Below are 72,089 nucleotides of genomic sequence, written 5' to 3'. Positions count from 1 at the left end.
AAGTGAGTTGGATCACAGTGTGAAAGTCAGTAATAAATTGCACTTTATTGAGTAATAAATTAGGCATATGATGCACTAAATTTTTTGAATTGTTATGATTATTATTATAACTCAGCATTGGAAATCAAACCCAGAACCTCACTCACACTAAGCAAGTGCCCTGACACTGAGCTACATCCACACCCTTTTATTTGAGACAGTGCCTCCCTAAGAGAGGTTGGCCTCAACCTGGCAATCCTCCTGCCTCAGCATACTCCTTGAGTGCCTGGCATTACTGAATATAGCCACTGAACTCTGCTTGCATAAGGTGTGTTAAATTATAGGAAGAAAGGAGTAAAAGACTACAGTCACAGGAAAAATATATGGCAAAGCAAAAAAAAAAATTTTTTTTCTTTTCCTTGGTGCTGGCCTATAATAGTAGCTCTTGTGCATGAGAATTTAGGAACATGCTCTTGAAAGAAATCATCAAAGACAAATGAGGTTTCAGCAGATTCTTTACAGGAAAGGCATGCTTCAACTTCGTTTTCCTGGGGAAAGGCCTTGCAAAATCCCTGAGAACAATTCCCACCTGAGCTGTCTGGGGAGGGCTTTTGTGGTATAAACACAAACGTGGGGAATACCCTGATGGGTTGAATGCATGACCCTGATGGCTGGGGAACACAGCCAGATGGGGGTTAAATATTCTCAAGTAAGGAAGGGAAGTCTGAGTGTTCATTATTTATGTCTAGAAACTTGTTCCATCCTGAGGCAGATTGCAGATGTGGGAGAACTCAGGACAGAATGAATATTGAAGATATAAATTATTAAAAAGACAACATACACTTTGTGAAGAAGTCTTGTCTTTTTGTAAAGATGAGAAGTGCATCAAACCACTTGATTTTGAACACAGTGTTCGACATGAGTCCTCACATCACCATTATACCCTTTAAATCTTCCATGATGCTCTTGACTCAGGATCAAAGAAACCAAGCTGGAAAAGGTAAACCAAGCTGTGTTAATGATGGAATTTGCCATGGTTCATGGTGCCATGAACAGCACATTTATACAGAACCTTTGGTCCTGTGGTCAGGCATTTAAACAGGTCATTATTTCCCTGGTATGAAGGAGTCTCCTGTTGTGAGTGGATGTTTTCACCTGTATATGGTGCATGCATTTCTCCTCCAATCCTGCTCTCCTCAAAGAGGATGCTGCCTGCTGTGAACACCATGCCTTAAGAGCGCATTTACAAACAGTAATGTTTGTTCATTTGTTTGTTTGTTTGTTTCATAAGAACACATGAATGGTGATTTTTCTTCTTCCCTCACTGAACTCATGTGACAGAACCATCACCAATACCTCCATTGGTACTGGTTGGGAAAAGCTGCTCTGGGCCCTCTACTCTCCATGAACCAGGACCCTCCTACCTGTGGGCAGTACAAAGCTTCTCTCCAGGCACCAGAAGCAATGGTTCATGGAAGAGTACGTCCAAGAGGTTCATACCAGGGCACACAGTATTTCCACCCCCCTTATTGTGGGACCCCCAGGGCCTCATAGCCTTGGGATCAGATCCCAGGTCTGTCACTCTTTAAGGCAGAGGGGGCTCAGTGCCAAAGACTCACTTTTCCCATCACTTTAATAGGCATGCTCATTCCATTTTTATCTGGTATTTTTAGAGCATGCAGCACAACAAGTGACATAGATGAGTCCCTGCAAGGAAACAGCCTAGGCTGTGCTCCCACCACCAACAACCCACATCTGCCATGGACTCTGGCCTCTGCCCACTCTGTTTCCTCTGCTGGGCAGGCCCACCTTTCTCTGACTGCACTATTCCTCCTGGAAGTCATTTTCCAGGGCACATAGAATGGGTATCCTTCAGCTCCGTTGGCATCAACAAGACATCCTACCTCTGTAGCTCCACTCCTCCCATCTCTGGCATTCACTGTCCTGAATGCTGTCACCTGCCTGTAAGTGGCCCTGATATGTGTCAGCTCTCCCAGGATCTTGGCAGGGATATGCTCCTTCCCTAGGTTGCCAAACAGAGCTAGACACTGTTGGTCATGGCACAGCCTAGCGAATGGACTGAGCATGCAACTTGATATGAAAGAGCAATGAAATGTTATTACTACAAGTACCCGAACTGCCAGACTAAACATTTAAAATATCAATGTCACAAAAAATAAAAGGAAAAATTTCCAGGGAAAGGGGAAGGAAGCTATAGTGGGGCAGGCTGGCACTTGTTTACATTCTGGAGCTTACATGGCAGCAAGTTCCGGAGAGGTGCTCCCACCACCTCTCTGCACACGCAGGAGTGAGTCCTACTGAGCTGCAGTCCATGGAGCACAAAGCAGAATGACACAGTGCAGGTGACTCCATGTTGCTGACCCTCCCAAATGTCATCGAAATGAATGAAGGTGGTTTTCAAGTCAGTCATTAGCCAGAGAGCAAGTGTCAGTGGCTATTCTGAGGTTGAGTGGCGGTGTTTTGGTGTCCCTCCACTGATATCCCACATTCAGAAGCCCTGCCTGTGTGGCTGCACACCAGCTGCCAATCCTCCCCTCATTCCTCTGACATCCAGCATCCTGAGGGCTGGCCCCTGTCTCTGGGTGGCTGTGAAGTATGTTACCTTCTTTCGGGCCACGTGTCGGGGTGATGTGTGGTGGGATACCCTCTCTTCCTAGGCACCTAAACAGAGCTGCACCTACCAGGAGAGGGCGCCCCACCCACAGCCTCTCCCCCTGATTCAGCTAGACGACACCTAGAGCTCTGAGTCTCCTGCGTCCCAGGGGACCTTTGAATTGGTGCTCTCCATGGCCTGTTCCTGAAGAGGGTGCCTCGTACACGGTGACATCAGTGAGTTTGTGTCCAGGACATTACCAAGATCAAATGGGTATAAGTTTTGGAGACTAGGGCTTCCATACTTAGAGTCCACCCTCCCTCTCTAAACACCTGTAGCAGGCCTGTGAGTAGATGCACAGGGCTGGGCCTGGAGGCACACGCCTGTCATTTCAGCATCTGGAGGGATGGAGGCAGGAGGATCTCCAACTCGGAGCCAAACCTAGCTAAGTAGGGACAGCCTCGCATAATAAACCGAAAAAGTGTGGTGGAAACCCTCAAGAGTAACGAATTCTGGTTTCATTTCACACTATTGCAAAACAAAGGGGAAAAAATTGGAAAAATGAATCTTCAAATTGGTACTGGTGATGCTTTCAAGGCCTGGAAGAGAAGGAAATGTCACCCCTGAACTTAAACTCTGGGCTCTCCATATTCAGTATTGGGTCTTTGCATGGCTTCCGTTGCACGTGCCCACATTCTTCTTAGACCCAGTACTGAAGGAGAGCTCCCCACGCCATGGCATTCAATGAGGGTGCATACCGCCCAGAGGGGGGCCACTGCCCCACTGCACAGATAAGAACAGGAGACCTAAAGGCGACCGAAGGTCCAGAGATCCCTGTTGTGTCTGATTCTGAGTTCCATGTCCACTGTCATCAGGGGCATGGCCCCAGGGTAGGCAGCATCCTCTGGTGGCCTGGAATCCTCACACCCTCGAGGCAATCCCCTCTGCCTCATACCCAGGTGCCTCTACCTCACCACCTCCAGGATGGCCTGCGTGTGTCCAACACAGGACCCATGTGCTCTCCTGGGGACTCCATCTAGAGCTACACAGGGCTGCTGGTGGCACAGCCTGGTGAATGAATGGACCCAGCAGGCAACTTCATCAAACAGAATGGAACACTTTATTGCCCCAAAACTTGCCATCCCATTCTCAATCATGAAAAACCGTAGCCAACCAAACAACAAGAGCAAGCAGGAAGCAAACCAAAGAAAAGCGGAAGGCAAAAGCCAAAACCAACCCAAAGTGCCAGAAAGCGGCAGAGGCAAGGAAAGGGACAGCTGCAGTTGGGGCTCCTGGCACTGTGTGACAACGTGGAGGAGCTCACGGTGGGAGAGGTGCCATGGCCCATATGGGCTCTAGGGCCGTGTGGACACTGCAGCAGAGGTGGAGTGGCTGCTGGCCCCAGCGCTTCTTGACCTGCTGACTGTAGTGTCTGGCTGCGAGGAATTGAGGTTTTCCGCAGGAGAGATGGCTGCGAGAGGATGAGAACCCCACTGTGACCGCCCTTTCCCTGGCCTTTCTCATTCTCAGCAGAAGCCTTCCTCTGAGCAGAGCCCAGCCCCTGTCCCCACGACAGGAACTATTCCCAGACTAGGCAGCGCCAGCTGCGGGAATTGTCCGGGCTTGTGTGCCTTGAGACCACATGCCAGTTCCCAGCGGTGCAGCACAGAGTCCTCTGCACACACCTGCAGTCATCGACCCCAGGACCCCTCCTAGAGGCCTCAGACGCTCACTGGGATCTGTGCTCTCCAGCGTGTCAGCAGGCTCACCATATGGACGGTCACCTCCAACTGAGGTGTGGTAGGGAGAAGGAAGGTCACTGAGAGTCTCCAGGCTGTCCGTGGAGCCCACAAAATCCTCGGATACAGGTACATCCAGATTTGATGATGGAGCAGGAGGTGCTGTGGGGTTTATAGTGGGGCAGGGAGCCATGAGGGGCTGGGCTGTCCTTTAGCTGGAATCTCCCAAGGCCCTGTGCATGATGGGCTTCCCCAAGAGTGGCCAAGCAGGTGACATGCAGGAGGGCCAAGGTGGGCGATTCTGCCAGCGACAGGTGCCGGTAGGGAGCTCCCCACACCTGCTGTCTCGCCTGGAGACAGAAAACTGCAGGCAGTCTTGGCTGGGACGGGTGCTGTGTTGGGGAGGGATCCACACAGGGCCGAGCTCCAGGGCCCCTCGTCCATTACCCTTGGCTCCCCACGATCCCAGCACAGCTCTCTGTGTGCACTCTACAAGGGAGAGCCCCAGACCTCAGCCCTCTGCTGGAATGCACACAAGCGTGAGTACCTCCCAGGTTTTGCCTACCCCTCCTCTTCTGAGGTCCCCCAAGTGACCCATGTGGAGTCAGGAGCCCCACCCTCTCGACCCAAAGACACTACCCTCACTGGTGTCCTGGAAGATACGCCTCCTCCACATCTGCCCCAGGGTTCTTTCACCTAGAGAAGGCCAGGAGGGCGGTCACTAGAACATCCTGTGCCCTTCCTCTGCCTAGATGCCTGGTGGGTTGACTAACTTCCTGCCAATAACGGAAGCTCTCGGGAGGGCTGGGATGTGTGTCTGCACTGTTTGGAACATGAGGGGCCGTGTGCCGACCAAGGGGAGGTGCTTTGCTCACACTGGAGCCATGAGTCGACCCAACCACCCGCCGCCTGGCCATCTCAGGGTCAGGGCCCCCTCCTGCTTCACGCAGGTCCACATACTCCCTCCCAAATGCACCAGCTGCTTTTCCTCAGGGCTCACACCAGTGTGGCCTGAGGCGGAAACTTTACTGCCCGGAAACACAGGGGATGGGCCCACAAGTGAAGCCCATAGCCCTAGGCAGCCTGTTCCACAGGACCTGGACGGAGGCAAACACTGCGGGGGCTCATCCTACTTGCTACTCTCAACACCCCAGGCAGGGTTGTCCTCGCAAAACACTACTTTCCCACACACACGACTGGGCTTGGGGGTGATGCCCGCATCCCAACACCATGCCAGGACCTTCACCATGTCCCGGGGCTTGAGCTGCTACAACACCTCTGGGCCAGCATCTCCAGCACCTTCTGGGTACTGGCCACATTTTGGTGTATCCACAGAATTCCTGGGCCCAGGAGGTGTTCCCCCTCGCCAGGACAGTCACCAGGTCAACCAAGACCTCCTGTCGCACAAGTGCCGTCAAATTGTCCACCACACACTTGACATCCACGGAGGAACTTTTGCCATCTCCCTAGTTTCAGGGATCAAAGAGGGACATTTCAGCAGGAATACAGTAGGAATCTGAAAAAGAGGCTCACTGCCATACAATCAAGGTCCAAAGAGAACACAAGAAGACTTCCCCCTCCGTATTCCCAGCTGATGTCAGGCGCATACACACACACACTCGCACACCTGGGAGGGTCTGGGACTCTCAGTGGGAACCCCAGAGACGGTCCTTAACTATACTCACCGGCAGTGGTCTGTCCTGTGGTTGCCTCTGGTCTCCGTGGGAAACGTGACTGACCCAGCACCTCCACACTCTCGAAAGGCCCCTCCGCAGGCCTTTCCTGAGTCCTGAGCGTCCACGTATGGGCAAGAAACAGAACTCATGGCTCTGACGTGGCTGTCTCCACACAGAGTGTTCAAACGGACCAGTAAAAGAGGGTGGGGGTTCCAAGTTCCATGTTCCATGTCCAAGGAAGTGAGGTCACTTCCTGGGGGCCTCCTACATGAGTCCCTTTCTCACACAAGATGGTGCCAGAGACCCCTCTGGGGTGCTGGCTGCTCTCCATCTTCCCATGACACGTGCACAGGTGGACATAGTTCTATCAACACAGCCTGATCTGGTTCCCAGAAAGACCCTGGTGCAGCCGGCTCCCTGAGTTGGCGGAGACAGGGCTAGCAGCTTCAGTCCCATCTCCTCCTTCTGACCCTCAAGGAGTCACGGTGGCTCACAGGGCCTCCAGAGCTTCCCAGAATGTTCCCCCAGGGATCCTTCCACCATGGGCTTTTCAGATTGTCATTAGCTGTACGTAGGCCCATACAGTGTGGATCCCCTGAGGGACCCTAATGCTGGAGCCATGGGCGTGTGGCGCACATACAGAGATGACACGACACGAGAGGTGAGGGAAAGAGAATGACATGCAACCCTGCCGTGACCTGAGTCCCACAGCGAGGGAGGGAATAGTCAACTCCTCCTCCAGGCACTGATGTTCCACTGTACACCACTGCCAGGTCGTAGGGACTGATTTTCAGAGAGAGAGCCTCCCAGTGCCCCGGGCTTGCCGATGGCTTCCCCCAAGTTTCTGAATCACCCCAGTGTCTCCTGCCATTGTGCGATGTGGGTCCACTACAAAGGATCCCAAAGGCCACAGCAGCCTTGTGCCCTGGGAGGGGATCCACACGCTCACCTGGTTTCAAAGAAACAGTCATCAGCAAGGGTCAGGGCCATCACTTGCAACTTGGAGTCCTGGAAGTCTCATTTCTGTCTGGTTCCATGCCCTACGGCAGTGGACAACTGTGAGGGATCGGAGAGACTTTGTGGCAAGAGGTGGTGCAGCCGCAGGCGAGAGCCCCAGGGACCCCATGAGAGAACAAGGAGCTGGCCTTCTGTGCTTCCATTCCTTAGTGACTCACCTAGCGAAATCAGGGTGGGTTTCTCTCAGTTGCTGATGCCCAAACTAGATTAAGAAGTAAGGATGGTGTAAGTGGCCAGAAGCACGGTCAGAAGACCATGAGGGGAGGTAAGCTTATTCCATGTCTTCAGGGAAAAGCCACCTTGCATCTTTCAGGATGGCAGCAAGCCACTTCTGCTGGGTTTCTGCACACTTGCAAGGCGAACACTTTCCTCCCATTCTTCCAATGGAGGCAAACAAGGCCCCAGTCTTAGAACAAAGAAGCATCTCAACGTCAAGAGTGGTTTACTAGCTAAAGGTAATGAGCAGAGAGAAAGGCAGTTCAATTAGTTTGTAAGAATGAAAAGATTAGTTATCTTGGAGGAATGGAAAGGGAATAGTAGGCCATTCTTGGCAGCAGCTCCCACTAACCCCATGCATGATTCTGTATCAGCCTGTGCTCACTGTTTCATGGAATACAATACACTAGTGTCTTTCCCTTCTCCTAGGGGACTTCAAGATTAAACTACCCTTCCCATGAGACTTGTGCACAGAGAACCAATTGGATGCTTACTACATTTCTACCAAAGGTAAGGGGCACATGAGAGACCACTGACCAGGCAGGATTTAAAGATCAATACTCAATGCAAAAATCTCCCATGATGGGATGGTTTCCAGCACAGAGCATTGTCATGTCTTTGTGTGTTTTCTGGAAATGTGCTGGAGAATGGCAAATTGGAATGGATCACTCAAATGAAGCCTAGGAACCTCTAATGGTGATGGGCTTGATCTCTTCTGAGTCCCCTTTCAATTGTAAACAGGAAATGACCCCTTGTTCCCTGCTGGTAGAAATAAAAGCAATGGAAATATCTCCCCTCTTATCTCCTATACCTTCATACTTTCCTCTCATGATCTTAGATGGTAACAGTTCCTGTTCCAGGAAGTTTCTTCAGGAAGAAGAGTGGGCCCTGGTCCAGCCTTTTCATGCCCCACAAGACCATGTAATTGGCAGAATTTCTAATTGCAACATCTAATGTGTCTATTTTAGGAGCACTTAGGATGAAGCTCCTATGTTGCAACAGGTGTGAGTCCCACCTCTGCCACTTCCTAGTCAAGAAGCATCCTCCTGTATCTCCTTTCCTGTCCCTTTTGTATTCAGTTAAACCCAGGGACTTCTCTAGCACATACCAGGTCCTATAGGATCTGCCCCACTGAGTGAACTGGGGCTCTTGCTTCTTCTCTTCATTGTTCCTTCTAGCCTCCCTGACTTCCTTTTGTGCTCCCCCTTCTGACCCAATGCCACCACAAGCCCCTAGCAAGACTCCTTCTTCCCCACCTTACCCTCTCCAAGTTTTCTCTCCCCTTTCATTTCGTGGATGCCTACTCTGTATTTTAATTGTAGGGTTTTTTCTTATTCCCTGAACAAAATACAAGCTTCCAAAAATCTATAATTATCTCTATTTTTTTGAGCTGAGAATCGAACCCAATTTTTTACACCTGATAGGTAAGCAGTGAGCTACATCCTCAATCACTTTTCAGTTGTATTTTGATAAGAGTCTTGATATATTGCCCATTCCGGCTCCAGACTTATTATCCTCTTGCCTCAGCTACCCTGGTCATTAGTATTATACATTTGTATCACCATGACTGGTAAAGGAAAAATTTCAATGTGTTATATTCCATGTTTGAATAATATGTCAAAATACACTCTACTGTCACGTATATCTAAAAGAACAAATAAAAACATTCCTTTGAGAAGAGATCATAGGAGAACCCTGCATGTACAGTGGGCTAGAAAGTTGTTTCACTGTTCTCAGCCACCCAGGCACTCAAAGCTACTACATCTGTGGTCCCATGAGACTTGGTTACTGCTCAAGATGGCAGCATACCTTGGCATCAGTTATGTGGTATGGTTCTTCATGAATAGAGGATGCTGGAGTTAGGGGGTCATGAAAGCTTCCATCAACATTGCAAAGGAAGACCTGCGAGGCCAGTAAAAGTGTAGCAGGTTTGGAACCCCTGAAGACAGCCCTGAGAGAGCATTGCATAAAGATGTGAGAAAGTTAAAGCTGAAGTGTAGCTCTCCAATATGAAGAGATTCCAGTAACATGGAACATCTGCCAAGGTAATCTGCAGGAATGAGAAGAGATAAGCCGAGGGAGAGGTCACATGGTCTCCAATCAGCAAGGCAATGCAGGTAGAGCTACGCAAGCTCTTTGGAGAGAACATCATGATGTTAAGTGCCCCAGATGTTGGATGTGAAGCTATACATCTTGCTTGCCTAGCTAGATTTTGGCTTTGCTTTGGTCCCATTCCTTCTTTCTATGCCTCTATGTCTCCTTTATGGGATGGAAATACTTACTCTATATAATTATACTTTGGTTATTTGTAACTTGCTTTTGATCTTTATAGGGGCTCATAGGTAAGAGTTTACCTTGAATCTCAGATGAGATTTTGGACAATACCAGAAATGTTAAATGGGCATTCTTGGATATGGACTAAATGTAATTTGTATTGTGAGATAGACATGAGAACTTTGGGGGCCAGGGATAGAATGTTATGGTTTGGATATATGGTGTCCCTCAAAAGCTCATGTGTGAGACAATGCCAGAATGTCCAGAAGCAAAATAAATTATGGGAACTGTAACCTAATCCATGCATAATTTACTCAAATGAATTAACAGAGGTAACTATAGGCAGGTAGACTGTGGCTGGAGACAGTAGGCCAATGGAGGCATGACCAAAAGTTTTATATTTCGTCCCTGGCATCTTGCTTTCTCTGGTTCAAAGCTGTCATCAACTGAAAAGTTTTCTTTTGCCACACCCCTCCACCATGATGTTCTGCCTCACCTCAGGCCCAGAGCTATGGAATCATCCTACCATGAACTGTACCTCTGAAACCATGAACACAAGTAAACTTTCCTCCTCTAAGTTGTTCTTGTCAGGTATTTTTGTCACAGCAATGCAAATTTGACTAATATAGTGAATCCACAAAAACCAAAAACAGGTGGACATTGAGCCGTTAGATATCAGAGAAGTGTAGAAAATAGGTGAAATTTTAATATTTGAAGAAAAATGTAGAGCTGCAGATGTAGACTTTACATTATCTGGGGACAGAACTAATAATCACCTCCCAAAAAAAGTAAGTGTCTTGACCTTTTGAATATACTAAGAACACAAATTAACAAAATCAAAGGTTACTGAAGAATCTTGTTAACTTAGGTTTACAGAATTTAAAGGACATACTAAAAAAGCCAATTATGTGAACAAGTTATTAGAAAGTATCAGGAATTCTAACTTATGGAACAGGTCAAAGTCTCAGAAACTCTCAGCCAGGTTGAGTCCAGCTGAGCTTCCACAGGATGGACAGGTTTGGAGTGAGAGGAGGTGGTGGAGGGCTACATATGAGGTCATAAAGGAGGTGGTAGGGGAATACACAGGGAGTTGTGAGATGCAGTGCTGGAGGTTAACACAGTAGGAGATGAGAGGAGGAGGTAGAAGGCTACACAGGGTACATGAGAGAAGGTGTTAGAGGGTGACACCATATATGGGAGGAGGTAATAGAAAAGATGAGTAGGTGGAGATGCACAAAATATGTAAGGAAGTGATATTGAACTACCCTGAAGGTCATATGAACAGGTAGTGGAGTATTTGAGAGGAAGTGATTCAGTGGAGGGATTCACAGGGGCTGTGAGAGGATACAGTGGAGGGCTAACCAGAATGAGACAGAGGAAGTGGGGGAGGGCTGTATAGGAGACGATGACAAGATGTCATGCACAGGAAGATGTGAGAGGAGGTATTGGAGGGCTAAACAAAGATCACCAGAGGAGGAAGTAGAGGGCTACACCAGGTATAAGAGGAGGTGGTAGAGTACTACATAGGAGATTGCAAAAGGAGGTGGCAGAGGGCTCCAAAGAAAGGCATGAGAGAAGAGGATGGAGGGATGATCAGGAAGAAGTAGAGGAGATAGTGCAGGGCCACAAAGGAAGATTTGAAAAGAGGTGCTGGAGGGCTAAACAGAGGCCAAGAGAGGAGGAAGTGAAGAGCTACACAGGAAGATATGAGAGGAGATGGTGGGGTACTACATAGAGGAGAGGAAGTGGTGGAGGTCTTCATAAGGGATGAGAAGAACTGGCAGAGAGTTATACAGATTTGGGGCAGAGAAAGTTGTGGAAGTATACAAAAGTGGCAGTATGGGGAGGTAGTAGAGGGCTACGTAAGAGTAGATAAGAGCAGGTGAAGTGGAGATATGCAGGAGGAGCTAAAAGGAGGAAGTGAAGGCTATACAGGAGGTCGCAGGTGGTGGAGGGCTACACAGGGACCATGAAAGGAGATGGTGGAGGGGTGCACAGATGAAAGATGGTGTGGGGCCACACAGAAGATGACAGTTGGTGGTGGAGGACTGTATAGGGGACCATGAGAGGAGATGGTGGAAGACTACAAAGTGGAGATGAGAGGAAATGGTAGAGAGCTACATAGGTACTGTGAGGGGAGGTGGTAGAGGGCTAAACAGGAGTGTATGTTGGAGGACCACCCTGGAGTATAGGAGAGGAGATGTGGAGGGATATGCAGAAAATGAGAGCAGTTGGTGGTGCACTACAGAGGAGGGGATGAGAAAAGATGGTGGAGTGCTCTGAAGAGGTCATTAAAGAAGATGGTCAGGCTGGGGATATAGTTCAGTTAGTAGAGTGCTTGCCTTGCAAGCACAAGGCCCTGGGTTCAATCCCCAGTACTGTACAAAAAAAAAGAAGATGGTCAAGCACTACCCATGGGCCTTTGAGAAGAGAGAAAGGGAGGATGTACAGGAAGCACTGAGGAGAGATGATGGAGGCTTCATGGAACGCTGCGAGAGGAGGCTCTGGAGGACTTCACAGGGGAAGACGAGAAGGTGGTGGTGGACTATTTAGATAGACAGGAGAAGAGGAGATGGAGGGCAGAACAGAAGGGATGAGAGGAGGCCGTCAAGGGCTACACAGGGTCTGTGAAAGGAGGCAGTGGAGGGTGCACCAGCAACCCTGTGAGACATGGTAGAGGGCTACACAGGGGGCCATGAGACAAGTAGTGGAGGGCTACAGAACAGGGCATAAGAGGAGGTGGTCAAGGACAACACAGTGTAAAGAACAGTATCTCAGGGTCACTGAACTCTGAGGAAGCCTTGGTTTGACCCTGATCCTGACCTCTATTGCTTATCCATAACCATAAAACACTAACACCATTCTTTATCTCCTAAGACCACAAACAATGCAATTCTGTTTAACATAACCCATAAACCCTGCTGACCTAACCTTTACCCAATAACTGGCCACAAATTCAGACCACAAATTTGCTCAGGCCTGACTTCAACCATAGTCTCAAAACTAATGCTAATGGCTCACCGTACAATTTCATTTCCATGGTCCTGATTTTGAGGAGCAGCTGACCTCATTGTGCCTGACTTTGGAGGGCAGACTTCTTTCCTCCTCTAGGGATAGCTCACTGGACATGCTCAGTTCTTGGAGTACATATTCTGGACAAGGCTGGAAAGATCTAAGACCTTTTTAGACCTTTTTATGTTTGTCAGAACATAAATTTTCCTGAACAAGTAAGCATTTGAATATTGCACCTGAAAGTCACATCAACCCTTGTACCAGGATGTTTTTATAGCTTAAAATTGATATGAAAACTGGCTCTGAGCAGTGAAAAGGTTGGCCTGGGTCACATGTTGGTGAGCAGGACAGTCAGAGTCCTAAGTACAACACCAACCCAAACTTCACCACCACCCTGCACCATCTCCAAGGCAAGAAAGGAGGGATTCCAGTCCCTCCTTTGACCCTGTCCCATTGATGGAAACAGTGTTGTTCTCTGGGGCAGGTGTTGCTGCTGGCAGTGGGATGCTGTGCTGCAGGACAGGTTGAAGGGTGATGAACCATGAGGCGGCAGCTTCTAGCTGGCTGCATCTAATTCTTATCCTTAGCCTGGACCCCAAACCAACCTCACTCCCTGGGGGACCCAAGTACAGAACATTATAGCCTGGGATGGACTTCAGGTCTGGCTGCAAACTCCACAAACAAGAGAGTCTGGGTACTTACCCAAGGCTATTTGTTCATTTCAAACACACATTCCAACCCTCTGGGAGTCAGAAGCAGCCTTAGTCAGATCTTTCAGGTATGTCCTAGCATTACCTGGGCTCCAAACATAGCCCCTTCTCTGCTCAAAGTGGCCACTGTCCAGTGTAACCAGTCCCATGCAGGCCTGACCAGGAGTCATCTTTCTGGGCTAAGGAAGGTTGTGTTTGGAGGATGTTAAATCTTTTAGGCTTATCAACCTCCCTAGGAAGAGAGAAGAAAGAAGTTGACTCTGCTGGTCCATTGGAGCTACCAGGGCCCAACTCAGACACTGCGCACACATAGTACTCTTTCTACAGGCTCCTTCCACCTGGTCCTAAAGCTCCACAGAACACAAAAATGAAACCAGAATTTGACATGGAACTCTGACCATGGTGGAGGTTTTGCCAGGTTCAGAGTATCTCAAGATGCTTAGAGATTTACCTGTGTAGGTGGAAGTCAGATTGCCCTAGGCTCAGTATCTGGAATGATCCCCAATTTCAGCATCTGGAATGCTTGGGACCAAAGCTTACCATACTCCTGTTTCTTATTTCAGAAGGTCCAAATTACATTCTAGTATGTTAGTATTCAAGGTACAGAAGACTGCATTTTCCCCAACAATGCTAAGGGCAGGAAAGACAGCCTGAGGCACACAAAATTGTTTATCTAACCTAAAGAAGGAGCCTAGTTCCCCCTTTGATACTCTTGCATGTGCTATTTACATGGGTAACTCCCAAGAAACCCTGACTGGTGACCACAGAGGCTGAGGCAGGAGACAAGAATAGCATGTTCAAAGTGATCCTGGGAAAGCTCTTGAGACCCTGTACCCTGCAAAAAAGGAAGGTGAGGCCACAAGAAAGCATGCACCTGGGTTCAATCCTCAGATTTGGAAAAAAATGTTTTGTTTTCCTTCCTTCTGTCTTCTACTCCCTCTTTTCCTTATTTCTCTCTTCTTTGATACCTTTCTTCCTGGAAGGTAGACATCATGAAGGAGAGAAAATTTTCATTCTCTATTTCTTCCATAATTTTCCATCACTGTCAGCCCTTCTTCTTCCACTGTGGGATCCCTTCTTTGTTTCCCCTTGCTGAACAGGAACACCTGTGCTCCCATGATCCCCCAGCCTGGGCTTTTGTAATCACAGGTACCACAGGCTATTGCACCTACCTGCTTCTACTTTTGAAAGGTCTGAATTATCTTCTAATTTGTTCATCCTGATCCTGCATGATATTTCTCTTCAAAAATTGGACTTGGGTCATCTTGAACAAATTTTAATGATTTTTTTTTTCTTTTCCTGACACCACCAATAATCTTTCAGCTACCAAAAAGAAAAAAAATTATAGAGACTAGCATCTCGTAAATGTTTTCATTTTTCCTGATTGTGTTTCTTTTATTGTCATCCATTCATTTATTCATTCACTCATTTGTAGTATAGTCCTGGGAATACAACCCTGGGCATCACGAATCCCAAGGAAAAGCTCCACCACTCAGCCCCATCCCAGCCCTGGGAATTACCTAGAACGCTAGGTAAAGTTCTTCCATAAAAGATAGCCCAAGGCACATAGAGTTTGTTTATCTAACCTAAAAAGGAAACCTGGATCCAACGTGGTACCATTGTGGTGCAAACATTATTTGTCTATGTTCCCTATGTTTGGGAGATCTTATTTTAAAAAATTCTTTCCCAGATGACTGTCATGAGATCTTTCTCTCCAATATTATTGTTTTGGGTCTTGCATATAAGTCCTCAATCCATTTTGAATTGGATTTTGTATAGGGGTGAAAGATGGGGATTAGTTTCATCGTTCTTCATGTGGATATTCAATTTCCTTAGCACCTTTTCTTGAAGAAACCTCCATTGTATGTTCTTGGCAACTTTGCTGAAAATAAATTGGCTGTAAATTTCTGCATTTTATTTCTTTTCCACTGATCTATATTTCTATTTTTATGCCACAACTGTATTATTTTCATTACCATAGCCTTATAGAGTGTTTTAGGTCAGATAGTAGGACACCTCCAGCTTTGACACAGTTTAATGATGAAAATATCTTGTTCCAATATTTAAATCAAGCAAATAAAAAATAAAATCTAAGGTGTTGGGTTTACTTTTTTTCTAGTTCTGTCATGATTTGTGTTTATCTCAAAAAAGAAAAAAATGAGTCTTTTCGTTGTTAAAATTCTTCAGAAAGAATTTTCTTATCTTATTTCTCATGTGATAATAAGTATAAGATGATTCATAACAAAAAAAAATTCCTGAATAATTAGTATTTCTGGACAGCAATATATGTGTGAGTTAAAGGCCTAGTGTCAATTTTATCTGTTCTAGTCCCCCTCCATAGGAATGTTTGATTAGTATTTAATACAAAGAGGAAGTATTGTTGAAGACCTCTCTTCTTCATTAAAAATCATTTTTTTAATAAAGTAGATGCTGATAGCACAAGTGTGAGAGATATCTTTATGTTTTCACTTAATGCTCTTACTTTTCTTATAAAATTTAGGAATGAGAATGAGAACATTAAAACGAACAATAACCAAGGTACTAAAGGCAATGGTTTTGTGTAGATTCAAGTTGTTACTGAAAAAATTTTTTCCTGAGAAAATGTACCAAGATGTAATGTGTACCTAATCTGACAGGATGAAATCTGCCAGTTCCAGTAAATGATCTTTGGTTACTCAAAGCCTGTTAATAAATTAACCACACAAAAGACTTTCATCAGCAGAACACTTGAACAACCCTTTGACCAAAAATACTCTCTCCGTAGGACAGAGGAGCTGAATGTGAAATTAAGTGACTTTTTAGAGTCAGGCATCAAAAAAGGAAAAGATTAAAACCAAAAGACAAATTCTTTGCCAAATTGTGTACTTAAAGAATACTTTTTTTCTAAAATATTTTGATTCATATGGATATTATGTGCCATTTTAAAAAGTTTAGTTTTGCCTATGAAAGAAAAAAAAATCTACTAGATTGGGGATTAGGTAGTGTATAAAGATAGGGAATGAGCTTTTCCCATATTCATAAAAATACATTCAAAGTAACACTATGTTCCAAATAAGTAACCACAATTTAATTTTCCTCTTTAATTCACTCAATACTAATTCATTCTTCCTGCTTGATTTTGCATCAAGTATTCTTCTTTAATGAAGTAGATTTGTTTCAGAACTGAAACGTCTTGGAAATCTTGTCTTGATCCACTGTTACAACCTGAAAGTTGTTGAAGAATTAACAACTTAGCAGTCTAAATTCACAGTTTTATTGTTTGAAGATATCTGAGGGTTAGACAATTGGTAGAGTCCTTTCCAAAAGTCTTCAGTAAACTCTATTTAAAATTTGATTGCTGCACCATATTGCAATCCCACCAACATATGTCAAGGATTCCAGTTTTCTGTATCCAGGATGGTGGTTTGGGGAGGTGAAATTTAAGAGGCCGGGGCTATTAAGAGTTCTTAGGTCAATTGAAGACGCTGACCTTGGGATGGGATTAAGGTATCTCTTGTTTAACCTCTTTGTAGTTCTCATGAGAGGCTGTTATAACAGCTTGAAATTGGACCCACCCAGCTCTCTGGCTTTCTATATGAACATATAATCATTCCCACATTACCATTTGTGATGATATAATGCAGGCAATAGGACCCTCGCCAGAACTAAGTCAATGAAGGTACCATGTTCTTGAATCTCCAAAACTGTGAGCTAAATAAACATCTTATCTTCTTAAGAATACATCACAAGGTATTTCATCATAGTAATGAAAAACTGATTGATACAGTAAGTAATCTCTTAATCTTCATGAAGAGCTTTAAAACTAATATATCCTTTAACAAAGAGAAAATAAAATTCTGACAATACATTAGCAAATATTTGAGAGTAAGATTTTTATAAGCTTACTTTGTTATGGGGCGCAACTTAAGAACAGACTGATCACCACTGAGAAGTTCAAATTTGAGCATCTTTATTAAGCCTGACAGCTGACTGTCTCACACAATGCCCCAAAAAATTGCTGTTGAGAGAACAGATCCCACCACAGAGTTGTAGGAGTTCTTATACCAAAAATCACATCAATCATAAGTGTCTGTTGCTATGATTTGAAACTACAAACTAACATCATGAGATCATCAACAGAGGGAGAAGTAGGTCAAAATGACCCTTACCTAGGTACAAACTAAAGAATGGTTACTAACAACCACACAATCACTGTTCACTTGGTACATTGTTTAGGAGCAATAGGAATCAGAAGAGACCAATTTTTCTTTACATAGGAATTGTCATTCTGTATTGTTAAACATGTCACACTAGGTAACTGATGATGGGTCCAGAGGTGGGGTGTTCCCATGGGAGAAACTTATTTCCTACATAACATGGAGTCTCAGAGCAAATTGGAGTCTGTTTAGTCATTTCCCTTAGAGTCTGACCTATAACATTCTCATGGAGCCAGATCTGTCAACCCATCACATCTTTAAATTAATAAGCTAATCAAAATTGAGCCAAATGATGTCAGAACAAAAATTCAGAAAAAGAAACTCAAAAATATCTCAGGTTTGTGAGGTGAAAGATTTAATATTATGAAAATGATAATACTTCTCAAACTGAGCTATGAACTTAATGCAATCCCATCAAGATTCCAGACATCTTTCTTGCAGAAATGGACAGATTCAAAACCTCATGTGGATAAGGAAGGGATTTATAATAGCCAAAATGATAATTTAAGAAAAAACAAACTTAGGAACTCATACATCTTTATTTCAAAATTTACTGCATAGCTGTAAACAATCAAGACAGTTGAGGTCCCATCATAAGCATAGATAAACAGATCAATGGAATAGAATTTAGCATCTCTATGCTATCTTGATTTCATTATTATACATTGCATGCATATACCAAATAAATATGTACAATTAAAATAATGTTTTACAATAAAAATTTTAAAATTGGAAATCCATATATAAATCTACCTAGTTTCAATTAATTAATTTTTGAAAATGGTATCAAGAATATTCAGTAGAGGGAAGAATATTCACTTTAATATATAGTGTTAGAATAACTAGAAATCAAAAGATTCAAAGAATAAAGTTGGACACCTAACTCGTGTCCTATACAAAAATTAACTCAAGATGGATTACGAACCTAAATATAAAAGCTAAATTTACGAGTCTTAGAAGGAATATAAGAATTAGTCTTTGTGATGCTGAAAAATATTTTGATTATTGATTTTTTCAAGGGTAGAGACAACAAAATATGCCAATGTTTTACATGGGGTATTAGGAAGAAGAGAGTCAAGGACAATGTCATGATTTTAGGCATGAATAATCAGATAAAAATGTAGCACTTTTTAATGAGATAGAAATGCTGAAGGGATAAATTTTGGAATAAATAAAAGATACATTTTAGTAAAAAAAAGAATTAGTCTTTGTAACTTTGAATCAGGTAAAAAAAAATCTTGCATATGAAAATAAAAGCACAATCAACCAAAAAATTTTAAGAATTGTATTTTATCAAAACTAAACACTTTTGTGCATCACAGGACACTACCATGTATGAAAAGGTAACTCTCACAATGGGAGAAAAATTTGCAAATCATACACGTAGTATGATCCAGAATAAAGGACTCTTAAAACTCAGTAATAAGATTAAAACAACTGAATTAAAAAATGTAAAAAGGAATTGAACAGATACTTTCTTTAAATAACATGTTCCAATGGCCAATAAGCTCATGAAAAGATGCTCAACATCATTATTTGTTAGGGAAATGTAAATCAAGGGGTATCAAACAATGAGCTACCCCTTCATATCTACTACTATAGCTGTACTTTTACAAAAATTAAAAATAGGACAAATATTGGTAAAGATGTGAATACATTGCTGGTGAGAATTGTAAATAGTTCATACATTGTGGAAAATGGTCTTTTAGTTCTTCAAAATGTTCAATATCGAGCCATGATATGACCCACAATTCACTCCTGTGTATATTCTTAAGAGAGTTGAAAACATGCTCTTGCAAAAACTTGTACACAAATATTCATAACACAATATTCAAAATAGTAAAAAATGTAAATAACTCAAATATCCATTAACTGATGAATGGATAAACAAAATGTAGTATAGCCATAAAATGGAATATTTATCACTAATATGAATCGGTGGTTGATACATACAATAACATAAACTTTGAAAACATAAAAGAAACTACACACAAAAGACCACATGTATTATGATCCTAGTTATCTCCAGCATAAGTAAATCCATAAAAATAGAAAGTCTATTATGGTTACCATAGAAGGAGAAAATCATTAATTTCCATTCATTGACTGCTAAGAGGTATGTGGTTTCTTTCTGGGATGATAAAAATGTTCCATAACTAGATAGCAGTGATCACTGAATAATACCACAAACATACTATCAAACACTAAATTGTGCAGTTTAATATGGTGACTTTTATTTTAGATGAATTTTATCTCAATAAAAAGATTTTTCACAAATTTATCCAGCTGTGAAAAATATTTACTTTTTCAGATTCAATGTTACAAATAAAGGGAAAAATTTCCTTTCTTGAAATTCTTATTCTACATTTATTTTGGTTTTCTTTCACTGTTCCATTTCATGTTTTGGAAAAACACACCCTGAAATGGTCCTGAAATTTAGCTCCATTCCTTCTAAACTGCAGTCTAAGATCATTCCTGTCTTCACAGGTGCCTACTGGGAGAGAAGTCCACAAGTACCCTTGCAAGCAGGTCTGCTGGCTTCAATCATATTGCAGATTTTGACATTACCGATAAATGACTCCAGTCCCTCTCATTTGCAGTCTGAGAACAGGCCTGCCCACTCAGGTACCTTCCAGGAGACAAACTTATCCATTAACTCAGAAGCAGGCCTGACAACTTGGTCTCATCTTGTAAGCCCTGAAGCAGTCATGGATCTTGGTTCTCACCCCTCGCAGCTGTGGTCAGGAGCCAGTACTACTTGCCCAGACACCCATGCAATGACCCAGTAGTAGCCTTCCCAGGAGCCCAGAGAAAGCCACGCCCATCCACATACCTGGTAAGAGGCCCACCATCTGCTAACCCTGAAGCAGACCATCATCCCAAAAAAGTCCTATTGACTGAGGTCCTGGGCGCAGTTCAGTTTACCCAAAGACTAGAAAAACTCCAAGCCTACTGTATACCCTGGTAAAAAGCCCAATGACCTCCAAGCCCAATGACCAGAGGCCTCACTGTGGACCTAGAGAAAATACATGACCTGGCTCTAACTATAACTGATCATTATTCTGCTATTCTAAAATGAAAGAAAAATTGCTAGCACAGAAATATTCAATAAAGAGCTTCAATAGCATACTTCATCATGAAGAAAAAAGAATTAGCAAGTCAGAGGCAAGTCTTTGGAAATAATGTAATGAGAGGTGCAAAACAAAAGAATTAAAAAGAGTGGAGAGACAATAAAGGACTGTAAGATATCATCAAGTGTACCAAAATGCAAATTATGGAAGTTCCAGAAGGAGAGAGATGGGCAAAAATGTATTTAAAGAAATACTAGCTGAAAATATAAAAGCTAGAGAAAGCCAAGTATGGGTGGCAATATGAGAACATAAAAATCCTCATGTACTACAGTTGAATTGTGGCATGATACAGCATTTTTAAAAATTTTTTTATTAATTTTTTAAATATTTTTACAGACTGCATTTTGATTCACTGTATACACAGGGTACAACTTTTCATTTCTATGGTTGTACACAATGTAGAATCATACCATTCATGTAATCATATGTATACATAAGGTAATACTGTCTGTATCATTCCATGATCTTTCTGTCCCCCACCCCCTCCCACCCCATTTTCTACACCATCTAAAGTTCCTTCATTATTTTCTTTCCCCGCTCCCAACCCCACTCATTATATATCATCATCCACTTATCAGAGAAAACATTCAGCCTTTGTTTTTTTGGGCTTGACCTATTTCACTTAGCATGATATTTTCTAACTTCATTCATTTACCAGCAAAAGTCATAATTTTATTCTTTTTTATGGCTAATATTCCATTGTATATGTATACCACAGTTTCTTTATCCATTCATCAACTGAAGGGCATCTAGGTTGGTTCCACAATCTAGCTATTGTGAATTGAGCTGCTATGAACATTGATGTGGCTGCATCACTGTAGTATACTGATTTTAAGTCCTTTGGAATAAACTGAGGAGTGGGATAGCTAGGTCAAATGGTGGGTCCATTCCAAGTTTTCTGAAGAATCTCCATACTGCTTTCCAGAGTGACTACACCAATTTGCAACTCCACCAGCAATGTATGAGTGACTTGAGACCCTTCACCAAATAGAAGAAAAAGTAGGCCCAAATTTCCATCACGCTGGCTTAGGACCACAAGACCCCTATAGTGCAAGAAATAAAAGCAAGAATCAATAAATGGGATAGATTCAAACTAAAAAGCTTTTTCTCAGCAAAGGAAATAATCAATAATGTGAAAAGAGAGTCTACAGAGCACCAATCTCCAAAGTTTATAAAGAACTTAAAAAACTTTACATCAAAAATACAAAGAACCCAATCAATAAATGGGCTAAGGAACTGGGCAGACACTTCACAGAAGAAGATATACAGGTGATCAACAAATATATGAAAAGGTGCTCATCATCCCTAGTAATTAAAGAAATGCAAATTAAAACCACCCTAAGATTTCATCTAACTCCAATTAGAATGGCTATTATCAAGAACACAAGCAATAATAAGTGTTGGAGTGGGCATGGGGAAAGAGGCACACTCATACATGATACAGCATTTTGAAAAGTACTCTGGCAGTATTTAGTTAAGTAAATGCTTCTATCACACTCTTGCATATGTATCACCCAAAAGGACTTAAGTATCTAAGTGGATATGTAAAAAGATATCAAAGCAGTATTTGTGATGACAATACAATGGAGACAGTCTTTTTCTATCATTGGGAGCATGAAAACATTAAATGTGGTAGACGATGACCAGAGTGCTATGTTGTTATAAGATGCAATCGATAAAATACATGAAGACAAGGAAGAGTCTTTTAAAAACCAGCTATGACTAAAAAGATTAAGAAATAAGCAAGTTTTGTGTCATGATTCTATCTGCATTAATTAAAAATATATCTAAAGGGCCAGATAAGTGGTACATGCTTGTCATCCCAGTTACTCAAGGGACTGAGGCAGAAGAAGGATCAAAAGTTCAATGTCAGTCTCAGCAACTTAATGAGAGTCTCAGCAAATTAATGAGATCCTGTCACAAAATAAAAAGTGAAAAAGACTGAAATTGTAGCTCCGTGGTGGAGCACCCCCAGGTTCAATTCCCAGTACCTCAAAAAATAAATAATGATAATATATTTGTAGGACTTTCATTTCCATTATTGACATACAAGGAAATTGAAACAAAAATTCCCACTAGAAATAACTAAAAAAACTTGAAATGACTGGCAAATATATGTTTTTTGCCAAAGGTATCAAAAAACTAAAATAGAATTATTATGAATCCAAGATTCAGTGGTAATATAGCACTCAGGGTGTTAATCCTGTGTTAGAGAACTTTTCCCATAGGGTATTTGGTGACTGTAGAATATTTGGCTAAGAGACTGAGAATACTTTTTGAAGCCTTTAGTAAACAAAGGTGCAACAAGTAGAGTTCAAGGCCTACTAAATAGGGGCAGAGAGCAGTTTCTATAGATCCTACACATAATGTATTGAGATATCAAACTGAGATACAATACAAAACAGCCAATAAACAAATAAAAATACATGTAACCTCATTAATAGTACATATTTAGAAAGGCACTGTTTCACTCATAAGAGTGACAAAAAGTAAAATGCCTAGCAAAGCAAAATTATGGAAATACCTTATGTTTCTGATAGGTATTAAAATCTGTGTCAACACTTAAGAAGGAAAATTTACTAATATCTGATAGATTTCAAGATTCTCATGCATATATAGCATATAACCCATTTTCTGCTAATTATCCTAGAGAAAATTTTTTAAATATGCAAAGTAAATACTATAAAAGTATTTGTGCCTGAAAAATTGAAGATTCTAATGTTCAGTTGTAAGGGAACAGATTAACACATTTTACTATATTAATATGGTGGAATTTGTATAGATGTTTACTAAAAATCTGCAAATTACATCTTCAGTATTACATCTTTAGTATCACTGTGAATAAGTCTTAAAAACATAATAGTAAGAGACAAAAATAAATTATATAATCATACATGAATACCACTTAAATTTATGAAACACAAAATAAAAATTATACTATATATTATTTACATCTGTATGCAACAAAAATATAAAAACATTACTTGAAGGGTCCATATCAACCTCCTAATCCCACAACACTGGGAGGGAAATGAAATTAGAAAAGATTATGAAGCAGAATCCTACCATATTTATTATGCTTTATTCCTTAAGAAATGGCCTTAAACAAAAGTAGTCAATGTTTAATTTTGTTAAATTTGAATGTGTGCTAGGTACAAACATATTCTATCTTGTTCCCCATATTTGTGAGTATACATATGAAACATTTCATGATTAAAAATTAATGTTTTATTCTATGGTAATTTGATGAAATAAATAAGGTCAGAAATAAAGACTAATTGGAAGGCATTGACTTTAAGCAGAGTGGTCAGGTATGGGCTTTCCAAAGAGGAGACATTAGGTTGAAATATGGAGGAAGAGAAAGTTGATTTTTCAAAAACGTTGCAAGTGGATCAGTATGTGAGCAGACTTTGGCACTGCATCTGCTGTTGTTTCATCTGTGATCAATCCTGGACCTCAAGTTCTTGGAGAGCATGGACACTGAATACCCTGTTCTATATTGTATTTCCACCACCAGAATAGCACTTAATACATAGGAAGGTTCAAAAAGATGTTCTTGATGTGAATTTTAGGGTCTAGTCAGCAACAAGGAGAGATAGGAGCAACTGAAGTCTGATGGGATTGATGCAGTAGATGAAACAGGCAAATGGGATCTTTGATAACCCCTTTCTGACATCTCTTTCATCTGTCCCTCCTTCCATGGCAGGTACCTGTTTTTAATCATTTTATTCCAGGACCAGGAATCCACTATAAAAAAAAAAAAATCTCTTAAACTTAACCTTCCTCAATCCCAGAAAGGAATCTGTACTGATATTTACTATCACAGTGACACATCCCATCACACTCAAATATAGTTTCCTTTGTTATTTGCATGTGAGAATTTTGAGGAGAAAGTTTCATTGAAGAACCCTCATCCAAAGTTTGCAGTGGAAGTTAAAGTTCTAACTAGAATACGAATTTTATCCTTCAGAAATGCCTCAGAGCCTGTTAGAGTTTAGCCTTGAGAAGAATGAAGCAATTACTGAGAGCAATGACCCTTTTGGGGAACTTGTGCCCAACTCTGACCTCTAATGAAAGACTTGGGGTGGGGCTTGTTTGCAAATAGCAACCACATAAAGCCTGGTCAATGTGGAGTCTCAGAGATCAAACTGAGGGCAAGGTGTAGGGTACAACACAGTCCCTGAGATTTGTCCCTCACTATGGAAAAAGACAAACTTACTCATTTATATCTCCTGTTACTTCTTATCCTGTTTTCTGCCAATGACTCAGGCTCTGCAGAACCGTAAGTCTCACTCAAATTGCCTTAAGACCCTATTTCAGTCTCTTCCTTTTATCTTTACTTTGCCTTTCCTATTAAATGCTACCTTTCCACACCTTAAGGTACCTTTCAATCAAAGAATATTATCTTGGTAAATCCTTTTTTTTCTTTCATGTATCCTCAACTCTTGATATCATTTCTTTCTGGCGGGCCAATCATCATAAATACAAGGAGTAGTCACTAGGAAGCATGATTTGAAACTCCATACCCGAAGGTTCTTTTGAACAGAAGGCATTGAACATAAAAATATCAGGGTGTATACTGAGGTAACTTAACAAACATTGTAGGCCAAATCTGTAAAGAAAGGATAATTGCTTTATCATTTAATCATTTATCAAGTCTTCATGAAAAGTCCTCAATTACTGCTTAATGGGGAAAAAATAAATTTAGCCCTATCCAATTTTAAATTTGATGAAATACAATAATTGTATTTCCTCTCTCCCTAGTTCCTCTCCAAGATAATGTCTAGAGGGTTATGGTCTCTATTACCTTCTGGAGGAGAAGAGGGTCAGAGTCTTTGGCCTCGGAGTTTTCCGTCTCTTTGGGTACTGTCAATCTGATTTCTTTTTACCTACTAGCATGTTCTGTTGGAGTCATTAGATGGCTGGTTTCTATCACCTTGACCAAGACCTAAAAGTCCTCTGGTTGACTCTGTCTCACTTCAGCTCTTTCACCTCCCATAGAACCCCTGAATTTCTATCACATCTTATATCCAGTAAAGTCACTACTGTTCCAACACAGCTTATGCTAAGGGTGAGCTTGCTCCTTTGCACTTCAGGCTCATTTGAGGTCCCTTGCCTCAACCAAGCTACCTTCACATTCCTCACAAAGAATGGTGGGAATTCTTGGATTTGATAAGAAAACATAGGCACTGAGGTGTTCCAGGGAGGTTACACTTCTAACCCTCCTTTGCCTACACACACTACTCCCAGATGACTTTGTTAGAGCTACATGCCAGACTGATAGAGGCCTCCAGAGTTCAAAATTGCTATACATGTAAAAGGGCCCTCCGTCTGTGATTAGTCTTATTCATTTGCCACAATTGGCCCTGTTCAGGTCAAACTACAGGGTCTGTGATTAGTCTTATTCATCTGCCACAATTGGCCCTGTTCAGGTCAAACTACAGGAAGCACGAATTAGGACTCTGACTAACTTTCCTGTCTTCCTTAAGCTTCTCCTTTGCACAATTTTCCAGCAACCATTATAGGTGAATTTCTCTCCCAACATTCCTCTACCTCACCTGCAACTGCAGATACATTGACTTCCACTGTTCCCCATCCAGACAGCACTTGATAATAGGTGGTTTTCCGAGGGCAGACTGAATGGATAAAGCTACAGGCATTTACTGGGTTCAGAAACACTAAGCAGTTTGTGTTCTCAAATGCAGTCTACACTACACAGGATTATCCCATCCATTAAAAATCACCATTTAGCAAAGAGCAGTAAGCCTAGTTATCATAAACAGAGAGGGTATTTTCTCTACGTAGTGAAGAAAACCTTACCTTATCACTCCAGAGTTAGACTTTGATGTGAAAACTGAGAGAGAATGACAAAGAGACCAAGTAGCCATTTTCCTCTGCTTGGTACAGTAAACTTCCTGGAGACAGAAGTTTCAAAGGAACAGGTGAAAAATAGGAAATTAAAAGTTATCAGTTTAATATTTACAAAATTTAGCTCTTACTCCAAATGCAAATATTGAAAATGCAAACATTTACAATTGAGTAATATTTTAAAATGTGATTGCTCACTACAGGTGAAATCTTGGGCAAATTACTCAACCTCAGTGGGTCCCAACTTCAGTATCTATTAGATGAATATTAACCAAGGCCTTATGAAATAGTTGTTTAAAATATCAATTATGTGTATAATTAAATTTTAAATTGTTATTAAGATTAAATTTTAAAGAATAAAATACTACGATGACTAAATTATACACTGATGTCTCCTTTTCTACTAAGATCAAAGAACTAGAGGGAAAAAATGAATAGGAAGGCAAAAAATAATACATTTTTATCATGTATCATATCCTTGAAAGAACAGTACACAAGATCTCAGAAATTTCAAGTGCCACGGAAGGAAGGGAAGAATGGGAAGTATAAACTTAATGACCATGGGTAAAGTACTTAAATACCATGACCTTCTCTTTTTAATAATAAAAACTTAGTACTTTTGCAAAAAAAAAAAAAAAAAATGAGATTTAAGTTATTTAAGAGTGACCCTAAAGATTCATGGCATATTGTTTTGCCAAGAAACTCTTAAAAGCACATAAAGCAAGATCTATGTGAAGGAGTAGACCACTTGGAGAATGAGAGAACATACTTCACTTCTGTATTCCACAGATAAAATGTCTTTGGTATTCTCCCCTTCAGCTCTCTGCTCTTAACATAGCAAAGTAATATTATGATTCTTGTACCAAGTTTCCTATTTAAAAAAAATTAATGTATGAGTTTATGTTGATGACGGATGGGTACAAGTAGTACAGAAGTATAAGAAAATAAAAGGTTTTAATTGCAAATTTAGCTACAGAATCTCCATCTCATTGCTCTTGGTCCATTGACTCTGGGTCCAGAACTGATTGCAGCTATAAATACCTATTGTTCTGGAAAACACAGAAGACAATGCTCACTACTGTAGGTTCTTCACTGATTTAGCCTCTTACCTTCCCAGGCACTATGTGGTACTGGTCCCCTCGCTGCTCCACACTGGGACCCCTGAGAAGGGCTGCCTCCTTCTGAGCCACCTGAATGAGACAGTAACTGTAAGTGCTTCTCTGGAGTCTCTAAGGGAAAACAGAAGCCTCTTCACTGACCTGGTGGTGGAGAAGGACTTATTCCATTGTGTCTCCTTCACTGTGAGTACTAGAGTACTGGATGCCATGCCTGTCTAACTGAATTCTGCTAGTCCTAGTGATAGAAGTCTTGTGTTCAATCCCAAGTAATGACTTTAAGAACATAGTTAGGTCTTCCACAAAGACAGTTAAGATTTCCCATAAAGCATGAATCTTCCACTAGAGTATGGGAGAAATATTTTCTAAATGCCAAAGTTCAATTTAATTCCTAAACAAAAGTCCTGTTGCCCACAAAAATAGTATAATATAGAGGAGTTTTCCAGCTTTGACTATGATCGCCCACTGCCCGCGGGGACAATCACAACGCATACGCTCTTCTTAATCACAGGAACCAAAAGACCAAAAGCACTTTATTCCACAAGTCTCAGACTTATATTGAGAACATCAGCCTATCAGAGAGTAGACTACCAGGAAAGTCAGTCTATCAAGGAACAGTCTCCAGGCAGTTACAAGAATCGCCTCATATACAGCAGCCAATCAGAGTTACTTCCTGAAACTTGTTTACTAGTGCAGCTATGTCTGGCAAGCTGCCAGGCGTCATCTTAGAGATCAGGCCACGGTGTGGCTCTGGGGCCCTCAGAGCCCGCCCCTGACATTTGACACAAATTTTCTCTGTAAGGTCAGGTTCGGACATTGCCTAGAAACAGATTAAACAAAGATAATTCTGCATTCAGTGCAACTTTTTTCTTGTGGTGGGTGTTAGATGTCATCTGAATGTGTTAATGCACCAAGATACTCCAAGCAAATATCCAGTACCTCTTTGAGCTTGCCTAACGGTTCATGCTCAGTTCTTATAGTCTCCTGTATTTTTTTCAGGACAAGTAATATTCATAGACTAAGTTAAAAGAAATAAGTTTTAGTAACTAGAAGTCTATGTCAGACAATTTTTTGTTGCTGTGACCAAAATACCTGATGACAATTTAAAGAAGGAAAAGTTTATTTTCAGCTCATGGTTAGATGCAGACTATGGTTGGCTGACATGGTTAGCATCTGGGAGGCAGAGACAGACAGACAGAAACAGAGAGGAAGAAGAGTCAGGGCCAAGATATAGTCATAGAGGGTACACTTCCAGGGACCTATCTTCTCCAGCCATGCCCATCTAACTATGGTTACCACTCACTAGCCCATTCAAATTATTAATCCATCAAGTGGATTAATCCACTTATGAGGTTACAGTTCTCAAAATGTAATCTGAGCCCTTAGCACTGCTGCATTGCATAACACATTGGGGGACATTTCTAGATACAAAGCATAACAAATTCTACAAATATCCACATATAGATATTTGAGTTCTGATGGTGGCTCTAACTGATATATTTCCCCTATTTCTTATGTTAATATCTTCATTCCTATATCCAGAGAAATGGTCATTTCTACCAAGCTGCTTTTAAATTAAAGGACAGGTAGTAAACAATAATGAAGAACTCAGAAGGAATAGGTGTTGAGTTCCTTAATCATAAAAATGCCTTGTTATTTTTTAGCTCCCACGGATCTTATCTTCTTCAGAAGTGGGATTCCTCACTATCCAAATAAAGGGAGCTACACAAGATTTCAGGAAGAAGAACACAGTGCTCATACAGAATGCTCAAAGTCTGGTCTTTGTCCAGACAGATAAACCCATCTACAAACCGGGCCAGACAGGTACATAAGGAAATTTCCTCAGCCAGTGCAACACCGAGAAGGAAGGGCCACCTCCCCTGCAGATTTTCCAGCCAAAGTCACCATTACCCCAATCCTTTAGCTTCTTGACTTATAACCCAAATCATCTACTTTTTTGTGTCTTAATCTTAAGAAGGAATTTGTTTTTTAGTAAGAATTCGTGTTGTCTCCCTGGATGAAAATTTTCACCCCCAAAATGAACTGGTAAGCATCCTATGTCTATGAATTGGGGGCTGTGTGGGGACAGGTGGGAATACTCATCCAAAGCCAGGCAGGAAGGTCAAAGAAGAGTAGGAAGTTGAAAGACATTCCCTTTGGAACCTGACTCCAGCCTCACCACAGATTTAGAATCTCATACAGGACAAATGTGAGAGACAAGAGATGAGGAATGCTTTTCTCTTTAACAGTAATAAATCAGTCTGATAATAGCTACATTTATGGCTCTGAATATACTACAATAAAAATAATAAAGAGACACAAGAAAGAATTTTGTTGCCATTCATATACTCATAGAGTTTATAATATTCTCATTGAGTATATGATTTAAAAAGCAACAGTTTTTATTTCTGAATGTATGTAAGTATCTTATAATTTTATTATATATAATAAACATTAAATATATATATTAGAAAATTTATATAATAGAGAGTTGGATGTGCTAATTGAGTATCACTTCCTCCAACTGATCTTCAACATTATGACAAAGGAACAAAGCTACTTTTAAAATATTTGTAATTGACATACAATAATCAACATATTTATGGAGCAAAGGATAATAATTTAACACATGTATATAATATGTAATCATCAAATCAGGGAAATTAGCATTTCCATCTGCCTCAGCATGTATTATTTCTTTGAACACCTCTCTTCTAGTAGAGGTATAGTCTTGATTTGCTTTTAAACCAATAATTCTGGAAATTCTCTTCCTACTGGTTCTAAGTCAAAATGACATATAAATTTATGATTTATTATTTATATTTATATTATTTCTCTTATGAAAGTAAATACCATAGTCATATATTCATTAGGAGGATGTAAGTATTCAAATTATATGATTAAATACTCTTTCAGGGAAATGGCAACCCACAGTAATAATCACATTACTTCTTTCCTTTTTTCCTGTAGATTCCACTGATATACATTGAGGTAAGCATCACATAGGAAATTCGTATTTTGATGTGTTAGGAAATTCACATATTCCTCTTCCCTGAAGCCCAATTTATTGTATTTTATCTCCCTTCTATGTTTGTCTCTCTCAAAGGCAATGCTAATGACCACCCCCAAATCACTGGTGATGTTCAAGGACCATCACAACTTAATGATTACTCCCTGTGCTTCTTGTTTTCCTTTAGAACCCCAAAAGAAATAGAATCGCACAGTGGCAGAGTCTCAAGTTAGAAAGTGGCCTCAGTCAACTCTCCTTTCCCCTCTCATCAGAGCCCATTCAGGGCTCCTACAAAGTGGTGGTACAGAAAGAATCAGGTGGAACAGCAGAGCACTCCTTCACTGTGGAGGAATTTGGTATGGATAATACAAGAGGGAAAGGGCAGAATTATTTGGTACATAAAATATAAGTTCACTTAAATCATCTGAATTTTCCAAAAGTATTTTGAACTTGAACTAGAGCCAGTCATACCTGTCTCTAAAGAAAGCCATCATGATTATGTTAACAAAGAAACTCAAAAGAGTTTGTAAAATCATTTCAGTATGCTTGTTATTCTTTGACGAGTATGAAAATTCTTACGTAAGTACAACTATCACCATCTGTTAGTGCCATTGAAATCTGTGGTTATAGAGTTCGTTTTAATTGGTTCTACATGGATTGTTAAATCGTGCTGTCTTAAAGTAGTGCATTGAAATGCATCTAACATTTCAGATTACCATTTGAGGGAAAATTATAGATGTGTTAAAAATGTTTGCATTTCTAGTAAATGTTCACCGACCTCTCTTTTTATCTCTGTTAATAGTGCTTCCCAAGTTTGAGGTCAAAGTCCAAGTGCCAAAGATAATCAGTATCCTGGATGAAAAAGTGAACATAACAGTATGTGGGATGTGAGTTGTTTTTGTCTACATTGTCATATTTGGCCTCAATTCTGAATGCTTATTTAGCTTAGTAGAGATAATAAACTTAAGTTTCCCTGAGTACTTCTATAATAGTATTCCATTGACTTCTCTTTGACTACTTATTAATAAAATCACAAATATAGGAAAGAAAAAAAGACACCCTTAATCATCATTTAGCAAGGAACAGCTTTCCGTATTTGCATCATTATTTTGCTTTAATATTTTAGGTTCAATTAGAGGTCAAAAAATGTTCCCCAAGTATGTACCTTTTAAAAATAGAGGTATCTTCCCACTTACCACAATACCATTATTATACTTAGCAACATTTAAAATAGTTTACAATATTAGTTATAAACTTAGAGTCAGATTCTCAAATTTTCCTGAGTGTGTCTAGATCTGAGTGTTTACACATTATTTTTGGCAATTTTGACTTATAAGCACCCTTTGTTCCAACTCTACAAAGGAAATTTTCAACCAAGTGCAAAAGTTGACAGAAAAGTAAAATGAAACCTCATGTATCTGCTACCTATTTTTAAAAACTATGAAATTTTCCAGTGTTTTGCTCCATTTACTCTCCCTACAGTACTTTTCTTTTGCTTTAATATTTTAAAGCAAACCATAGGGAACCTATAAATATCTTAATATCTTAAAATTTGTAGCCTCATTTCTCCCCATGGCACTAACTGATTGAAAAGAAAAGCCCTATTAAACCTAAACATTTTAATTGCTGGATCTGCCTTCTTGCTTCCTCATGGAACATTGGATGAATTATGTTTAATCTCTCCAGTGGGCAATTTTAAGGAAATATTTTGATGATTAACATAGATCCTTTTGGCACAGTGATGGAACCAATTGTTTAATAGCCTGAAATATTTCCCTCAGAATTTTCTGCTCTAAGATATTTTACTTTCTCCTTTTCTTCATGTACGTACCATAAATACTAATCCTGACATGGAGCAAAAAGGAGGATCTAATGAGACTGAGTGAAAACATGACAGGAAAGTTAAAGATCACAGGCCAAAACTACTCGCCTTGGGAAGGTGGACAGATGGAATCCTAAGATTTTCTTGTCCTTTGCTACCCATCTGTAATTTAAAAATCCATTTACTGTAACTTGTGTATGATTATGTTTTGTCCCAATGGACTCAACATGGGTGTGACCTGTGCACAAATATGGACTCATTTGTAAACCATAAAAATGCCATTACCTCATCTGAAAGGTTAATTATTAAACTTTAAAAGTGTCAAATAGCATTCAATATTTAAATTTTTTGACAGGTTTTATTAATGTTTTCTTATTCTTAATTTGCATAATGACTCAAATAAACTGCACATTGTACAATAAAAAAAACTATTGGGCCAAACCAATAATTAGAATTCTAAAGAAGTGACTTAAGCATAAAATAAATGATCTAGTGACCAAAATTATGACCATAAGGGCAGTAGGTTCAAATAAGCAGCCATGAGAATGCTTCACTACCAGTGGCACTATTTCACTGAGGCATGTTGCTGTGCTGCTATTTTTCTTTCTTTTTTTTCTCAATTCTTTCTTTTCTTTTCTTTTCTTTTTTTTTTTTTTTTTTTTTTTTTTTTTCTTTTGGGCACTGGAGATTGAACCCAGGGGAATTTAACCACTGAGCCACATCCCCAGGCCTATTTATTTATTTATTTAAACACAAGTTCTCATTAAGTTACTTAGGGCCTCACCAAATTGCTAAGTCTGGCTTTGAACTTAAAATTCTCCTGCCTCAGTCTTCCAAGTTTCTGGGATTACAGGCATTCACCACCAGGCCCAGTTGATCCTCCATTCTTAAGTAGTAAATTGAGGGAGTGAACATGATCTATAAAGATCCCTTCCACTTTTATCTTTTTTGAATACAGATAACTCTTGCAGTTTCTTTAAAGCTTGAGAATTAAAACTCATTCTGGCAAATAAGCAATAGTAGAGGTAGCAGGCTGGATAAAGAAATATGCAAGTCTAACTATTAAAAGCTAAAAATACCAACACTCCCAGGCTTCTGCCTCAGTCCTGTCTCAGAGTAATAGCCAAGGAATCATCTATCTAATTTAAAGACAGATATCTAACTTAAAGGCAGATATCTATATTTTGGTTAGGAGTTTCAGCATAAGTTGCTCTGATTCTTTTTTTTTTTTTTTGAGATAACATCAAAGATATTCACAAATAGAAAAGAAAGCTAATGCTCAAAGCAAAATGATTATCAATTATTTCATTTTTATTAAAGAGGAGAGAAAAATAATTAATATACAATGTACACACATACACAACCCTGCAAATTACTTTTATATATACCCCATGATATTTTTAGGGTCCCCCTTCTCTCTCTCTCTCTCTCTCTCTCTCTCTCTCTCTCTCTCTTTTTCTCTTTCTCATGCATGTATAGGTATGTGTGTTATAATTGTTTTGGGTTTGCTTATTATTTATTTTATTCTACTTCTCATCTAAATTTGCTCATTTGGTATACAGAATAAATTTTGATTTTATAATCACTAAATTAAAAGAATAATAAAAATAAACAGGCTAAGAGGAAGGAAGCTTAAAATATTTCTGACAGAGTGTAGAATGGTTTTGAAGGTTTTAATGGATAATGCTCCTTTTTTAATTCATTTTTATTGTGAACAAATGGGATACATCTTGTTTCTGTTTGTACATGAAGTAGAGGCATACCATTTGTGTAATCACATATTTACCTAGGGTAATAGTTTTTTATTCATTCTGTTATGTTTTTTATTCCTCCCACCCCTCCCACCCCTCTTATCCCTCTATACAGTCCCTCCTTCCTCCATTCTTGCCCCCTTCCCACCCTCTATATGTGTCATCATCTGCTTATCAGTGAGATCATTCATCCTTTGTTGTTTTTGAGATTGGCTTATATCACTTAGCACGATATTCTCCAACTGCATCCATTTGCCTGCAAATACCATAATTTTATTCTTCTTTATGGCTGAGTAATATTCCATTGTATATATATATATATATATATATATATATATATATACCACAGTTTTTTATCCATTCATCAATTGAGGGGCATCTTGGTTGGTTCCACAATCTGGCTATTGTGAATTGAGCAGCTATGAACATTGTTGTGGCTGTATCTCTGTAATATGTTGATTTTAAGTCCTTTGGGTATAGGCCGAGGAGTGGGATAGCTGGGTCAAATGGTGGTTCCATTCCAAATTTTCTAAGGAATCTCCACACTGCTTTCCAGAGTGGCTGCACTAATTTGCAGCCCCACCAGCAATGTCTGAGTGTACCTTTTTCCCCACATCCTCGACAACACCTATTGTTGCTTGGATAATGCTTCTTGAAGAGGTACATTTCCCAGACATGTTTTTGTGTGGTTTGAGTCCACAGGGTAACCATGTGTAGGGAACTGTACAGAATAACCACTCTGTGGAGGGTTGGTAGTGGGAAATGCAGGTGGCCTTTCTCAGTTCCTCATTCATTTCTCACATGATAGATACACCTATGGGAAACCAGTTCCAGGACTTGCAACTGTGAGCATGTGTAGAAAGTTATCCCATCCTGGCAATTGTATCAAGAACCAGTTCTGTGAGGAATTCAGTCAGCAGGTTAGTGTTCAGTCTTCTGTCCTGGTACTATCACCATTTCAGCCAGGAAGGCATCCATTTTACTAACTAGAAGGAGAACAATAGGGCAAACTTATCCCAAAATATCCCTTACCAAAAACAGGAATTTCTATTCTTAGTCAAATAAGATTTTCATTGGAAAACTAACCTTGGAGATTACAAAGCAGAAATGAATATAAAGTTCCTGAAGGTCAATTAACAATTTAACAATTTAACAAGAAAGTTTCCTTAGCATCAGAAAGAGAATAAATTTAGTGATTAATGATGTTAATCAGTATGACATTTATTATTTTTGTATTCTCAGCTCAACAGCAATGGCTGCATCACCCAAGAAGTAAAAACAAAATTGTTCCACATTAAAAATATAGGCTACGAAATGAAACTCAGAGTGGAAGCCAAGATCAGAGAAGAGGGAACAGGTTTGAGTACTAAATGAATATGGGAGATAAAATGCTGAACATTGATTTATTTCTCATTAACAAAATAAGGATAAGAAAGGTTGACATAGGAAGGAAATTTTAGGATTAAAGTAACTTCCAAGGGTATTTACTCTTTTCTATATATTTTTCAGATCTGATATTCACTGGAAATGGGACAAGTGAAATCACAAACATTGCAACCAAACTCAAGTTCGTGAGAGTGGACTCACACTTTAGACGAGGAATCCCCTTTTCTGGACAGGTAGAGTATAGTGTAACTCACAAGTAGGCAAAATTTCCAGTTGGTGTTATTCCAGGGCCCAATTATGTAACCCATATTTGATTCAGTTATTAACTTGATTCAGTTTTATGAAATTATATACTAATCAATATAACCAAAATCATGGAACCAAGAACTAGAATTTCCCTTTGTAAATATCACTGATGAAATGTACAAACCTATAGTAAAGAATCAGGCATATCATTTCTATTTTGGATATGTTACTAATAAAGAGTCAATGTAATATGACAGTTATTATATAAAATCTCCTTGCTTACCCATTTCAAAATAAATACCATTTCTGCCCTTATCCAGCTAGCAACAGAATTTTCAGTTTCTCACGTGACTCCCAATATCCCTTTTTATACCTGTTCTTCTACTTAGAAATAGGTGAATAAATTGTTCAAATTCTAGGTATAGGTATTATTATATCATGCATTTCATGGTTATTGTTGTACTGTTTTAATATGTAAGGTATATAATTGAATAAAGCAAGGAAAATATTGATTTTATTCATATTAAGAAAAAATTTTATCAGTTTTATAAAATTATTTTCCTCAAAAAGAAATATTTTCACGTGGATTTTCACAGCTGATTATTTCAGGAGATAATAGTAAAGTTATTAACTAATATTTGTGGAATAAACATGTCAGATATCTTCTAATATATTTTAAATGAATTCTTTTACTTAATCTTCATTGTGACACGTGAAGGAGGCACTAATATTAGCTCCATTTGTGGGAAGTTGAAACAGAAAAATGTCTTGTTCAGGGAGGAAGAGCACTCTAGCCTCCCACCAGGTGAAAAGGGGAAAGCAGCCCTTTTTACATTCACTGTAATTTTGTACTAAGTGACAAATGTAATTATTAAAAATCTCCTGCCTGGAAAAATAATTTTAAAAAAATTAAAACCTCCCTAGTCTTAATGGAAATACTACAGAGTTTCAAAAATAAACTAGTTATGAAAGCACCTGAGGAGCCAAATGGAAGAAAAGCTTCGTAGTAAACTTAGTTACAGCACTAAAGGTATTTGTGCATGTGAGTTCTGTTATCTTTGTTATCCATATAAATTATCAAATACTTTTTTTATTCTTTAGGTGCTTCTGGTAGATGGGAAAGGTATTCCCATTCCCAATAAATTCATCTTCATCTCTGCAAGTGGAGCCAATTATCTTTACAATGCAACTACTAATGAACAGGGTCTTGTGCAGTTTTCAATCAATACCACTAACATTTTAACCAACAAACTTTTTATTACGGTAAGTACAAAAAGAAACCCTCTGAGGACAAAGAGAGAGAAATAAGATTAGTTAACAGTGAAATATTCAGAGCACACATTGCATTTGAAAGAAATAAGAAGTCTAAACTTTAAGGTTAGAAATTTGAGAATAATAGAATTTCATGAAAAATAATTAAGGCATTAGAAAAGGATATTATAGAAGTGACTGATAATTTCATTAGCATTATTTGTAAAATTGTATACACTGTGCAAATAAAAATCCTATTTGATTTCAGCTCTGAGTAACATCAGTTGCTTCATTTATTCATGTAATTTGTTATATATTTTCACATTTATTTAGGTATTTTGTAAAGTGATCATACATACACACACCTAGTATATATTGCCTAATGATGATGATCAAAAGATTTCTACCTTTAAAGGTTTTCTTGCTTGTTATCACAACCAAAAAGTGGTAAAAGACTGTAATTTGTTGATTCTAGTTTAAAGAGTATTTAAATTATTTCTAATTCCCAATATTCACATGTTAATTAAATTTTAAAATATGTAATGATGTTAAATGTTTTCCATGTCATGGATACCTGTTTCACCCTAGGTCTGAAAAGATAAATAAACAGAATCCCAAACTTAAAATAGTTGATATATCCATAAAGTAAATAATTAGTATAATGTATCTAAGTATAATAGTTTGTTAAACAAACAGAAATTTTATTATGGGATCAAATAGATTAGTCTATAAAAATGCCAAATAAATTCAGAAAAAAATAATTCATGCACCAAGAAAAGAGCTAAGGAGCAGTGACTTTAGGGAATATGGAATTATGTGCTAAATATCTGCAAAGGTTTAGAGTTCCAAGAACTACATAGGCCTTAAAAGTTGGAAATCATAATAATGAAAAGAAACATTTTCTGAGGATTTTTTGTAAGTGATTTTGAGATCAGTAAGATAATATATTACATTAATGTATATAATATAATTTCAATTAAAGCAACTTACAAGGGATTTCAGTTATCTGATGATTCTCTTTTCTGCTCATTTGGCTGATTTAGTCTTTGAACATCTTTTTTCCTCCAGCTCTGAGAAGTAGAAGAAGGAAAAAAAAATCAAAGTAGTGACAAGTCAGTAGAATCAGGAAAAAGGAGACAAATTTGTGGATGACTTCTTTTTAATTTCTTCAACATATGGATGCTGACAACTAGGGTATTTGGTGGTCAGTGGGTATGAGGGAGACTCATAGAGTAGAAGACACATAGTTGTAACTATTCATTTTGGTAAGAAACTAGGTAAAATATTTCAAGATAATTTTGTTTCTTTGCTTTTCTGTTGTATCAGGTCTACCACCAGCAACCTAACGTATGTTTTAACTATCTATGGTTCCGAGAAGAACACCTGGGAGCTGAACACATTGCAAGTCATGTTTTCTCCTTAAGTGGGAGTTACCTTTACCTGGAGCCTGTGGCTGGTACCCTGCCCTGTGGCCAAACACAGAATATCAAGGCACACTACATACTGGATGGACAAGCCATGGGAAAACTCAAAGAACTCATTTTCTATTATGTGGTAAGAATAAGGCAGTGGAATGTATTTGGGTCTTATCAGTAGACAAAAGTGGTCAATGGGTCCAAAAATGTCAAAATAAATTACTCGGGCACCACAAGTAATTCTCATCCATGCTTCCTTATCTCCAACTTTTTATCAGGTTGATTCCCTCCAGCAGACTCAACAAATAAAAGTGGGTCAAAGTCGAAGAGGTCAAGTCTCTTTTCTGTTGATTTTTCATTTCAGATTATGGCTAAGGGAGGCATCGTCAGATCAGGGACCCACGCTCTGTCTGTAGAGTCAGGAGACAGTGAGTACCCTCAAATCCATCTCCCCATTTCTTCCCTAACACATCTATCCTTTCCCCTCAGTGATGATTCACAAATGGGGAAATTATTTTTTTATTATTCCTTCATAACAAGAAGGAAGACAATAAGGAAATAAAAAGTTTCCTTATGATTGTTTGGCATCTTTTTAAATTCAACAATGGTTAATAGATATGTTTGATAGCCTACAGTATATCAAACACTCTTTCTTTCCCATGGCTTTCTTGAGGTAAAACTGAAGTACAATAAAAGGCACATATTTGAAGTATGCAGTTTGATCAGTTTTGACATGTATGTAACCAATAAAACCAATATATAAAGTATTTCCATTACTTTTTAACTTTGAAATCATGCAGACTGTTTCCTGCATGATTTATTACATTAGAAATCAATCACCTTAAGATATATAGAACATCACTCCCACATGTCAACTATTTCAAAATTAAGAGGCATACTTATAAATATTTCAGAGGTCAAGGGAAAAGCACAAGGAAAGTAAGTAAAAGTGCTTTGAACTAACTGATAAAAATATCAGGATCTCTATGATGAAATAGCACTCAGATGAACATTTTCAACAAAGTACTCATTAGAAAGAAGCTAGAATAACAACCAAATTACTTTCAAATTATATAGTAGGAAGGAAAAAATAAGAGTAGGAACAAAAATATGTGAAATAGAGAAGAAATAATACTGCTAAAATTTGATAAAAATTAAACAATTCTAAAGCAAGAACTAATATTAATGGAAAAGGAGCTATCAAAATAATCCTACAAATGTTGAAAATATATTAAGGTACTATTACAATTGTAAGGCAAGATATGTGATAGCTTACATAACATGGTTTATATTAAAGAAGGATCTGTGTGCTCTGAAAAGAAAGTGAATTCAGTCATTGATGGCAGAAATATTTTGCATATGTCTGTTAAGTCTGAATTACCAATTTTTTAGTTCTATAGCTTCTTGATTTAGTTTTTGTTTCGAGGATCTATCCAGTGGTGACAGAGCCATGTTAAAGTTACCCAGTGGTCTATTTGATTATTGTGTTGTGGTCTATTTGATTCTTGAAATTGAGAAGGGTTTGTTTGATGCACACATATACTTCATTGTTTGGGGCATAAACATTTAAAACTGTTATGTCTTGTTGATGTGTGATTCCCTTTAAAAGTATGAAATGACTTCCTTTATCTCTTCTTATTAACTTTGACTTAAATTCAACTTTATCTGATATGAGGATAGAAACCCCTGCTTGTTTTCATGATCCATGTGAGTGATGTTTTTTCCCCTTGCTTTCATCTTCAGTCTGTGGAAGTATTTGCCTATGAAGTGAGTTTCTTGGAGATAGCATATTGTTGGGTCTTGTTTTTTAATTCAATCTGCCAGTCTGTGTCTTTTGATTGATGAGTTTAGGTCAATAATGTTCAAGGTTATTATTGAGATATGATTTGTGTTCCATCATTTGTGTTTATTTCTAGTTTTTAATTTGAATTAGTTTCTCCTTTGATTGACTATTCCTTTAGTGTATTTCCTCCCTTTGCTGGTTTTCACTTTTTTTTTTTCATTTCTTCTTCATGGAATATTTTGTTGAGAATGTTCTGTAGTGCAGGCTTTCTAGTTGCAAATTCTTTTAACTTTTGTTTGTATTGGAAGGTTTTATTTCATCTTTAAATCTGAAGCTTAATTTTGCTGGATATAGGATTCTTGGTTAGCATCCATTTTCTTTCAGAGCTTGGTATATGTTATTCCAGGACCTCCTAGCTTTGAGGGTCTGGGTTGAGAAATCAGCTGAGATCTGAATTGGTTTCCCCCTATACATAATCTGATATTTTACTCCTGCAGTCTTTAAAATACTATCCTTATTCGGTATGTTAGGCATTTTCATTATAATGTGCCTTGGTGTGGGTCTGTTGTATTTTTGTACATTTCGGGTCCTGTAAGCCTCTTGTATTTGATTTCCATTCCATTCTTTAGGTTTGGGAAATTTTCTGTTATCATTTCATTGAAAAGATTGTGCATTCCTTTGGTCTCTATCTCCATGCCTTCATCTATCCAGTAAATCTGAAATTTGGTCTCTTCAGATTATCCATAGTTCTTGGAAGTCTTGTTCATAGTTTCTTAACATTTTCTCTCCATGGTCCACTCTATTTTCAAGATTATGTACTTTGTCTTCATTGCCTGAGGTTCTGTCTTCCAAGTGGTTTATTCTGTTGGTGATGCTTTCTATTGAATTTTAATTTGGTTTATTGTTTCCATAATTTTAAGGATTTCTGCTTGTTGTTTTTTTTTCATACTCTCTGCCTTTTTATTGAAGTGATCTTTCACTTCATGTATTTTCTTTCTGATTTCATTTCTTATACTGTCCCTTACTTCACAGATCAGTTTAACAATGTACATTCTAAACTACTTCTCTGATATTTCTTCCACTGCGGTGTCAATGGATTCTGTTATTGGAGTATCTTGGTTTGTTTGGGGTGACTTGTTCCCTTGATTTTTCATGTTGCTTGTTGTGTCTACCCATCTAATAGTATGGATCTGAGGCAGTAGAGTTTCTACTCTGTGGTTTTATAGTGTTGCTGAAGGTTTCCAGTACCTCACTGTTTAGGGGGAGACAAATAACAACAAAAACCAATGCAAACAATATGCAGCTTTAAACCAAATAGTTCCTACTATGACATCTACAATTTTATTCGTCACAATAAACAGAAATGTTATGATCAGTTATTGCCTACAATAAAAACAACAAGTTTGCAAAAGGGTTTATAATTTCAAATGGTAGACAGGAAGAGAACAGAAATTATATAGAATGTGATAATTATGAGGTAGGAGGAGAAAAGAAGAAATAAAAAATTAAAGGAAGAGTGAAAGAACAATATAGATTGGCTGTTCGAAGAAAGGAGAGAATGAAGGGGAACAGGCGTGAGAAAAAATATGTAAAGTAAAAATTTTGGAAAATAATAAAAGAATACAAACAAAATTGTATTAATCAAACATGCTAGTTCACAAAAAACTAATCCATGAAAAATAACTGGCTTTAAAAATGCTAGAAATGAGAAAAAAACAAATGGGAATATGTAAAAAGTTCCATGTACCATTAAGGTCACAATTAAACAGAGAAAAAGAATTTTTAAAAATATTGATGAAAAGTTAAAAAATTCTTTCCATTGGAGTTCAAAAGATTCTCAGTTTCTCTCAGCAGTTTTAGGTGGGAGCGTCTGGAGAGTGATCATTCACCCTCTAAATTGCTGGAGTGAACATGGTGATCCCGTAAGTAGAATTCCTGGAGGTGCAGTTTAGGCTTAGATGGGCTCCAGGCTCTTTACTGAATGCTAATCAGTCTGGAGATTTTAAATCAGCACACCTCTAGTGCCCAGGACTTGCTGGTCCATACTGGAAGACTGTACCCCAAGGGTCCCCGCTGGGTTCCACTCATGTGGTGGGGGACCCAATTCTTAGACCCCTGTGTCACCTCAGACCCCATGTTTCCTGGTCTTGGGTTCAGTCTCCAAACTCTTCTGCCCCTGCCCTTCATAGTTCCTGGCCAGCGGCCTCTCTCTCCCAGCCTGTCCAGCAAGCAGTCAGATTGGAGGAACAGGGGTAAAGTTGGGTGGGTTTTCACAACCAGTTGTACCCAGTGTAAACCTCTCTTCACGTCTGATTTTTTTCTGGTCACTTAAGCACACTCGATGCCATGCAGTGTGTTTACTGGGCCTGTATTTGGGGCCAAACTCAGGTTTGCCAGAAATCAGCTACCTCAACTGTGGGCCCCCACACAGTGGTTGCAAAACATTTCCTTCCTTTGTCCTTTGCACGTAACCTGGAGAGATGGCAGCTCGTTTTTTCTACACATGGATATTGTGACCGCTCTGGCTGGTGCTTGTGGTCCAGCCCTGGTAGTGGCTGTGCTGCTAGGGATTTCTTCCTTATTTTATTACATCCAACCTCCTGAGTACAAATCTGCTTTGAATGTCCAGTTTTATTTTTTTTTTTGCCTTTTTTTTATTTTTTTTATTTTTTTTTAATTGTATACAAATGGGATACATGTTGTTTCTCTATTTGTACATAGAGTCAAGGCATACCATTTGTGTAATCATACGTTTACATAGGGCAATGATGTTTATTTTTTTTCCCTTCCCCCCACCCCTCCCACCCCTCTTTCCCCTCTATACAGTCCTTCTTTCCTTCATTCTTACCGCTCTCCTTAACCCTAACCCTAAACCTAACCCTAAACCTAATGCTAACCCCTCCCACCCCCCATTATATGTCTTCATCCGCTTATCATCGAGATCATTCGTCCTTTAGTTTTTTGAGATTGGCTTATCTCACATAGCATGATATTCTCCAATTTCATCCATTTGCCTGCAAATGCCATAATTTTATCATTCTTCATTGCGGAGTAATATTCCATTGTATAAATATGCCACAGTTTCTTTATCCATTCATCAAATGAAGGGCATCTAGGTTGGTTCCACAATCTGGCTATGGTGAATTGAGCAGCAATGAACATTGATGTGGCTGTATCTCTGTAGTATGCTGATTTTAAGTCCTTTGGGTATACGCCAAGGAGTGGGATAGCTGGGTCAAATGGTGTTTCCATTCCAAGCTTTCTGAGGAATCTCCACACTGCTTTCCAGAGTGGCTGCACTAATTTGCAACCCCACCAGCAATGTATGAGTGTTCCTTTTTCACCACATCCTCGCCAACACCTATTGTTGCTTGTATTCTTGATAATCGCCATTCTAATTGGGGTGAGATGAAATCTTAGGGTAGTTTTGATTTGCATTTCCCTTATTACTAGGGATGTTGAACATTTCTTCATATATCTGTTGATTACTTGTACATCTTCTTCTGTGAAGTGTCTGTTCATTTCCTTAGACCATTTGTTGATTGGATTATTTGTATTCTTCGTGTAGAGTTTTTTGAGTTCTTTATAGATTCTGGAAATTAGCGCTCTATCTGAGGTATGGTTGGCAAAGATATTCTCCCACTCTGTAGGCTCTCTCTTCACATTACTGATAGTTTCCTTTGCTGAGAGAAAGCTTTTTAGTTTGAATCTATCCCAGTTATTGATTCTTGCTTTTATTTCTTGTGCTATGGGAGTCCTGTTAAGGAAGTCTGATCCTAAGCCAACAAGTTGAAGATTTGGACCTACTTTTTCTTCTATAAGATGCAGGGTCTCTGGTCTGATTCCGAGGTCCTTGATCCATTTTGAGTTGAGTTTTGTGTAGGGTGAGAGATAGGGGTTTAATTTCATTCTATTGCATATGGTTTTCCAGTTTTCCCAGCACCATTTGTTTTAAATTCTAGAAAAGTCCCCAGCTTTTTGTTGTTGTTGTTCACCAACTTGCTGAGAAGCTACCTGTTTGCTTTCTTGGTTTCACTCCACGGAGCAACCAGGAAAATGAGCTCCTCTATTCTGCCATCCTGAAAACCCCTCAGACACTCTTTCAAGGTACACTAGTTTGTTCACTTTAGTTCATCTCTTCTATTTGACACTGAAGTAAAACCTTTTTAAAACCTAAGCTTCCTTCCATTTTCTCCCTAAAAATAAATGTATACTGTTCACCTTAATATTGCAGAGAAGGAAAGATAATTATGAAAAATTGGAAGAATGGTAATAAAGATTTTTTCTGTGCCAGACCTTAAGCACTTCATACTTTAAATTGGGTTTACTTCATGAATAAATTGGAGGAAGGGAACCAAGTTTATTTTCTATTCTAATTTAATCCATGTGAAGGATTAAAAGAGAAACATGAACATTGTAGTATCTAAATTCTAACCTAAGGCAAACATTTTGCCAACCTCCACCTCATCACAGAACTAAATTTAATAACTATTTGAACTTGTTCTGTGTCTAACATTTTCTTTTATTTTTATGGTCCCTCTCCCTAATAATTTGGGGAAAATAAAATACCAATTATTTATTAGAAAACAATTTTAATTATATGTTATAAGTTTTACAAATTATGCAGTTGCTGTCCATTAAGAATCATTGAAAACCCTAACATTCTATATTTGTTCACCACTTGTTTGACTTTTTTAATTGCTCAACTTGGATTGGCTCCCATTGTTATCGTTTTTACACTATTCTGTACAGCATTCAAATTTCTAATTTCAGACTATTTTTGAATATGTTTAAAATTCAGAATACAGATTATAACAAAAGCTTCACAAATGTCAGTAATAAGGAGTTTGATTTCTTTAAATTATTCTTTTCAGAAAAGATGTCTGCTCTAACTTCTCTTTCTGATTTTATGATATTTCAAGTCTACTCTGCTTTCTATAGTTAGCTCAAGACACAGTGATGGGAGGACTGAAATCATTTTAGAGGGGAAATTTATGTCTTTTTCAAGATTAGAAATGAAACTTGATCTGTCCAATTGGACAATGCTATGAATGACATGGCACTGCTTAAGTGACATTAGAAACCCCATTTCCTCTCAACCTTAGAGTTTTGCTACATAAGCAAACAATGTTAAGTTAAAGTAAACTTTACATAGTATTGGAAAAAATCCATTTTTACAGAGAGTTAAACCATTTTTAACTGAGCATCACCAATAGCAGGGCTTTTAGACACTTTTAAAAAATAAATTTTATCTGTACATATATAAGGTGTTCAACATGATTTATGGGATAATGTAGGAAACAAAATGGTTACTATAGTGATACAAATTAATAGATACATTATCTCACCTGGTTGCACATTTTATTGTATATGTACCAAGGGCAGCTACAACCTACGCAGCAGAAATCCCAAACACAGTATACTTTTGTTAACTATAATATTCATGTTGTACATTAGACTTTCTCATCCTAATATAATACTTTACAAAATTTACTGAAGGATAGTAGACCTAATTTTTAAACACTTATAGTCAAAAGGGAAAATCAGTTGTAATTTATCTACGATTATAATGTCCTTGTCCTATGTTATTTTGACTTTCAACAATGTCTAAAGACTTTGTTTTTCTATATGTAGCCTAATTGTACCAAGAATATGTGACTGGAAAACTTGGAAATGCAGGACTGGGAAGCCTTATAGCTGGGTGTCTGGGTATAGGATGTGGAGAAGAGGAAAGAAGGTGTGGAACAAATGACAGATTGTTTTCTGTCCTTTTGTGAACCAATATTCCAAACTCTTTGTTATCATTAGAAAAATTCCTTAGTTTTTTTGTTTTACAATTTTTTTTTCAACTAAATGTGGGTCATAAACTCAAGTCAGCATTGAACCTTTCAGAAAATAGAAATATTGCATCTGGCCTTTTGTTTCTTTTCACTAGTCTTAAATTTTAATGTGCTTTTCAATGCGCTGAGTACTGTTCAACACTTCTGGTAGACACACATTAATAGGACTTGTAAGAGCTTAAAACTGCAATGAAAAGTTGAAGATCTACATATTCTTTAGGAAGTTTAGTGCCCATGAATTTTTTTCATATTCTGAGATTTTAAAAGTCACATATTTGAAAAATATCTTACAAATTTGAGCACTATTTAAGTTGAAAATCACCTCTAGTCTGAAGTCTAAATAAAATGATCACCATTCATTGTGCATACATGTGGAGCAACTTGAAGATACTAATATTTAAGTTGATTTAGGCATCAGTTAGGTGGAAAATTAGATGAAGAAAGGTGTAAGTGAAAGGAATCTTGTTAATTTAATGTACAATTGAAGTCATAAAGGGAGATATCAGTCTATTAATATCACCAAATAACTTAAATGACATTTAAAGAGACTAAGTCACTGAATGCATAGGCACAGTTCTGAACTGGGTGAGATCAAGCAACAGTGTCCTAACTCACCACCACATTTCTCACTCTTTCCACACTCCAGTGAAAGGCAGTTTTTCCTTGTCACTCTCTGTGGAGTTAGACATCGCTCCTATCGCACGAATGTTCCTCTTTACCATTTTACCAGATGGAGAAGTTATCGGAGATTCTGAGAATTTTGAAATTGAAAATTGCTTAGCCAACAAGGTAAGTGATTCAACATAAAATGGTAAGAACACAAGTAAGTGATACTATAGCTACCATCAATTTTATCCCAAAGAAAAGTGGACCCAGAAGAGTAAAATGAGTTGTTCAGTGGTTACCAACAAATTAATGGCAGAGTCAAAACTTCAGGCTTCTAGTACAGCACTGTTTTAATTACTCAAAGCTGCTACCACATAAAATATAATTCAGTTTTATATTAACTCTTTGCTGACTCCACTGTATGCATATATAAGGTCAATACTCAGAAGTTCCAAACAGCTATAGGACAAATACAAATAACAAGAGATACCTTTCATATACCAGAAACATCAATGGGCCTCTAAAATTCAAACAAACTATCCTTGTGATGTCTAAGTTAATGTCTTGGGAGAAGATTGATATATTGAACAAGGATTTAACATTTTTTTCACAATAGCTAAGCTATGGAACCAACCTAGGTGCCCTTCAACAGATAAATGAATAAAGAAAATGTGACACACACTCACACGCACACACACACACACACACACACACACAGGAATGTTACCCAGCCATAAAGAAGAATGAAATTATGGCATTTGCCAGTAAATGGATGGAACTGGAGACTATTAGGCTGAGTGAAGTAAGCCAATCCCAAAGGCTGAATGTTCTTTCTGATATGAAGATGCTAACACACAATGAGTAGGGCATAGAACTTCATTGGATTAGACAAAGGGGAAAGAAGGGAAAGGAGGTAGAATGGGAATAGGAAAGATAGTAGAATAAATGGGACATAACTTTCCTATGTACATATATGAATACATAACCAGTGAAACTCCACATCATATACAATCACAAGAATGGGATCCCAATTAGAATAAATTATATTCCATGAATGTATAATATGTCAAAATACACTACTGTCATGGGCATCGAAAATGAACAAAAAAATCCCAAATCTTTGGTCAAATTTAACTAATGTGGCTATATTTCAAAGGGTTGGCATTTCTCAAAGGACTCCTATTCCCTGAACAATCTAGAATCTACCTAAATTAAAGAAATGTAGTTGATAATAAAAAAATAATAAACCTTTTCAATAAACAATGAAGAAAAGACGTGAAAAGAGGTTCCCAGTTGACAATCCTGATGTAGTCATACAAAGCAGAATGTAAGGATGACTCAAGAGATGCATGTATGGGTCGGGGAGATAGCTCAGTCGATAGAGTACTTGCCTTGTAAGCACAAGGCCCTGGGTTTGATCCCCAGCGCCCACCCCCCCCCCCAAAAAAAGATGCATGATTAAATCAGAAAGTTGGCTTTTTTGACTTTTCTTTCAATTTCACAGGTGGATTTGAGCTTCAGCCCAGGACAAACACTTCCAGCCTCACATGCCCACCTGAGAATCACAGCTTCTCCTCAATCCCTCTGTGCCATCCGTGCTGTGGACCAAAGTGTGCTGCTCATGAGGCCTGAAGCTGAATTCTCTGTATCCTCGGTGAGTTCCAGTCAGAGTTCAGGGATCAGGAAGACCATGAAAAGGGCTCAGAGCAAGAGAAGCCTCTACTGAAAGTAAAATATGACAATAAAGATACTTACCACTTATGTAGTCCCTGATAGTTTCTCTCCCTGTCCCACAGAGGTGTTCTCACTTACTTACCCCAGCATCCCAGAGAGTATATAATAGCCTCATTTTAAGATGACAATACTAAGAACTGGACAGTTGAGGTATTTGTGCAAGATTACCCAGAAGTAAGTGTCATAACTGAGATGTGATTCTGAAACTCTGCCTGCAAGTTTTGATTCTCCCTATGGCACAGCTTCTATTTCTATAAGGAATCAAATCTAATGTTTTCATTTTAATGTCTTCAATAATCTTAATGAAAGCTACATTTTGTTTAGATTCTTCACTATGAGACAGTTATGTTCAAAAAAGAGAACAGATTAATGAGTTGCTAAAAGTATTACTTAATATGACTTCTGTCTAAATAAAATATTTTTTGTCTCAGGAGTAAATAAACTTGCTATAAAATTAATACTTGAAAGCATTAGGGGGCTGGAGATATAGCTCAGTTGGTAGACTGCTTGCCTCACATGCACAAGGCCCTGGGTTCAATCCCCAGCACCACAAGAAAAAAAAAAAAAAAAAAAAAAGAAAGAAAGAAAGAGAAGAAAGCATCCTAGGGAAGTCACATACCTTCTAACAGATCTATTCATGTCTCTGTATTCCTTGGGATCTGTGAAAATGCTAATAAGTAATTCACAAATTATTTTCAATAATTTTTTTTTAAATTCCCTACTACATCTTTGATAGTAGTCTGATTCACAGACTAAAATTCTGATTTTCTGCTTTTTTCTGTAGTTGTAATAATTTGTGGTGTTATGCTAATTTCCTGACATGTCATGCTAATTTATTTACTATCTTGTCATTCTTCTTCTTGTTTTAAGCCCACTATGTGCTGGATCTGTTGCAGGAGCAGAGGAAAAAGAAATAAGTGTATTACAGTCCTGTCCTTACTGAACTGTCATTATTAGGAACAATATGTAAAAGGCTATATGTGACTCAGAAAAAGAGCAAAAAAATGTTATTACCATTTAGAAAAAACACTGTCAAATACATAGTTTTCAAAGAAACAATTATCAGAAGGAAGGAAAATTTTTAGAAACTACATCTCCAAGTTTTAAATAGAAAACTAGGTTATATATATTTTGAAAATTTTCAGCATAATGTAAAAAAATGTGATTTTATCATTGTCAAAAAGTTATGGTAGACCAGTGTAACTCCACATTATGTTAAACCACAAGAATGGGATCCTAATTAGAGTAAGTTATACTCCATGTATGTGTAATATGTCAAAATACATCCCACTCTCATGCATTTCTAAAAAGAAATAAATAAATATTTTAAAAGTTATGGTAAATTTTATAGCTTTAACTACCTCATGAATCAACATTTTAAAGGACTGATTAATTTGCCTGGAAGGGAAGTATTGCTATTTTTCTATGTTGGGAGGTAAATCGGTCAAAGGTATAAGTACTTCACAGGTTTAAAATTCATATATATGAAGCAGAAACTAGAACAAACACAAAATAAACTTTTGTTCATCAAAAATAATGTCCTTCAGCTTGAAGCACATAATCAAAGTTCTTCTCTACTATTTTAATAGTTCAAAATAGCTCTTCATAAAATAATACTTCTCACACTGAAGAGCAATTATATTTCTCTACTTAATTATAAGATGGCATCAAGAGTTAACCTGGAAAAGGGAATTTTCTTTCTGGGTGTTTTCTTTGGAAACACACTTAATTTTTTTACACTTCCTATATATGGTAGTCTATTCTAAACTTTCAGCATATATTAATAGAATTTAGTCTACTTCTCAATATTTATATCTACTCTGTTTAGTCATATAAATTTTTTAAAGGTATTTTTTATACCTTTATTTTTATTTATTCATTTTTATGTGGTGCTGATAATTGAACCCAGTGCTCACACATGCTAGTCAAGATCTCTACCAGTGAGTCACATCTCTAGCCCCTAGTCAATAAATTTAATGGTTGTTTTGGTTGCATACAAAGTTTTGAGTGTTATGGAGATGAGACAGGATCATAATCATAAATGGAGATTTCAGCTTTTTAAGTTATAGAAATATTTAAGCACACTTGTTTTGAATAATAACTTAGAAAACATTGGTTTATCCAATAAAGATAATGCATTGTCACCGATGTGCCCATTTAACTCTTCTGCTGGAGAATAAAGGTAAATAAGCAAAGAAGTATAAGCTGTTAACTATCTACTATTGCATATAACCCTTTCCCCAAAAACTTAGTGACTGAACACAGTAAACTTCTATTATCTCTTCTAGTTTCTGTGAGTCAGGTATTCAGAACAACTTATCTAGGTGGCTGTGATTTGTGATCTCTCATATGATTATGATTAACATGTTGGCCAGAGTTGCAGTCTTACAAAGTTGACTGAATTTGGGAGACCTGATTCCAAGATGGGTTTTTCATGTTACCTCATATTTCTCATCTCAGAGACTTCATATTACCAGAGATATTTCTGGTAGGATGAGGGATCCAAGAGAGCTAAAGCTCTTGGCCTAGCCTTGGAAGTTGTATACTATCATATCCACAATATCCCTCAGGGTACAGGATACAGGATGCAAGTCAGTCCTATACATCATGGGAAGAACACTGCAAAGGCATGAATGACAATAGGCAGAGATTATTATTCAGAGAAATTTTGGAGATGGTCTTCATAGGCTGCCTGCTAACCCCCAGTGATTCATGATCCTCCCACATGTAAAAGACACTCAATCTTCTGTCTGTGGTTCCTAAAATTCTCGTTTTAAAATAACAACAGCTCAAAAACTGAATTTCACCATTTAAATCAGATCCAAGTAGAAAGGATGCTTCCCAGGGTAATTCCTCTAGTTATAGTACCTCTAGTTATGAATATCTTGAATTAAAGTGAAATTAAGTCATTTGCCTCCACACACCGAACACACAATGGTGGAACTGTTAAGGAATGATCACTAATGATGTCCTGTCCAAAAATGGGGAAACAGAAGGCAGGCACTCAGGAGTTACTGGTCTACAATAGTTCGAAGATCAAGCCAGGCAGATGCTGGAAGGTCTTCAGTTAAGACTATCTTACTCCAGCCCAGGAATAAATATTCAGGCCTCTGGCTCTATGCTATGAGGATTTGGTTCTAAATCATCCTTCTTTTTCCATAAAAAAGTAATCTCTGTTTGCAATTGTATAAATGTCTATCTACCCAAAATGGATGATATATGCTCATTAATGTGCCTGTGTGGTTCTTCAGTACAAAAACAAAGCTGAATAGACATAAAAATTTAACAGGGGGCAATAACAATTCATACCTGAATTCCATGGGGCATTATCATCATCAAACACAGAGGTAAGTTAGATATCTCCTTCCAATAAATGATCTAGTTTTACCTCTAAACTCCACACTGAAGTTTTGATTAATACTTCACAATTTAAGATTTTATTACTCTTTGAAAGCAATTCCCCAAGCAGGTTTTACTGTTAAAAATCAACCAAATCTTTAAATTCTCTCTAAGGTACCAACTACCTGAATGTACTCAAGAAAAGGTTGATGATAATCATCCAATTTCTATCAATTCACTGAATAATTAAAAAAAAAAAATCAGGTAAGAGTTCTGCCTTTGATCTCCCTGCTGCTACAGGTCTATAATCTGCTAACTGTGAAGGATCTCACTGATTTTCCTGACAATATGGACCAGCAGGAGGAAGAGCAGGCAAGCTGTGTACATTCTTATATCATTCGTGGAGGAGCTGTCTATATTCCCTTATCAAGTGATGATGAAGATGATGTTTTTAGTTTCCTCAAGGTAAAGCTGTTGCTGTGTTAGGGTTTTTTATGTTACTAAAACTTTCTATTTATAAATGATTTTAGTAATTTTTATTTCACCTTGCCACTTTATTTTTCAGCTGAGAAAATGAATTCAATGACAAAAGTAAAATGTCTTTTAATATCGCACAAGATTTCTGTTAGTAAGTCAGTTAAGGCTAGACCCAACCTCTGGCTATTCATCAGATGCTTTTTAATTATAGTTATGTGTTTTTTTCCCAACTAAACAAAAATAAATAATAAATAAAAAATATGAACAATCCATAAATTAATTTTACTACAGTGTGTTTCCCAAGTTGTGCATATCTCCAAGGAATTAACATAAGACTATTGGAATTACACAGAAAATTTCTAAGGGTAATATTTTTAAAATTCTAATCAAGTTTATAAAGGGAGTGATCATTTTTTCCAGGGTATGGGATTAAAGGTGTTCACCAACTCAAAAATTCGAAAAACACCATCTTGTTCAGTTACCCACATACCTACAAGAGCAGCTGGACAAGGATATTATAGAGGTAAAATAACGAGTTGCTTTTAATTTGGTAACCTATACAATACTACTTTTCTGAAAAAGGTAAAATGAAATCAATAATGTAGCCCTATCTCATTTGCATATACACAGAGAACCATGATTTAGATTAGTTGTTTCTTGCTAAGATCACTTAGTTGGTAAACAGCCTATCCAGAACAGATCAGAGGTTTTTTTGTGGATTAGTCAGATGCTTCAGGGTACAAAATCAGATGAAACAGAATATTCCAATGTACTATAAGAGAGGAAATACAGGTATAGCGGAAGGAGAGGGTAATTATCATTATGGAATCAGGAAAGACATTGAGAGATGCTCCATCTTTTAAAACAGGAGAAAGGACAGAAATATCGCATAATTCATGACCCTTAAAAACAGCACTTAAATAAAGCAACCTTCTTCTAGATCTTTCAACTTCCCATTAAAACTTCTATCCTATCCTCAGGTCTACCTACACTCAAAACCCATTATTCACCCTATCTCATTCCTCTTCACATGATTTGGACTACCTTTTCTCCAAAATATTCTGGATGTTTATCTGCTAATAAATACTTACATGTTTTAAGCTCAAATTGGGAATCAGAAGTACTATGTGTAGAGTAGGTAAGTAATGTCTATTTTCTAAGGCTCAAATCCTTCATTAATAAATTGAAGGAATTCGAAACTTCTTTATAGCCTTGCAAAATACCCAATAAAATAATTATGTGTAATTTATCAACACAAATTAATAATTTCTTTGAACATTATTTTCTGTGTTCCTTGACATTAAGGTTACATTTAATGTTAATATCCATTTATAAACAAGTCTTAACATGATGAAAATCATACTATCAACTCTATTGGAAAAGGTCATGTTTTAGTCAGCTTTTTCACTGCTGTGACTTAAAAGACCCAACCAGAACCATTGTAGAGGAGGAAAAGTTTATTTGAGGGCTCGAAGTTTCAGAGGTCTTAGTCCATAAAAACCCACTCCATTCCTCTGGGACTCATGATGAGGCAGAACATCATGGCCGAAGAGTGTGACAGAGGGAAGCAGCTCACATGTTTATCACGAAGCAGAGAGAGAGAGATTTCCACTTGCCAGATACAAATACATACCCCTAAGCCACACCCCAATTTCCACCTCCTCCAGCCGCACCCTACCACTTCTGTTACCACACAATCAATCCCTATCAGGGGTTTAATTCACTGATTGGGTTAAAACTCTTACTATCCAATCACTTCTCCTCTGAACCTTCTTGCATTGTCTCACTTGAGCTTTTGGGGGACACCTCACATCCAAACCACAACAGGCCATAGGCTGACTTCTGTAAAATTCAGTAATAGCATGAATTTCACTTTTTCATTAATGGCAAATATGATTTTGTCATGTAAGGTATTATATAAATGATGAAGAATAAATTATAAAGAAAAGGAAAATAATCTTAAGAACTATATAGAAAGAATTTCAAGTTTAAACTTTGGAGGTGTGGGGAAAAGGAAATGTTCTGGACTTTGTTAAGGATAGAATTTCAGGTATCTGATATGTCAGAAGAAAGAGCACCTAAAATATGTGATAAGTACCAAAAAAGGGATTGAACGTACAGATATAAATGAGCCAAGAAATGAAGGAACTAAGAAAAATGGAATATCTTGTGAATGCTCTTGATAATTATTTAAAGAACATGAAATCATTCCCATAACTGTTGGGAAGCCATCCTACCATCTCAAAATCTTTGATGATATGGATTGGTATAGACAGAGAAGGCTTTAATAGTATCCCTAGGACCTAAGAGAAAGAGGGAGGGAGAAAGATAATAGTTGAACCAAACCAGGGACTAAAATTATGTTAGACGATGATAGAAATGAATAGTTCCTAAAACAATAAAAGTTAAAAATTAACAAATATAGAAGTTATTCATTCTTACTCATAAGTTTAAAGCATAGAAGTTATTCATTCTTTAGTTCAATAACTGACCTACTTTCTGATTATATAACAAATATCAGAAACAAAAATCTTCAACTTTATGAAGGTTGTTTCTAATAGGCATGAGAGATCATAATCAAAATAAGCAAGAATATTATATGGCTCATTAGAAGATGATAAATGCTATAAGGAAAATTCAAATGAGGAAAGGAATTTGAACTAGTAGGTGTTGCAAAGTTACATAGGGAGGGCTGTGGAGGTCTTACCAAGAGTGAAGTTTAAGGAAAACCTGAGTACAGCAAACCACATGACTATCTGAAAGAAGATTATTACTGCCACAGGAAACAATATTAATAACAAAAAGTACTTATGGAGTCCTTTGTTAGGTATATTTCCTTAATTCCTGCAGCAACCTTATATGGTAGACATTCTTATTACCATTTTTTCAGATGGAAAAAAAAATCCTGAGGCCCATAAAGGTAAAATAACTCAGTCACCAACCAATAAGGTGTGGAATGGGAATTCATGTCAGTGAGTCTCACTCCAGATCCCCTGCTCTGAACCTCTACGCTATTCTGCCTCTCAAAGACTTTAAGGTTAGAACTCTCCTGAAGTGTTCTAAGCAGAGTAAGGAAACTTCCATGGTTGAAACAGAATTAATTAAGTGTGAGCAACTGGAGACAGAGATCAGATTAATAACTGAGGTCACACTGTGTAGAACTTCTAGAATCAAGGGTGAGTATTTGACTTTTACTGTGACTGAAATGTGGGGACTTTCAGATGAAGTGTGATATGACCTAAGATCCTTCTCCAATGAAACACTAGACACTAAACTAAGAAAAACAAGTTTCAAGTTTTTGTAATTTTTTGCTTGAAGTTATTGAAGGTCAAAGGGAATATTACAAAGTTAGACTGAGCAGTTCATTTTAAGCCATGAATAGAATATTCAACTGGAAATATTTTGCAATCAGGAATGAAACAGAATATAAGCGGGTTAGTCCAGAGATCAGCACCTTTTCATAAGGTCATATAGGAAAAACAAGCCAGGACAGGGGAAGTTAAGGTGATATGATTTTTTTCTTGGGAAGTGGCTGGACTCAAATACATTAACAGTAGTTTATTAATTGTGATATGAGGAAGTATTGAACTTTGTTATAGAGACTTAAAGGATAGAGTCAAGTTGATAATAAAAACAAATAATACATCCATCATCCCAAAAAATGGAGCTAAAATAATACATAATAGTATGGTTTGTCAGCTACAATAGCTGGAGGAATTAGCAGGTCTTTGAAATCTAGGGTAGGAAACAGAAATGAATTCACTTGGGCACATCATCCATTTACATATTTAAGTATTGAAGATAAGAATAAATAGAGGGAAAATAAAATATTCATGAGAAAACAAAGTCAGAAATAGAGAAGGTTACCTTTTAGAAGGACATGGAGAAAAGCTGTATGATATTCATTAAAGAAATTACTCCTGATCCTTTCTTCAGAAGCATCTATTAGGGGAAAATTAATGGAAATCAGTTTTTCATAACTTACAAGTATTCCTTCACAAGGTATTTCTGAAATATCAAATTGGATACCTGGATAGAGATCCTAACTCAAATTTATCATAAACATGATTTCAGGCACAATATGAGCCAGGCATCCTTCATATCCTGCTTTCTGCTTTCTTGACTTTTAAAGTGATTTCTTTATCTGAAGTATAAGGTTAAAACCATGTGGAAATAACCATAGTTGGTATCTTGAATTTTTCACATTCCTTTTCTATAAACTAATCAGAATAAAATCTATTGTTCTAGTCTGGCTAGAAAGGAGTGAATTTTCAAGCTTCCGTACTGGCACACAGAATTTGTATCATTGGATTCTGTTCATTCTATTGGTAAATCAAACAATTTCCAGTATAGCTACCCTCACATCACCCAAATAGCATTTTATAACTTTTTGTTTGGTCCCTCTAAGGATGAAGCAATACTCGCAACTTAAAAACCAACCCTTCCCACATAAGACCCATAAAACCATCTGTGAGTTATCTTGTTATTCCAGCTACCATTCACATATATTAGGCCATATGTAGAATACATGGAATTGACACCTTCAACAAAGATGTCTCTCTGCTCAGTGAGTAAAAGAGCAACAAATGATTTCCAAAGTTCTACAACACCTAGGAGAAAATTCAGGAAAACTGAAAATTTTCTCTCCCACATCTCACACATGCATTGTGAAATGAATAGATGCATTTTCTTTAATTAAACTATTATTTTCTCTCATTTTATTAGCAGCAGGAATATCAGCAAGCCATAATATTCCTCAAGTAGGTTTACATAATATGATAACTTCAAATAATATGCAAAGTCCAGAGCCAGTTCTTGAAACCGTGCGGAGCTATTTCCCTGAGACCTGGATCTGGGAGTTAGCAGTGGTAGAGTATGTAATTGCACATTTCTCCATTTGCTGTGGGGGAGGGACTGTGGGTCCTCAAGCATTTTCAATCATAAGATAATTCTTCTGAAATGGCACCTCTTTCCCTTATCTTAACCTCCAACCCTTTCAGGATAGACTTAAGTTCAGATGCTTTATTTATGTGAGTTTGTTAATATAATTATCTCAAGAACTGAGCAATTCGAAAATAATTATTCCTGAGACTGGCAGAAAATAACCATGGGAGCTAAAAATATACAAAAGCTGTATTCAGGGAGCTTTCCATAAACAGCATAATTAGAACAAGTACATAAACCAGGCCACATTAATATAATGGTCTATTCATGGAACCATGTTTTTAAAATTTTGCTTAAATAAGAAATGATACAAGTAAGGAAGTTTTAGAACCAAATTGGATCATACTCAAATACATTTATTTAAAGTACAGCCTTGTGTAATATGGTCACAGGCTAATAAGGGAAAGAGGTGGCATTTTGTGCCTTTCATTTTCCCAACTCAGTCCCCAATATATAATCTAGTACACACACATGGCCCACACTTATGCACCCTTAAGTGATCTATTTCTCCACAGTAGTTTTACACTTATTGATTCCCACTTGAGAAAATGTTTCACCTACTTTCTGTTCTTCACATGGTGTCCTCCCAGCTCATCAGGTGTGGCTGAAGTAGGAGGAACCGTCCCTGACACCATCACGGAGTGGAAGGCAGGGGCCCTCTGTCTGTCCAATGACACTGGGCTTGGTCTCTCTCCCACGGCCTCCCTCCGGGTCTTCCAGCCCTTCTTCGTGGAACTCACAATGCCCTACTCTGTGGTCCGTGGAGAGGCCTTCACACTCAAGGCCACTGTGTTGAACTACCTTCCCAAATGCATCCGGGTAAGGAAAATAAGTGTGAATTGGAAGGGTGGATAGAAAAAAGACTCCTTTACTCAAAGTTCACAGCACTAAGAATAATCCTGGGAATTATGTATTGATACTACAAATCAATTGTATGCGGTAGGGCAGGACATGACCACTGAGAAAATATGACACATATGCTACAGGTGTTTAAACCACAGATTGTTAAAAAACACAATTTTTTAAAATGTTCCTAAAGTTTATGATAAGAATTCTTTGCCACGAATTAAGTTTTGTTCCAGAAGGTTTCTTAAAATTGACACAAAATTCAGTTTTATCAATTCCATGAGTGTCATTCTCTGGGCCTTCATCTTGAGATCTCCACAACACTGGATCTAGTTATAATTTAACTTGTAGCACTTATCTCCTTATAAATTATGTCATCATTTTGTAGTATATTATCTCCTTTGCAACACAATATCCTCAAGTTCAGGAACCTATTATGTACCATTCATAGTGTTTCATGCTTTGTACAGAGGAGACACGTATAATTTAGAGGAAGTGGGGGAAGGAAAGAAGGAAAGCAGAATCAGGAAGAAAATCTATTCAGCAGACAGGAACCCTAGACTGTTTCCCCAAGGGCAGTATGTAATCACTGCTGTTCCCCCTTCCTCCACTGGTGTTGTATCAGCAAATTTCTCTAATCTGCCCTAATGTAAATGCCAGATCTTCCTAGTGGATAGGCAATTGTGATTTGCATCATTGCTATTTTCATGCTTCTTAAAGCATAAATCATAAATCAACTTAAAGCATAAATCAACTTATGTATCAAACTTTAAAAAAGAATTCCAATGTAAAGCAACATCCCACACTTGGCCCTGATTTCATGTGTTCATTGTCTTTTCATATTCTGTTCATTTCTATCTCTTTGCCTCACTCGTGGGTATAGGTTAGTGTGCAGCTGAAAGCTTCTCCAACATTCTTAGCTTCCCTAAATGAAAAGGCAGAAGAATCCTATTGCGTTTGTGGGAATGAAAGGCAGACCTTGTCTTGGACAGTGACTCCTAAAACTCTGGGTGAGTGACAGTTCTCCAAAAAGTTTACCAGTCACCAAGGATAGTGGATATCCAAGCACTTCTTTCACTGCCTTGATATTTTTTGTTGTTTTCCAGGGATATAATTCTATAAAGTTAATTTCTTCTCTTTTTATTTCTCACCACAATGACCACTTCCCACCATTCTCACCTGACTTGGTCCCCACAATCATTACCCTTGGGTAATGTTTACTCTGCACATTGATCTTGATGTTTTTAGCTATATTTCATTCTCTGGCCAACTGTAAGAATGAAGTGCAGCCCTTAGAGGTATACGAACTGCTAACAAGATGGATACTCAATTTTTATGTTGTTCTTTATTTTAGGGAATGTGAATTTCTCTGTGAGCGCAGAGGCAATGCAGTCTCTAAAACTGTGTGGAAATGAAGTTACTGAGGTCCCTGAGATTGGGAGGAAAGACGTGATCATCAAAACTCTGTTGGTGGAGGTAAGTCAGTCTGGCCCACTTGACATATTTTTCTGAGCCCCTAACAACTTACAGTGTGTTCACTCTTGGAACAACAAAGGACAATATCATGCTCACCCAATCCATTCTATAAGACTAATGGAATTTCTCACCTTAAAAGAAATACAGGAAATATTGCCAGCTATTGTAAGTAGACTTTTTCCATAAATCATTTGTAAACTATTCCCTTTTTGAAAATTTCTGCCTCTCTCCTAAGATTTGCAGATTTCTTGTAACTATTCCTGATTCACTAGTCCTATCCTCAATTTTCATTTTACCCTCTACCAGGCCCCGTGGTTCTTCAGTGTTTTATGGATTTATAACACTAATAAGTAGGATGTTGAGCATCATTTCTTGTAAATACTACCTTTCAAAGGAAGGGACCTATGTTGTCTTTCTATGACATGGGGATATGTTTATACCATTACTCCTGTTCTTTCTTTTCACCCAAGCCTGAAGGTATTGAACAAGAGAAGACCTTCAACTCTATGACGTGTGCTTCAGGTGAGAGTCCACCCTCAAAATTAATGTGAGAACAAAGCTACATACAGGTAGAAATTTCAAGTTACTATGTATATCCATACATATTCTTTCCCTTAATTTTGGAATGGTTCATTAAAATCAGCATCATACTAAGTATTTCTTTATACACATTTAACAAATAAGAACACTGAGCTCAAAAGAACATGTTAATATGGCTCAAGTGTTATAGGCAGAACTAATTCTGGGGCCTTTGTGGTTCATATTTAGCTCTTTTACCTCAATACACCAGTGGTTGTCCATTAACAAGCCCGGATATTGAAGCTCAGAGTGTCCCAGGACAAGGTAGAAAGTGAGCCGAATCATGATGAATTTGAATCAAGTAATAGTCCCTAAAATTGCTGCTACTGAAAAACATGGCATTTTGTACTCATCCCACTTTAAACATTTTTTTCATTTATAGACAAAAAAATTTACATTTGGACTTCACTATATCATTAAAAAATATCTGTAGCTTTTATACCGTATTGCCACCTTAGTACTAGTTCCGTGTCCAGAGTATATACAATATTGTACTTGTTAATATATATTCATGTTATCTATTTTAAAACATGGGAACACATTGAAAATTATGTAGAATAAGGAAGTGAAATAACTGTATTCTTATGGATATGTTCACTAATGCAATAAAAAATCAGAGAGCTCTGGCTCCCCACCAGCTCCTAGCCTTCTTTTAGAAAGCTACTGAGCACAGCAAAGCAAAAAAACATGGTTAAATGAGGAGGGAAAGGAGTCTGAAATTCACACAATGTTTAGAGGAACTGAACTATTCAAAGTAATCTGATCTTTGAGTCAAATTCTTATTCCTTAGACCCAGAATTCCTCAAGGAGATGAAATGACATTATATGGCTAACTATAGTAATAAAGCAAGAACAATATTAATAACTGTTTACATTTATTGAAATTTAATATGTTGCAGACACTGTTCTGATGTTTTACATTTATTATTTCACTGGCTTATCACAGTTTACCCTAGGTTACATAGCAGGGCCAATAGCATATGAAGGCTGTTTGTCTCTGAAGCTCCCACTCCTAATCATGACCTTACATAGTAATCACAGAGGACTTTCCTTGATATGGGGTGCCTATTTTTAAAGGTACTAAAGTATCTGAGCAGCTATCCCTGAAGCTTCCACCAAATGTGATTGAAGAATCTGCCAGAGCCTCTTTCTCAGTTGTGGGTGAGTCACCTTAATCTTAGTAAACTTGGACTAAAAGAGTTGCCTGTGCATATTATCTATATATTTATACTGCAATTGTCAAGTTTTTTATTTTCTTTTCTATTTCTATTAGGGTCCTAGAAAGCTCACTCTCTGTAAATATAATTTTCCCTTATCTAAATGATAGAGTATGTGACTTTGAATACAAAAGTCATTTACTGTTCATAACATTGGCTACTTATGAACTGAAAGTGCCCTGACATCTAATCTTCTCATTCCCCAGGTGACATACTGGGTTCCACTATGCAAAATATACAAAATCTCCTCCAGATGCCCTATGGCTGTGGAGAACAGAATATGGTCCTATTTGCTCCTAACATTTATGTCTTGAATTATCTGAATGAAACCCAACAGCTAACTCAGGAGATCAAGTCTAAAGCAATTGGTTATCTCATCAGTGGTAAGTGAAACAGAAAAAAAATTATTTTGTTACTCTAATGAGACTTTTCACAATTAGCCATGAGCTATATCATTGAATATTAACTCATGTTGGTGATTTTTATGGAAACAACAATCTTCCCATTCTGTAAAAGGATGTTGTTTCCGTGTCCACAATACCCATAGAACTATGGCAGATTCTGAACATAGGTGATCCTACTATCAGTGGCTCCTGGATGCATCAGCCTACACTTATGGGTGGCCTGCCCCTCCCTAATGCTTCCTGAACCGTCTAAACCTCTATTCCAGGTTACCAGAGACAGTTGAACTACAAACACCAAGACGGCTCTTACAGCACCTTTGGGGAACAATATGACAGAAACCAGGGAAACACTTGGTAAGAAAGAAAATCAATTCTGAGTTTCAATTATGAGTATAAAGAACACACATATATTATTACGCTATTTAATTCTTATAGCAACCTTATGAAATCAGAGTTATTAGTTTCATTTTATGGAGGAGAAAATTAATATTCAATTTGGATAAATAAACATCTTGGGCCAAATTTTAATTACTCAAAGAACTGAGAACACTTTAAGGCTGATTCTTTTGATATCCAAAATATAAAGACCCTTTTCTTTCTCATATTGCTAAAGGAACATTGTGAGATTGTGATTTGCCCCTTTTAATTGTTGCTCAGCATTTGAGAGTGTTCTAAATAGGCTAGAAAAGTGACAGTCATCACTCACAGAGCATTACTTAACTCCCTTCTAGACGATTTGCTCTCATTCTCATCTGACTGCATAGGCAAACAAGGGGAAGGAAAGTGGTGGAAGAGCAGGACAAAATGGTGGGAAGTATTTACTGTAGCAGGACTTCAGAAGAAGCTAGTCCATTAGAGTAACTAGAGCAGAAAAGAAGATAAGAAGTCTGTGAAAATAAATACAGAATGCCCAGAATGTGAAAAAAAAAAAAAAAAAAAAAAAGCCTTACCTGGGCCCCAAAGAAACTCCAGATCCCTAAAGTTAGCAAAGAAATTCTTTAGGAAACAAGGACAAGTTGATGATGGGCTTAACAACATATGGCAGTGAACCAAAAAGAACGTGGAAGCTTCCATGTTAAAAAGCCTCCAAACTCTCAGTTATAGCTCATTAATTTTGCAGGGGTGCACTGGGAGTGGGGGGCCTGGGCGTCCCAAACAGAGCATTACAATGCTGCATGGAAACAGCCTCCACATTCACTCTTTCTCCCCTGCAGGCTCACAGCCTTTGTACTGAAGACGTTTGCCCAGGCGCGAGCATACATCTTCATCGATGAAGCACACGTGACCCAAGCCCTCAGCTGGCTGTCTCAACAGCAGAAGGATAATGGCTGTTTCAGGAGCTCTGGGTCGCTGCTCAACAATGCCATAAAGGTGAACTCCTCCTTCCTTAGAACTTCTGAATCTTCTGATGGATTAACATAATAATCTCTGAGGTTAGGAGGAGAAGAGGCATAGAGAAATGGCTAAAGATAAAGTCCTGGGTAAAGTGTGAAGGCATCAAAGAAAGAGAACCATTGTTCCTTAGTAACCACAAGGGATTGATTCCAGAACGCTATGCAGATAACAAAATCTGGAGACGCTCAAGTCCCTTGTATAAAATGGTGTGTTATTTACCCATAACCCATGCATATAACTCTGTATCTTTTAACTATCTCTAGATTATTTATAATACCTAATACATTATAAGTGCTATGCAGTTAGATATTACACTGTATTGTTTAAGGAATAATGATGAAATATATCCATACGTTTTAAAAATAGATGCAATTTTTTTACAAAAATTTTTAATCCACGATTAGTTGAATCTGTCTGCACAGAACCTTTAGATGCAGAGAAGGACTGTATTAATCGTTCTACAGAGAAGGAAGAAATGTTCTTTTCATGGTGATATTGCAATAGTGACAAATACTAAGGAGAGTTTTTATTGAGCAACAGAAAAGAATACACTAAAACTTGGAGTGGGAACCAGTCAAGATCAAATTCAATCACCCTCTTGGTCTCCCTCACACACTCTCTCATATTTACAGGGAGGAGTAGAAGATGAAGTCACCCTCTCTGCCTACGTTACTATTGCCCTTCTGGAGATTCCGCTTCCAGCCACTGTAAGTACCACCTCAATCCATTCCCTACTGTGAAAACTGAAGCCTGCTATCATGAATGGCTCCATATGAAAAGCCAAGCCTCAAGCTTCCTTTTCTCAATAATGGGGCATTTTCAGGTCAATGAGCTCTTTGGTAAATGCTTTAAGGAGGGATTTATACCGTACTTGCCCAGTGGTGCCCTTGGACTGTGTAATAAAACTGATCCTTAAAATGCAGCATCTCTTGTTTTCTTCATTAGAATTTAACAATAAGTTAAGAGGTCTAAAAACCATTCTTCTATTTAAATATGATAGGTATCTGGCTATCTACCGGACTGTCTGAAAGCCATTAATGACATCTGTCTGACAATATCCAGCGTAGGGCTTACTTTGTCTTCTGTTTACCCAAGTTAGACATCACCACCTCTTCTGATTCTGTAGCACCCTATTGTCCGCAACGCCCTGTTCTGCCTGGAATCAGCCTGGAACACAGCAAAGCAGGGAGCCCAGGGCAGTCATGTCTACACCCGGGCTTTGTTGGCCTATGCTTTTGCCCTAGTGGGAAACCAAAACAGGAGCAGAGAAATACTGAACTCACTCAGTGAGGATGCTGTTAAAGAAGGTAAGAGTAAATGGCAAAAGTTTTCCCTGTCCACTTACATTGATTCTGAAAAAAAAAAAAAAAAAATGTGTTGCACTCCTGCTGAAATCAAGAAGCTTCATCTGTTCATTTTTTACTTGGGTCATATGCTGTGATATCAGAGCAACACTTATTATAATATCTTTTCTAGGATTATACGTTGTATAAAACATAACAGACAATGACACAGATGAATTATAGAATTTTATTCCTACCTACTAACCCAACATATTACACAAATTTATATATTTTCTTTTAATGTCTGTATACTACATACTTGGATGTGAAGAGGTACAATAACAATTAACAAAAAAGTAAAGGCAGCATAATGACATTTTCAGTGTATTTTTTTCTCTAAAATTTTGCAAGCAAGATCCTTATATCAATAGGTAGGTTTTATATTTCAACTTATACTCCAATTCAAAGGAAATGCCACAAATGATAAGAATCTCTCTACCACTGTTCTAACAATCCAACTAAAATAATATTTGAGAAAATAGTAAGGATGCTCTATGTTTCTTCCTCCACTAATATTTTTTACAGAATAACCCAAATAGAACAGAAATGTGAGTGAGTGAATTGTAGGGGCTTATGAAAAAGAGAAAGCCTTGCTTTATCTCCTCTATTAATTTCAAACTCCAGATGATATAAATGTGCATTCACTTATTATTTAATAATTAAACAATTATGATTCTTTCTTTGTCTCTCTCTCTCTCTTTTTCTTTTGTCACCCTTAAGACAATTCGGTCCACTGGGAACGGCCTCAGAAGCCCAGGGCACCACAGGGGCTTTTGTACCAACCCCAGGCTCCCTCTGCTGAGGTGGAGATGACGGCCTATGTGCTCCTCACTCACCTCACCGTCCAGCCAGCCCCGACTTCAGAGGACCTCACTTCCGCAGTGCCCATTGTAAAGTGGATCACAAAGCAACAAAATTCCCATGGTGGCTTCTCCTCCACCCAGGTCTGTAATTCACAAAAAGTGTTCTCTGGGTATCTGGAAATTAGGAATGTTGAAACTGCAAGTTACAAGGAAAAGAGATGGGAAATAAGTACATCAAAGGAGAAATATTTAGGGATATTTGCAGACAGTGAGAATACACAGAAAAGACTTAAGATGTTTCTACAAAGCAATGTTTTTGCTAGAAACAATGTTAATATATTACCAAGTGGCAACTTAGCCTAAGGAACATTTCTCTCCAAGGCTACACTATGCTCTCTGGACACTTCTCTACCGAGGTTTCTCAGTAGCAGCACTGTTGACATTTTGAGCCACATAATTATTGCTGTAGGGGCTGGCTTTGGCATTGCATGATATTTACTAGTAGTATTTCTTGCCTCTCTCCACTAAATGCCTGTAGTAGCCAACTCCCATTTGAGACAAAGCAGAACCTCCCCCAGTGGAGAATCAATGTTTGAGAATACAGACTGTATCTTCACAATCCTAAAAGAAATCTTCTAAGGTGAACCCCCCAAAAAACGTGTTTGAAAGGAAAGTGACTAGATTGAGCTCATGTTGATCTTTATAGAATGACTGAGAAATTCCCTTTAAACTACTCCAAGGAATTCAGCCTCTTTTCCCTGAGAGCTCCCTTCTTATTTCCCAGTTTTTTGGGCTTGACCTATTATTACTTAGCATAATATTTTCCAACTTCATCCATTTACCAGCAAATGCCATAATTTTACTCTTCTTTATGGCTGAGTAATATTCCATTGTGTATATATACCACAGTTTCTTTATCCATTTGTCAACTGAAGGGCATCTAGGTTGGTTCCACAATCTAGCTATTGTGAATTGAGCTGCTATGAACATTGATGTGGTTGCATCATTGTAGTATGCTGATTTTAAGTCCTTTGGGTTTTGATAATGCCTGAAAGGCAGAAGAAAAGAAAAACAACTATCAGAGGTGTGCTTTGGAGGGGAAAAATTTCTGTCCCCTCATGGTGGCTGACACAGAGTTTTGGGGGAAATTTCAGTTACCAAAAATTGGCTTTGGGGCGGTTCTCTACTCATCTCTTCCAGGACACAGTGGTGGCTCTGCATGCCCTATCCAGATATGGAGCAGCTACTTTCACCAAAACTGAGAAAACTGCACAGGTGACCATTCAGAACTCCAGGGCTTTTTCCACAAATTTCCAAGTAGACAACGACAACCTCCTGCTACTCCAGCAGATCTCACTGCCAGAGCTGCCTGGGGACTATGCCATAACAGTAACCGGGGAAAGATGTGTGTATCTTCAGGTGAGACTCTGGAGTTGTTATGTTGGAGAAAGTTACTTTAAACTCTGGTTGAAATGGAAGCTCTGCTCTTTCCTTCCTGGGCAAGCAAAGGGAGAATCTGGTGACATTAAATGATTAAAAATTGAGAGAACCCAGGAAAAAAGAAAGAAACTGATGATCTTTGATGTTCCACAGACATCCATGAAATACAATATTTATCCAAAGAAGGAGGACTCCCCATTTGCTTTGAGGGTGCAGACTCTCCCTGAAATTTGTGATGGACCCAAAGCCCACACCAGCTTCCAGATCACACTGAATATTAGGTAGGACCTTCTGACTAAATTACCCAATCCTGACTCCAAAAACTACGTAGCACTATCAGTAATTAATCATCTATTTGGTAGCTATGTTATTAAATGAGAATAATAGAGAATTGGTACACCTATTAGTGAAGTAAGACTTTTAATATTATGAAATAATCCCTTCTCTAGGAAGTCTTTTTATCTTGAAGTTTCAGTAATACTTTAAAAATAAATCTGGTATTATCTTTCAAATTAAAAGTGTGAACTAGTCCAATATTCTAATCAATTCCTACTTTTACACTAAATTTTGTTCAACTTATTGCTAATGAATAAATTATTTTCCTCAAGGATTTGTGTTTTAAATTGATCGTCTTTCTTGCCTCTTCTGAATAATTAAATCTTATTTAATTATCTCTCTAATCAAATGAATAAGTAATAAATGCTAATACTAAATACAAAGATAAATTACATTATAAAATTTAGAGTTCACCCTATCATCACCCATCAAAAACTACAGGAATCCTAATAAAACTAAAGCAATTGTGCTCCCATGCCTCTAATACTAATGATATTAATATTATAAAAAAATCATATTTCAGACAACCAACCCAGCTGTGAAAAAAGTGTACTGTGTAAGAGAGTGTATCTGATCTCTGAAAGTTTGAAGCGTCTTTGGAAAATATGATACATTCTGGTTAACTAAAAATATAACCATAATGCATAAAAATGAATAGTATAGATGGAGTTTCTAAGAACTGTAGATATGTTTAAAATGCAGATTATCAAGATCCACTTCTAAAGATTCTGGTTTGACTGGAAGCGAGACTTGAAGATGTGGAATTTTAGCAAGCCTGATGTACACTCAGGTTTTCACTATCAATATCATGCATGTCCAAGGCGCACAGATTTCTGTGGATATTAATTTGAGGGAAAACTGCATGGAGACGGACACATTTATGGTGAGGCCTGAAGGAGGAAATTTGGCTTGCTTTCACATGTTAAGTCCTAATTCTTTTTTCTTTGACACTATAGTTACACAGGAAGACGTCCTGTTTCCAATATGGTGATTGCTGATATAAAAATGATATCTGGTTTTATTCCCCTGAAATCAACAGTAAAAATGGTAGGTATATTTTAAGTCCATCAGAACTCAGATGAAAGGATGCTATGTAGCCCCAAACTAAAATCCTAACAATATCAGAACCACATCTATGTCATCCTGCCTCAAAAGATATTTTCCCCAAATCCAGGAAATTCAACTCTTTATTTGACTCTATGATAATGGAATAGTGTGATACTAGAGAAAAACAAGAAGGATCCCCATTCTTAGGCCACTCATGGTCTAGCTGAGAATTTAAACCACATGAACACAAAATTATAAAATAACAATCCAAGAAAGATAGAATATAATTCAAGTCCAAAACTCACTAAAAATTGGAGTCATAAAAAAAAATCAATGTGAACTAAAATCATCTGTTACTTGAATGTTGAGGAATATGTAGTTTCCTTCTCTTCATACTAAATTAGATGATTTTCTCACAGTGAAGATATGATGTTGTTGAATCCTGTCTCCAAAACTTGATATCTCCCATCTTTTTATATCTAATGTACCTGATTATTTAATCTAGAAGATGATTTAAAGAAATTCTAGTCCTTACATTATTTGGAGATTAAATAGTTTTTCTGTTGGTCTTGTACTGTTCTCCCATCTGTTTTCTAACTTTTTGAGTTCTCTAATTTTCTTCAGCTTGAAAGATCTAGCTACATAAGCAGGACAGAAGTGAGCAACAACCATGTCCTCATTTATGTGGATCAGGTGAGAGCTCTGACATTCTGACTACGATTACACATCACTGGGCTTTGTAAGTGGGTCACTTCACTAGGAAAGCAGTAATATGAGAAAGCAATACTTTGGAATGCCTTTCCAGAAAGTTTTACTATTCTTTTTTTTTTTTTTTTTTGTAAACAAATGGGATACATGTTGTTTCTCTGTTTGTACAAAGTTTTACTATTCTAAAGAGAAATCTTTTAACTCCAAGGCATGTTCTACTTTTTGTAATTATGTTAATTTTCAAGTGTAAAATTAATAGAAAAGTTTATAATGTATTACTATCATTTTACAAACCCCTCCCAAAGGAATAAATATGATCACTTTAGTTGATCAATTATAATGTTAACATTTGAATATATCATTATGTAAAATAAAATGTAGATTGCATGAATGTCTTCAAATCTGACTGTAAAGCAAAGGAAATGTTTTATCAAGTCACACAAAAAGAACAGGGTGATATCATAACCACAGATTATAGAAAACCAAGTCTTACATCTTGGCAAATATACACACTGGCCCAGAGAGTTAATCTTACACACGGACTACAAGAGGATATAGGTCGTCTCAGTTGTCTTTGTTCACCATCAATAATGCCCGTGGTTGTGTTCTAAAACCCATCTTGTCATCCACAAATATTTACTCATGTAAAAGATACAGGTGAATAAAAGTCAAAGAAAATTTAGTAAAGAATATGCTTTGTTCAAGGAAGGAAGTAGGAGGTATTCTATGCCCTTAACTACTCCCATTTTTGTTTTAGGTGACAAATCAGACACTAAGTTTTTCCTTCACCATTTTGCAAGACATCCCGGTAAGAGGTCTGAAGCCAGCAATTGTTAAAGTCTATGATTACTATGAGACAGGTAAGTGAGAGAAAACTGAGACAATTAAACTCTCTCAACCTAAAACAAGAAATTGATCCTATTGTGACAAGTGATTCTATTTTTAATCCACTTAGTCAATAGTGTATCTTTCTTTCCTCCAAGACATATACTGTAGAAACTACCTATAAAACAAATTTATCAGTTAAATTGAGTAAGAAACATAAGAATTTAGGAAGAAGAATAATACAGGTCACTATCTTCAAGTAGTTTAGACACAGAGAACATAATACACTTGGAAAGATAATACAATAAGGAAAAACAGTTAATGACATGTGAGTGTTAGCCAGCTAATAAGATTAAAAAACAAAAACCATGTTGAAGGTTGGTGCTCATTAAGAACAGAGAAAGGAAGATCCAAGTTGGATCCTGAAGAGAGTACAAATTTTAGAGTGTACAGGAGTAGGAAAAGTGTTCTAAACTGAACTCATCATTTTAGAAAAGGGATTAAAGAAACAAGGTGGACAAACTGAATAGAAGTAGAGAATTCAGCGGAGAACTACAAACTGATGCAATGATGGCTATCTTCCCAAACATTTAAAATGTGAACAGCTGCTGTCTGAACAGGTATCAATTCCCTCTCCTCTCCAGAGAAAGATAATATAGGCATTTTAATTATCCTATTCAACTTTGGTCTATTTACCAGGAGTTCTGATAATTCTTATAGTATTCACTTCACTCCAAGAGAAAAGCGAATAGACTTAACATGGTCCCTAGTGCTTAGATTTGTTGTTGTTTCTCCATTTCTTTCAGATGAGTTTGCTGTTGCTGAGTATATCAGTCCCTGTAGTACAGGTAAGTCACATTTTATGACCAGTTTTATATGCCGTTAACCTTGCTTGCTAGCATTCCCTTAAATTTTAAATTCTGTAGAATCTGAGATAATCCATATGGTGAGTTCTCGCACAAAGAAAAATCTTTGAAGTAAAGCACTTGTTCTGTAGTGGATTCTCCAGTTTCTGAGAAAAATCAATAAGCTTTGTTATTTGTATGACAACTATCCCTAAAAGGCAATGTTTTGTATCATAGCTACTTGGGTTTCCTTCATCACAAGGGTTGATGAATTACAACTCTCAAGGCAAATCTAGTCCAACACCTCTTTTGGTAAAAGATGTTTGGTCAGTACATAGCCACACTCATTCTCTTACTGTTGTTTATGACTCCCTTAATGAGTTGATTAGTAATGACAAAACCATATGACCATATGACCCACAAAGCCTAAAAATAAAAATATTTACCACCTGGCTTATCACAGAAAAAGTTTTATTGTCCCCTACTTTACTCTATTGCCACACTCATCTGCGAGAACACTCCTCAGGAAGCCCTGCAATGTTCTGATGGGTTTTCTTGCTGTTTTTCTCTTCATAGATATAAAGCATGGAAATATTTGAGGACCAGATTTAGGCTGCATATCTTGCTGGATTCCCTGTCCTATACTTCTATTTAGAAGGATTGGAGTTTTTCCCTATAAATGCCCAAAATGAGTGCTGAATAAATGTGCATTTCTGGTCAATCACGAATTCATTCATCAAATATTAATTGCATGCTCATATATGAATTATATATTTTAAGTAATATGGATGCAGATTTGTACCATATCTACAGATTTGTAACATATATATTTTAATTAAAAAAATTTAAAAATGCAAAAAAAAAAAGGTAAACTGGTGTGCAAATATCTATTCCAACTGTGTCTCTATGGGGGAGATGGTGATGGAGGATCTTACTCAGCTGCCATCTTGTCCCACCTTCCTGTGATCCCACTTTAAAATCTTTCATTTTCAATACATTTAGTTTAGTTTTATAAAATATTATTCTGATTTTCACTTTAAATATTCCAGGTATTTTGATATATAATGTTTCTGTTGTTCAATTCTATAATTCCATACATAGAGTTGTAACTTACATTGTTATTTACTCATAATTTTTCTGTCTACAATGGAGTTTCAAAATTAGAGAGAAATAAAATTATAAAAGTAGAATAATGTATCCAGATGTACCTATAATTCCATAACAGTAAAATGAACCTACCATACCGGCCCCAATAGCTATTAACCCATGTACAATTTTGCCTGCCCACATCCCTACTTAGATATTCCCATCACTTTACCCCTCCTATTGCTATTTTGAAGTAAGATTCATAAGTATTTCAGTACGTACTTCTAAAAGATAAGGATTTTTACACAAAAAATAATATTATCAAACATAAACATGGCTTGGTCATATAACATGTTTTAGAAACAAAATAGACACAAAACTGAAATACACCTCATCTAAACAGAAGCTTTATGAGTTATTGTTTGAGTCAGCTATTTCTCTTTTCAGTCAGTGGTACATCCTCATAAACAATAGTCTTTTGAGATAGTCTGATGTTGTCTTCATTTCTCGATGAGAAAATGGAAGCAGAGAGGTTAGTTAACTGTCTTAGTGACTTAACTGGGCAGGCAGGCTAGAGTCAGAATTCAA

General features: G+C 37.8%; 1 protein-coding gene and 1 long non-coding RNA gene across 3 annotated transcripts; one reads left to right on the top strand and one right to left on the bottom strand.

The window, feature by feature from the left end:
• Positions 1-21,452: 21,452 nt before the first annotated feature.
• On the bottom strand, positions 21,453-28,051 carry LOC124982633 (uncharacterized). Its single transcript, XR_007108327.1, has 4 exons — positions 27,692-28,051; positions 27,542-27,622; positions 26,385-26,479; positions 21,453-21,607 (listed from the first exon to the last, which is right to left on the bottom strand). It is a non-coding gene; the product is annotated as an uncharacterized LOC124982633 (long non-coding RNA).
• LOC124982632 (pregnancy zone protein-like) lies at positions 24,712-71,322 on the top strand. Of its 2 annotated transcripts, none has more exons than XM_047549593.1 (36): positions 24,712-24,846; positions 27,550-27,733; positions 29,212-29,371; positions 29,541-29,593; positions 30,518-30,538; positions 30,745-30,913; positions 31,360-31,444; positions 34,939-35,050; positions 35,373-35,487; positions 35,640-35,749; positions 36,864-37,025; positions 38,340-38,567; positions 38,793-38,856; positions 46,698-46,840; positions 48,162-48,311; positions 52,031-52,195; positions 52,628-52,730; positions 56,936-57,080; positions 57,742-57,970; positions 58,881-59,007; positions 59,352-59,473; positions 59,944-59,995; positions 61,130-61,213; positions 61,476-61,652; positions 61,940-62,027; positions 62,888-63,044; positions 63,701-63,775; positions 64,195-64,375; positions 65,132-65,355; positions 66,415-66,633; positions 66,808-66,935; positions 67,947-68,037; positions 68,662-68,730; positions 69,503-69,605; positions 70,377-70,418; positions 70,992-71,322. In XM_047549593.1, the coding sequence occupies exons 1-36, from the start codon at positions 24,764-24,766 to the stop codon at positions 71,012-71,014; spliced, it is 4,443 nt and encodes a 1,480-aa protein (XP_047405549.1). In that variant the 5' UTR covers positions 24,712-24,763; the 3' UTR covers positions 71,015-71,322. The 2 variants fall into 2 exon arrangements, with proteins under 2 accessions (XP_047405549.1, XP_047405548.1); XM_047549592.1 differs by having other exon boundaries at positions 56,933-57,080.
• Positions 71,323-72,089: the final 767 nt, after the last annotated feature.

The sequence above is a fragment of the Sciurus carolinensis genome, chromosome 4 (genome assembly GCF_902686445.1).
Source record: "Sciurus carolinensis chromosome 4, mSciCar1.2, whole genome shotgun sequence".
Lineage (NCBI taxonomy): Eukaryota > Metazoa > Chordata > Mammalia > Rodentia > Sciuridae > Sciurus > Sciurus carolinensis.
The sequence above is the reverse complement of the archived record's forward strand: the minus strand, read 5'-3'. Positions and strand labels throughout refer to the sequence as shown.

Excerpts from the sequence above, each read along its gene's own strand:
- LOC124982632 (XM_047549592.1), top strand. The coding sequence starts at position 24,764 with ATGGAAAAAGACAAACTTACTCATTTATATCTCCTGTTACTTCTTATC. Across the intron at positions 37,026-38,339 it reads CCAACAAACTTTTTATTACG|GTCTACCACCAGCAACCTAA; the intron begins GTAAGTACAAAA and ends CTGTTGTATCAG. Across the intron at positions 64,376-65,131 it reads TGAGGATGCTGTTAAAGAAG|ACAATTCGGTCCACTGGGAA; the intron begins GTAAGAGTAAAT and ends GTCACCCTTAAG.